Here is a 54,340-nt window from a genome sequence, read left to right on the forward strand (position 1 = left end):
TGGGAATGATAAAAAGAATTACAGTTCAGAGTTTCAAAAAGCAAACCAGCTTTAGAGCAATGCTTGAGGTTGGGCTGCTAACAAGATCACTCAACTGGTGTTTCCTGACAGTCAACGTCAGAATAATTCCATCTTCATGAGAATTACAGAAAGAACCACAAACCAAACCACCAAATTGATTCTAAGATAAAATACCCTTAAAAAAATTTCCCTTCCTATCCGAAGGCAGACCAAGAGGAAGTTTATCGCCCCACTCACAAATTCCCCAGAGAGCTTTCATCTAGAAGGTTTGACTCTGGGTAGATACCCAGCGAGCATCTTCTCTGAACCTCTTGTTTCTTCCATGGCAAACTCCAGAGAATAAGAAGCCAGATTCAAGATTGCCATGGGCCTCAGGACGACTAAACAGATGCGAAGAGGCACTAAACCTGGTCACCAAGAGTGTAAGTAGGCATTTGTTGTTTTCCTACGTTTCTAAGAGCTGGGTTTTTAGCCAGAGGTTGCTTATTTATGATAATTTTCCCATATATTGGACACTAAATACTATTATCACTTTCCACCCAACTTTCATCTTTCCGTTCTTATGTGCGAAGGCAGAGAAAGATTATTTAGAGCTCTTCAAAGATTCCTATTAAATTTAAAATGCCCGTAGCCTTCCTCTAATAGATTTAAGGTTGATGATAGCTTTAGTTAAAATACAGCAATCTTAAATATATTTTTCATAACCAATTCCAACGTGTTCTCACTTAAGTCCTGGGTATTGAACGTAATATTTTAAGTCAGCATTTCCGAGAGAACCCGAAGCTGTTTTTTCTAGAGAGGCTGTGCGTGTGAATCGGGCAACTTCTTTTCACTCGTTTTGTGCAGCACTCACCCTGGAGGTCTAATGCCAAAGAAAAATCAAAATAGAAAGTACCAGCGTGTGCCATCATGCAGCGGCAGAGACTGCTTAAAGATCAGGAAATTGTTCAAATATCAGATCGCCGGCGGGCATCTCAGCCCAGGCCTGTGTAAGGGGAGTTCTGGTGCCTCCGCTGAGGGCGTGATTAGGGCGCCAGGAAAGCGACCCGCGACTGCAGCCGTTTGTTAAGGCCAGTCCTTCGCTCGCGGTCTGTCCCGGGCGGCAGTCGTGTGAGCCCCCAGCTAGGACCCGGCCAGGGGGACGTGGGCACCAGGCAGGGAGCGCGCTCCGGGCGCTGGGGACGCCGGGGACACCCGGGGCCCCTCCTTGCCTCCCAGCCCCGGGTCACGGCACTCCTGCTCCCGCCCCGCGCCTCTGGAGGGAGGTACCAAGGGACGCCCGGCGAAGGGGCTTTGCTAATTGGCAAAGCAGGAAGTGAGCTCGTGGAAGAAGCCGAGCAGAAGAAGAAGGAGGGAGGAGGAGAAGGCGGAGGAAGGCAGGGGCGCGCGGAGCCGTGGAGGTTTGCTCCTGGCGCGTAGGAGCCGCAGGACTCTCCATCCCCGTGGTCCCACTGTTCTCCCGCGCCCCAGAGGCCGGCCAACCCCGCTCGAACGCTCGTTTGCCCCTAACCCGCCCCCATGGCTTCACCGGAGGACCCTCTGCGCGCAGGTAAAGGGACACAGCGCCGTGCCCCCACCTGAAGCGGGCACCGCGGGCCGGAGCTCGGGAGACGCTCATAGCAGCCGCAGGGCCATCGAGGCCGAGCCTCGGCGACCCTTGAGGGGCGCCGGGGAACTACCCTGATCCAGGCGCCAGACCTGGAGTCGCGCGGGGCCCCCAGGCCAGGCCCGCGAGCGACTGCTGACCGCCCCTCCCGCGCTCCCCACGGCCCCTGCGCCGCGTCACCCACCACGCGTCCTCCCCCTGCCCGCGCCGCAGCGCGGGTTGCTTTTGTTCTGGACTCGAGATGCCAGGTTGAGACACATCCCGCAAACCTCTGGCAGAAATGGGCGCAAGGGGGTGGATTTCGTTGTCTCCTCTCGGGCTTTTTCTTTCTCACAGCTCACATGCCTTCTCGTTGCTCCTCTCCCTCTTGCCCATTGCGCTTTGATGAAATGGTTTTGTTTGGCTAAACATTGGCCCTGGGAACTATTTCATCAGATAGTACCCGCAGAACCGAGAGGCCGATCCCACCCGTGAGATCCCATCTGTGGTTAGAATGACCTCTACTTCTGTCTTTATTTTAAAATATTGTGTGTTGGTACCCGAAGTCAGAGTGGAGATTTTTCTCTATTCTCTCACATGAATCTAAAATCCGTCCCACATCTTGCTTTCCTGGAGTTCTCTCTAGGCGGTGACCTCCATGCGTATTTCTTGAACATATCAATGAATGAATGATCTGTTCCCCAGAGTACACTGGGGCTTTAAGTGGTTTTGTTGAGGCTGGAAACACTGAAGAGAGTTACGCAGAACCTGATATAACCGTTTAGATAAACGCGTTTCCTATTTCATTTCTTGAGCTTGGGCAGCGGCGGAGTTTGAATGTTCCATCCTTATATTATGGCTTCAGCGGTTAGAAGGAGACGGTGCGTCTGAAGGTGGTCAGGAGTCTACACCCAACAGCTAAGTTGGTATTGTGATGGCTGGGTTTGGGGGAGTGTCTTGGAGACTTCGAAGAAAGATCTACCTTCTTCTTTAAGTGGGGATTGGTAAACATTGTATCAATCGGATGTGGAAAATAAATACATTGTCTAGATATTCTTCCCTATCCCCATACCTATTGTTTGAAAAAATAGAAGGCGAAACAAAGAGAGAAATCCTCCTACTGCCCCGTGCCACTCCACTCTCACCCTAGCATCCACCTCCCCTTCTGAGAACTGAATTGACAAGGTGCCAAGAGGTGTTTGAGGCTAGATCTGACTAATCATGGTCTCAGATCTCATTAAATGATGATTGTAGGGGTGGGGGTGGATTCAAAAAAGACCTTGAGAGAGATACACTGCATACAGATAAATGTAAAATCTGCTTGGGCCCCCCTAAATCGACAGTACCAGGCAAGATAGGGGCTGGGAAATAGCTCAGCAGTGACCGCAGTGCATAAAAAGCTCAGTGGCTAGGTGCAGTGGCTCAGACCTGTAATGCCAGCGCTTTGGGAGGCTGAGGCAAGAGGATTGCTTCAGGCCAGGAGTTTGAGATTAACCCTGGCAACATAGTGAGACCCTGAGTCTACAAAAAATAAAAAAATTAGCTGAGTGTGGCAGTGCATACCAGTCCCAGCTACTTGGGAGGCTGAGGCAGGAGGATTGTTTGAGTCCAGGAGGTGTTGCCTGGGTGACAGAGCAAGAATCTGTATAAAAAAAGAGAAAGAAAGAAAGAAAGAAAGGGGGTGGGAGAGAGGGAGGGAGGGAAAAAGAAAAGAGAGGAAGGAAGGAAGGAAGGAAAAAAGCCTCACTGAGTCAATAGTGCTATGAGGCCCTGGGGAACGAGGCAGGGTCTAGCGGGGGTGGCTAATACGATCAGAGATGACAGTAAATAGCACTGTGGTTTCCCATGATGGTATTCTTAGTCGACTCCACCCAGCCAAAATGGATGTGCACAACCTGGAATAAACCGGCTACGTGGAACGAAGGGATTTAAAAATCCCAGCACATGTGCAGTAGTGAGAGGATAGAGGATATGATGATAAGAGGGTGTCATGGGCTGGGCATGGTGGCTCACGCCCATAATCCCAGCGCTTTGGGAGGCCGAGGTGGGCAGATCAAGATGTCAGGAGTTTGAGACCAGCCTGGCCAATAAGATGAAACCCTGTCTCTACCAAAAATACAAAAATTAGCCGGGCATGGTGGCGCACACCTGTAATCCCCGCTACTCGGGAGGCTGAGGCAGGAGAATTGCTTGAATCTTGGAGGCGGAGGTTGCAGTAAGCCACTGCACTCCAGCCTGGGTGACAGAATGAGACTCCATCTCAAAAAAAAAAAAAAAAGAGTGTGGTATGGAAAGAATCTGTCTTTGACTTCAAGAGGTAGAACCCAAACCTGTTGGTGAAAACTTTAGCGAGAGATGGATTTGGGCTTCCCACAAAGAGAAAGGAGGCCTCCTAAGGGTGAGATCTCCCCACCAGTTGGCAGAGGATGTTGAAGAACGCGCTGCACCATCTGAAACATTATCCAAATATCCATTTCCACTCTGGGATTCTCTTCTGTCTATAAAATGAACGTTCTTCCATTTAAACACAGGCACACACATGCACCCTAATTTCCCCTTCCTAGCATATCATTTTGTTTCTGCAACCCACAGTAGACACTCACGTACTCCTTTTTCTATAATGAAACCATAGATGGTGCCCATATCTTGAGCTCACTTTACCCCAGACCAAGTTACCATACTCTCTCACCTGATTTCCTACACTCGTCTCTCATCTGGTGTTTTCACACCCTTCCAACTTATGTTCCCACACCCACTCTTGCTGTCTCATAACCTATTCTGCAAAAGGTAGCCAAGGTTATCTTTTATTTTATTTTTATTATTATTTTTTGAGATGGAGTCTCACTCTGTCACCCAGGCTGGAGTGCAGTGGTGTGATTTCGCTCACTGCAACCTCCACCTCCCGGGTTCAAGAGTTCCTCCTGTCTCAGCCTCCCAAGTAACTAGCATTACATGTGCACACCACCACGCCTGGCTAATTGTTTTTTTTTTTTTTTTTTAAAGAAGACAGGGTTTCACCATGTTGGTCAGGCTGGTCGTGAACTCCCAACCTCAGGTGATCCGCCCACCTTGGCATCCAAAGTGCTTGGATTACAGGTATGAGCCACTACGCCCGGCCACCTGGCTAATTTTTTGTAGTTTAAGGCTGATCTTGAACTCCTGACCTCAAGTGATCCACCCACCTCGGCCTCCCAGAGTGCTGGGATTACTGGTGTGAGCCACTGTGCCCAGCCAGTCATCTTTTAAAATGAATCAGGTCCTGCCATTTGTCTGTGCTGGCTTTGAATCTGGTGCTGACTTTCCAACACTTTCCAACAGACTGTCAGTCCTTGAGGCTTCCACATGCTGTACAACCAATCCCTACCTATTCCTTCACCCACCTCACCTCACCTCACCTCACCTTAAAGCCTCTTGCACCCTCGCACCTCCTGGCCTTTGTGCAGTTTGTTCCTGTGGCCTGGAAGGTCCCCTGCATTCCAGCCCTCACCCCGTCCTCCACCCACCCATTTCCTTCTACTTAACCTCCAGATGTCAGCTCTGAGGTCACCTAGATCCAGCCCTATGTGCAGTGGTGCGATCTTGGCTCATTGCAACTTCCGTCTCCTGGGCTCAAGCAATCCTCCCACATCAGCCTCCCAACTCCCAAGTAGATGGGACCACAGGCTCATACCACTACACCCTGCTTTTTTTTTTTTTTTTTAAGTAGAAATCTGAGCTCAAGCAATCTGCCTGCCTCGGCCTCCCAAAGTGCCGAGATGATAGGCAGGCTCCTCCCGGCCTCCACAGCTGCTGCTGCTGCTTCTTCTCGCTCTATCACCAGCCGGAGTGCAGTGGCGCGATCTCGGCTCACTGAAACCTCTGTCTCCCGGGTTGAAGGGATTCTCCTGCCTCAGCCTCCTGAGTAGCTGGGACTACAGGTGTGTGCCACTGCACCCAGCTAATTTTTGTATTTTTAGTAGAGACAGGGTTTCACCATGTTGGCCAGGATGGTCTTGATTTCTTGAAGTCGTGATCTGCCGCCTTGGCCTCCCAAAGTGTTGGGATTACAGGCGTGAGCCTCTAAGGCTTCTTTATCTCCAATAATGACCATAGCAGTCAAAAGAAAAGCTATGGGCTGGGAGCAGTGGGTCATACCTGTAATCCCAGAACTTTGGGAGGCTGAGGCAGGTACATCCCCTGAGGTCAGGAGTTCAAGACCAGCCTGGCCAACAATGGCAAAACCCCATGTCTAATAAAAATTAAAAAAAAATTAGCCAGGCATGGTGATGGGAGGCTGAGGCAGGAGAATGACTTGAACCCAGGAGGCAGAGGTTGTAGCGAGCCGAGATCACACCACTGCACTCCAACCTGGGCGACACAGCAAGATTCCATCTCAAAAAAAAAAAAAAAAGCTATGGTACAAAACAACAAACAAATTACAAATGAGAAAGAAATTAACCCTGCAATCACACAAAGAACTGCCTGCAATTCTTCACTAGAAAGCACGGTGACTGCACTTTTCTGGCTCAGGATACTTGGGAAAGCCCGGAAGTCCTAACATACTTCCTTCTTAATTTTCTCTGAAAGGACATCTTTAGAGATGTTTGAACTTCCTTTGAGAAACTGTCTCTAGGAACCATTTACCACTATCTGATATCAGAATGTGGCAGTGTGGTTCTCGGCCACCCCACCAGTGTCTGTTTTGAATAATGTGCTGAGGATTCTTTCTGGGGAGGCTGCTGGATTCAATACGTGGTTCCCAGCCTTCCTGAAGAGGCTCTGGCTTGGTAGATGATGAGATTTGAGTCTTCGAGTTGAGGATGAGTAGATGAGATTTAGGATTTAGAGTGGATGCTGGAATGATTAAGGCTTTTGGGGATATCGGGAGGAGGCAAACAGATTCTGCATGTGGAAAGGAGGCGCAGTGGGCGGAGTGTGAACTCTTGTGGGTTGAATTATGTCCCTCTAAAAAGATACCTCAAAATGTAACCTTCTTTGGAAACAGATTCTTTCCAGGGGTAACCAAATCAAAATGAAGTCATCTGAATGGGCTCTAAACCAATATGATTGGTGCCCATATAAAAAGGGGAAATGGGACACACAGACACTCACCTTCTCAAGACAGTCTGCCAGGTGGTCAGTGCATGGACCACTTTTATTTTATTTTTGAGACTGAGTTTCTCTCTTGTTGCCCAGGCTGAAGTGCAGTGGTGCAGTCTCTGCTCCCTGCAACCTCTGCCTCCCAGATTCAAGCAATTCTCTTGCCTCAGCCTCCCAAGTAGCTGGGATTACAGGCACCCGTCACCATGCCCAGCTAATTTTTGTATTTTTTAGTAGAGACAGGGTTTCCCCATTTTGGCCAGGCTGGTCTTGAACTCCTAACCTCAGGTGATCAAACTCTTAACCTCCTAACCTCACCACACCCGGCCCACTTGTATTTTAAATTTTACAGCCAAGTACAGTGGCTCATGCCTGTAATCCCAGCACTTTGGGAGGCCGAGGCGGGCGGATCATGAGGTCAAGAGATTGAGACCATCCTGGCCAACATGGTGAAACCTCGCCTCTACTAAAAGTACAAAAAATTAGCCGGACATGGTCGTGTATGCCTGTAGTTCCAACTACTCAGGAGGCTGAGGCAGGAGAATTGCTTGAAACTGGAAAATTGAAGTTGCAGTGAGCCAGGATCATGCCACTGCACTCCAGCCTGGCGATAGAGTAAGACTGTGTCTCAAAAAAATAAAAATAAAAAAAAATTACTCTATTGGCTAGGCGTGGTGGCTCATGCCTATAATCCGAGAACTTTGGGAAGCTAAGGTGGGTTCAGGAGTTTGAAACCAGTCTGGGTAACATAGTGAGAACCAATCACTACAAAAATAAAAATAAAAATAAAAATAAAAATAAATTAGCCATGTGTGACAGTGCAGGCCTGTAGTCCTAGCTACTCAGGAGGAGGTGGGAGGATTACTTGAGCCCAGGAGGTGGAGGCTGCAGTGAGCTGTGATTGAGCCACTGCACTCCAGCCTGGGTGAGAGGGTAAAACCCTGTCTCAAAACGTTTATTTTATTTTATTTTTTATTCTTTTGAATAAGTAGAGATAGGGTCTCCCTGTGTTGCCCAGGCTGTTCTCAAACATTCTGAACTCCAGCAATCTTCCCGCTTGGCCTCCAAAAGTGCTGGGACTACAGGTGTGAGCCACCATGCCTGGCCATGAGCCACTTCTAGAACCTGGAGAAACTGCTGGTCGTGTCTCCACTGGACTCATGTGGCCCTGTTTCTGTTTTTGGCTCCTCTGTGCCATGTCCCATCAGATATCTGAGCCTTGCCTGAAGGCTCAGGCAGCTGTTATGCGGGGGCTGGAAAAAACAAACATTTTAAAGCTTCTAGATAAACTATTTGATTTTATTCTTAATAGTGTTGTAAACATGCAACTCCAAGGCTCTGAGAAAGACCTTAGGCAACTTTCCACCTCTGTATCAGTCTTACCCAGGATCTGCTCTCCTCCAAATAACTTCCCTGGTGCTCACACATTTGGGCTTGTGAGAACAAGAGGAGTCTGGCATGCTCTAAAACAAAGGCCAGGGAGAAGGTGCAGTGTCAAAAACAGTGCCTGGGGTGCCACCAGAGGCCTGGGTCTGGGTCTGTGTGCACATTTGGCAGTAACATGTATATAAGAACTTAATCCACAGTTTAATATAAGGCGAAGGCTGATAAAGTCAGAACCACAAGAATGAAAATAATAAAATACCTGACTAGCCTGGGCAATATAGCGAGACCCTGTCTCTACAAAAAACAAAAACAAAATCCCCCATAAACTAGCTGGACATGGTGACACATGCCTGTGGTCCCAGCTACTTGGGAGGCTGAGGCAGGAGGATCACTTGTGCTTAGGAGGTTGAGGCTGCAGTGAGAAGTGATCACACCACAGCACTCCAGCCTGGGTGACACTATGTGACACTGTCACACACAAAAAATTGCCAGGCACAGTAGCTCACACCTGTAATCCCAGCACTTTGAGAGGCTGAGGCGGGTGGATCATCTGAGGTCAGGAGTTCAAGACCAGCCTGGTCCAACATGGGGAAACCCCATCTCTCCTAAAAATGCAAAAATTAGTCAGATGTGGTGGTGGGCGCTTATAATCCCAGCTACTCAGGAGGCTGAGACAGGAGAATCACTTGAACCCAGGAGGCAGAGGTTGCAGTGAGCTGAGATCACGCCACTGCGCTCCAGCCTGGGCAACAGAGTGAGGCCCCTTCTCACTGAAAGACCTAAAAATGTTCCTAATACCAGTTCTAAACGCAGTGCCTTTCCCAGTTCCCCTCTCACTTCATTGCTGTGCTTCAGAAAACAAACAAAAAAACCCCTACATTCTCTGTGTTTTTCTCAAGTTCCATTTGTTCTGAGATGTCAGACCGAAGTGAGAGGCTTTGTGCCTCCAAGCCTGTGTTGTCTTATGTCTGTATTTTGTTAGCCTCAGAATCCTCACAGAACTCAGTCAGAGTCTGATGGGAGTTGAAATCCACCCACCCGGGTGGTTCCCAAATCCAGAATAATGGTAGTGAGCTGAGTGTGAGCCCTGGAGACCCGGGACTCCTCATGGTGCAGGAAGAGCCCGAGCTTGGAAAGCTTACATGACTTCTCCAAGGTCACACCTCTAGGCTTGTCCAAGGTCACAGCACTAGACTTGTTCAAGGCCAGACTGCCAGCTCTTGGTGATGCGCCAGTGAGGACCATTCCTTCCTTGCTTTTAACCATCCCATGTGCATCCTCAATCCTGCTTTTTTTTTTCTTTTTTTGTGGCTCTGCCTTTTATTTTTCTCCTCTTTTATGTTTTTTCTATTTTTTCCTACTCATACTAATTTTCCTGTAGGAAACAGGATTAACTTGTCCTGGACACAGTGGGCATTGTTTGCAGAGGATGGTGTCAGGGGCATTTAAAAGCCCCCAGCCTCACCCCACCCCTGGCTCAGCACTCCAAACCCATTTATCTGAAATTCCATCATGTTGATGCCTATTAACAAGCCACACTGCTGGCAGGATAGCATTTTAAAGCATATCCTCCAGATACACTTTAGTGAAGATGAACTATTTGAGACTGTGCTGTGACAGGAGGAGGGAAGAAGCGCTATTTTGTGGTGGCTTCTCCCACCTGCTCCCCAGCCAGGAACCAGTGTGTGAGAAGGATGGGAAGGAAAAACTGGAAAGCCGAAGGCACGTGTGTGTCTGGCTGTAAGGACTCATTTGAAGCATCATGATGTGTCACTTAACAACAGGGATACACTCCCAGAAACTCGTCACTAGTTGCTTTCGCAGTTGTGTGAGCATCACAGATTGCACTTGCAACAAACCTAGGTGGTGTAACCTACAACGCTCCTGGGATGTATGGTACAGCGCATTGCTCCTGGGCTACGCATCTGCACAGCATGTCACCGTACTGAATATAGTAAGCAATCGTAACACAATGGTGTTTGTGTATCTAAACATATCTCAACATGGAAAAGTGATGGTGAGAATTTGGTGATCTACTCCTTTTTTCTACTTTAGCCTCTCAAGTAGCTGGGATTATAAGCATCCACCGCCACCCCTGGCTAATTTTGTATTTTTAGTAGAGACAGGGTTTCTCCATGTTGGTCAGGCTGGTCTCGAACTCCCGACCTCAGGTGATCCACCCTCCTCAGCCTCCCAAAGTGCTGGGATTACAGGCATGAGCCACTGCGCCTGGCGGTGATCTACTCTTTATGGGACTACCATCATCTACATGGTCTGTGCTATGACTGTACATTAATGTGTCATGTTCTCTCTCGTCTCTAGGCCTGCGCTATTCCCTCTGCCTAGAATGCTTTTCCCTCCTGACCATCAAGCCATCCTTCCAGACTCAGCCCTCAGTCCCTCTGCAGCTCTTCTCCCACCCCTCCTCCTCTCCCCAGGAGCTCCCCGGACTGCGTTCTGTGCTCATTCTGTGTGTCCCCTGGTTGTCCTGCACTGCCACTGCCTTAGCGCTAAGGGCTCTGTAGCATTACTCATTGCTTGGGCAGTAAGAGTTGTGCCAACTCAGGGAGGCATTAGCAACACAATATGTTTTCCATTTTCCTTCTATCCATTTAAATTTAAATCTGAGTGTGTATTCCACTGGACTGGCAGGAAATTCCATTTCTGTCAGAACCGGGGCTCCGTCTTTCAGAGCCACACAGGAATCTGAGGGCTTCATGTGGTGCTGAGAAAACTAGGAAAGGACCTCACATTTTTAGTGCATCAGGGGAGGCTCTGCTGTCTCCTGGTCCAGGCCTGAGAAGTCCCTTGAGACCCAGCAGCCCTCTGTTTCTGTGCTGGACACAGGGCACAGGTCTCTTTGCTGGGGCTGGGCTGCGGTCCCCGGCGGTTAGGCTGCTCTGTGCTGTCTCTGATGCAGTATTGTTACCTTCGTTCTCTGCAGATGTCTGTGCCCTGCTCCATGCGAGGCAGTGACAAAGGCTTTCTCCATTCATCCCCACTTCTCTTCAGTGACTGGAGGCTGTCATAAAACAAAGAGATGTTGCCTTCTGGAAGTTTCTTTGGCTTACGTTATCAACACATGCGGTGCAAAGAAATTATGGAAATTCCAGACACGTTCTCAGCAGGGAAACACCTAGAAAGAACAAACACAAATTATCTCAACAGATTGTCCTGCTGTGCTTATTTGGACCCCCCAAAGGCATTCATTCCTAGGACCTAGTTCCTAGTCTGCGATATGTACTTAATGAGGATTTGGATAAAAAGCGAATGTTGACTCTCGGCGGGCCCACGGCTGCCACTTAGGGTGCTTCAGGGTGCGCACTGCACAACCTAGAGGATCCCATGCAAATAGAGTTGGTTATTTGTTGAGACAGCCCTCTGGCAGATGTCTTAGAAAGCATTTTGGAGACAGGAAACTTTTCTAATTTGTACTAATTAGGTCCTGACTGAGGTCTGTATCTTTTTCTGTATTTCCCCATTAAATTCCTTAAATGCAACAAATGGTAAAGTATCATAAACAAAATATTGAGAAATCAAGATTCCTTTTTTTTTGTTTTGTTTTTGTTTTTTATTAAGATTACCTTTTTTGGTTAAAAATACTGTAAGATATTTTTTACTTTATTAGTCCACATAAACAACATTCGGAAGATTAATAAAAGTGAGCTGCAGCAGAGTAGGAAATCAGGAAAGAGTAGATTCAGAATGGAATCATTTCTGCTGAAGAGAGTATCGAATTCAGTATGCAACAGAGTTGTTAATATCAGGCCTGCATACTTTGTAGTTATTTGTAACTCTGGGTATTTGAAGAGATTGATAAGAAATCTGTTCCAAAATATGGTGGGTTTTTAAAAAATATAGTTTCTTTTTATATTTTTAACTTTTTTTTTTTTTTGAGATGGAGTCTTACTCTGTTACCCAGGCTACAGTGCAGTGGTGCAATCTCAACGCACTGCAACCTTCTCCTCCCAGGTTCAAGCAATTCTCCTGCCTCAGTAGATGTGAGTACAGGTGCCCACCACCACACCTGGCTAGTTTTTGTATTTTTAGTAGAGATGGGATTTCACCATGTTGGACCAGTCTGGTCTCGAACTCCTGACCTCAGGTGATCCCCCTGCTTTGGCCTCCCAAAGTGCTGGGATTACAGGTGTAAGCCACCGTGTCCAGCCTATAGTTTCTTTTTATTAATCTCTTTCTTGATGCAGTCTGAATCTGTTCCTCTTTATTTTGTCTCAACTAACAATTGGAAGTAAGTTTTTCAAGCCAGACGCGGTGGCTCATGCCTGCAATCCCAGTACTTTGGGAGGCTGAGGTGGGAGGATTGCTTGAGGCCAGGAGCTTGAGGTTGTAGTGAACTACGATTGTGCCACTGTACTCCAGCCTGGGCTACAGAGGAAGACCCTACTTCTTTTTTCTTTCCTTTTTTCTTTTTTTTAGACGGAATACCACTCTGTCTCCCAGGTGGAGTGCAGTGGCACTGCGTTGGCTCACTGTAACCTCTGCTCCTGGGTTCAAGCGATCCTCCTGCCTTAGCCTCATGAGTAGCTGGGATTACAGGCACCCGCCACCATGCCTGGCTAATTTTTGTATTTATTTTTTATTTTTATTAGAGATGGGGTTTCACCATGTTGGCCAGGCTGGTCTTGAACTCCTGACCTCAGGTGATTCGCCCACCTTGGCCTCCAAAGTGCTGAGATTATAGGTGTGAGCCACCGTGCCCACCCGACCCTATTTCTTAAAGAAAAAAAAAAAAAGTAAAGTTTGCTTCAGCCTGAGTAAAATTACTTGCCTCTGTGTAGAGACAGTTATCAAAGGACTCATTTGTGGTTTTAATTTAAAGCAAACCCACTCTCTGTTTGTTTTTGTTTTTTTTTACAGATCATATGGCAAAGGAACCAGTGGAAGACACAGATCCCAGCACTTTATCCTTTAACTTGGTAGGTTATGAATTTTACACTAATGGTAATACTTATTGTTTTGCTTTTTTTCTTTGTTATTTCTTTACATTTTTATTACTGAGTCTTTACATGTCCATCAGAAACCCCAAAGTAAGATTTTTCTAAGATAAACTGCTTTATCTTGATATTCTATGTGATAATGATAAACTTTGGATTTCTCCAGGCTAAAAATGGTGTTAGATTCTGTTCTTCTTTTGCACATGCTAGAGGTGATCTTAAATTATGTAAGGGCTTTGTCTACTTGCTTGTTTTTTAATTTTTATTTTATTTTATTTTAGAAGGAGTCTTGCTCTGTCGCTCAGGCTGGAGTGCAGTGGTGTGATCTCTGCTCACTGCAATTTCTGCCTCCGGGTTCAAGCAGTTCTCCTGCCTCAGCCTCCTGAGTAGCTGGGACTACAGGCATGCACCACCATGCCTGGCTGATTTTTTTTTTTTTTTTTTTTGTAGAGATGGGGTTTCACTATGTTGGCCAAGCTGGTCTCGAACTCCTGACCTCAGGTGATCTGCCCCCATCAGCCTTCTGAAGTGCTGGGATTACAGACTTGAGCCACTGTGCCCAGCTACTTGCCTGTTTTTAATACTATCGGTCTGGTAATGGAGCAGCCTGGATGCCACATGGACACGTGCTATTGGATTTACTTCTGTTACGTCATTTAATCCTAACAGCTTGATTCTGAGCCTCATCACCTCCCCACCCTCCCGTAACCACTCTGAGGCGACTGCTTCAAGGTTATCCAAAGATTTCACATATATTGGTTTTTAAAATTTTTATGGTTTATTATTATTATTTTAATTTCAGATTCCATGGGTACATATGCAGGTTTGTTATGTGGATACATAGCATAATGGTTAGGTTCGGGCTTCTCGTAAAGCAATCACCCAAATAGTGAACATTGTACCTAATAGGTAATTGTTCAGCCCCGAGCCCCCTCCCACCCTCCCTTATTTTGGAGTCCCCAGTATCTGTTATTTCCATCTTTATGTCCCTTTGTACCCATTCTTTAGCTCCCACTTATAAGTGAGAACATGCAGTATTTGATTTTCTGTTTCTGGGTTATTTCATTTAGAATGATGGCCTCCAGCTGCATCCATGTTGCTGCAAAGGACAGAATTTTATTCGTTTGTTTTTTTTTTTTGAGATGGAGTTTCGCTCTTGTTGCCCAAGCTGGAGTGCAGTGGCGTGATCTTGACTCACTGCAACCTCCACCTCCTGGGTTCAAGTGATTCTCCTGCCTCAGCCTCCTGAGTAGTTGGGACTACAGGTACGCATCACCATGCCCAGCTAATTTTTTAAATTTTTATTAGAGATAGCGTTTCACCATGTTAGCCAGGCTGGTCTCAAACTCCTGACCTCAGGTGATCCGCCTGCCTTGGCCTCCCAAAGTGCTGGGAGTACAGGTGTGAGCCACCACGCCCGGACAGAATTTTATTCTTTTTTATGGCTGCCATCATTACTTTTCAACCTCCCAAGATCCTCCCAACCAGCCTGTGAGATGGTGGGGCAGGTATCCCCGATCCTACAGATGCCGAAGGTACATTTAATGGATGTGTGCAGCCACCTAGACCGGAGCCCCGTGCTCCTGCCCAGCACTGCCTCTTGGTCCTGGCTCAACCAGTGCCCTCTGACAGCGTGGCATGTGTGATGGGCATATCGTATAAGGCACATTCCTTCTGTTCCAGATGCTCGGAGGATGGGATCTACAAATTCGTGAAAAGTTTTGGTTAACTAATTTAGTTACAGCAACATAAAATACCCTTAATATAATTCAACTAAACGTCTTGAAATCTTAAGCGTCTTGAGGACCTGAGGTGTTTGTGTTCCTGTCCTTTAATTACCCCTGGCTTGGTAAATGGTGGACAGCATAGGGGATCGCGCTTTGATACCCACTGGAAATTCCTATGAAAAATTCTCAGTCTCTTCACTCTCATAAAAATGGAACAAGGAACAATGCTGAGGCCATGGCTTGTGCCTCTTTGGAGGAGTTTGTTACTAAAGCCTTTGGTTTCTATAAAGTGTGATTCAGTTCACCTTCCTTTCCTTCCCACTGCCCCCACCTGGGACTATCCAGGTCCCCTTGGTATCCAGCTCGCTTCCTGACACTAGGTTTTCTTTCCCTCCCTTGCAGCCATCTCCTTAACGCTCACCCTGGGACTCGGCTACCTCTAATTACTTCTCCATGCCGCAAAGTGATCTTTCCAGAGTTTCCCTGTTACTAGTTTCTCAGGGCTGTCGCAACAAAATACCACAGACTGGGCCACTTAAACAACAGAAATATATTTGCTCATGGTTCTGGAGGCTGGGAGCTTGAAAGCAAGGCGTCCCCAGGGCCATGCTCCCTCTGAGACCCAGAGGGAAGAATCTTTTCTTGCCTCTTCTAGCTTGTGGTCGTTGCCAGCCATCCTGGAAGCTCCTCAGCTTCCAGAAGCATCACTCCATTCTCTCACTTCATTGGCACATGGCCGTCTTCTCTCAGGGTGTCTATGTTTCATCTCCTCCTCCTCCTCCTCCTTCTCTTCTTCTTCTTCCTCTTCTTTTTTGAAATGGAGTTTCACTCTTGGCATCCAGGCTGGAGTGCAATGGTGCTGTCTTGGCTCACTGCCACCTCCGCCCCCTGGGTTCAAGAAATTCTTCTGTCTCAGCCTCCCGTGCAGCTGAGATTATAGGCGCCAGTCACCACACCTGGCTAATTTTTGTATTTTTAGTAGAGATCGGGTTTCATCATGTTGGCCAGGCTGGTCTTGAACTCCTGACCTCGGGTGATCCACCTGCCTCAGCCTCCCAAAGTGCCGGGAATACAGGCATGAACCACCGTGCCTGGGCTTTTTTTAAAACAGAGTGATAAGTGTTCTAGTACAGGTATGTGTTCCGTGCTCTTGGGAGCAGAATGATGAGAAGAACTAATTTGATCTGGGGTAGAACTGTAGGACTATTCTCTGTTATTGATTTTTATTTACTAATTTATTTTTGCTGGGAGAAGTTGGAGGCTTCTAGAAGTTCTGAAATTTTACTGCCCAGCTCCAAAGAAACTCCAAGGAAAGGCGTTTAAAACAAAATCCTTGCTTCTCCATTTGTTTCTTTTTCTCCTCTCTCAGCGGAAGAGATGGGTGAGACCTACAGGAAATTTTTCGAGGTGTAATTTTGTTCAGGCTCGAGGACAGGGGCTGAGTGGAGTTGGGAGCCGAGCAGGGGTTAGGGGACAGGGTTGGGAAATTAGGCTAATTCTCATCCCTCTCATGGACATTTTCAGAAATGGCTACGTTGTTTAGTGTGAAATAAGTTTCCAGAACTTTAGACATCTGCATGTAAGTATGAATAAATTAAAAGAAATATATGTGATTGTGAGAACATTTGCTATTTTGAATTCCTTTAACAGTATTACTCTCAACGGATGCATTGAGAACTGTGCTGAATTTTGCATCGTCACTGATGTTTAGACCTTTGTGCAGTCAGTAGGAAAGTGATCCTTTGATCATCCCGTTTCAGTCAGCCCAGGCCATAGCTCTGCCACAGTGAGTGCTGCTCAGAACATGATTGGCCAATGACTGTTGCAGAAACAGTGAGAAGAAGCGCATCTGTCCTCATCAGTCGTGACAACAAATGCTTCTCAGTTGTAAACTGCAGGAGGCTAGGACTGCAGAAAAGAGAGGAAGTGTGGTTCTGTCCGAGCCAAGGAAATTCGGAAGGCTTATTCTGTTTCACGATCCAGCATTCACCTCTTGTCAACCTTGATTTCATTCCTGTCGACCGAGAAGAAAAACAAAACACAACTAATGGATGAGGCCAGTTGATAAGTTTGAGGCTAAACAGTTTCAAGTTTTTAATTGAAGTCATAACTTTCCCAAGACAAAGCTCTCTTTTCACTTTGATCTTACAATTGACTATAGCATTTAAAAATAACTCTCTTCGTTTGTTGGTTTCTGCAGTCAGACAAATATCCCATTCAAGATACGGAACTCCCTAAAGGTATGTACAGTTAAAATAACGACTTGAACTTGTGATTATTTTAACATTGTGAACAAAGCGCTACTCAACGTAATTTTTCATTATTTAAAATTGTAAAGCAGGAACATACCTGTAGATTAACTCATGACTTGTGACATGATTGTCGCAGAAATTAATTTTTTTCTTTTTTAAAATCATATCTTTTAACCTTGCAATCGAAATGAATTTTCTGATTAAAAACTGTATCTTATTCCATAACAAATTATGCATTATATTCCTGTGGTGTTTTTAGCAGGCATAAAATGAAGACAGCCAGGACTCTGGGTTGCAAGGGAGAGAAATCTAACCCTAATTTGTTTAAAAAGCCGGAACTGGCTGGGCGCAGTGGCTCACCCCTGTAATCCCAGCACTTTGGGAGGCCAAGACGGGTGGATCACTTGAGGCCAGGAGTTTGAGACCAGCCTGACCAACATGATGAAACCCTGTCTTTTCTAAAAATACAAAAAAATTAGCTGGACGTGGTGACAGGCTCCTGTAATCCCAGCTACTCAGGAGGCTGAGGCAGGAGAATCACTTGAACCCAGGAGGCAGAGGTTGCAGTGAACTGAGATCACGCTGTTGCACTCCAGCCTAGGCAACAAGAGCGAAACTCTGTCTCAAAAAAAAAAAGAAAGAAAGAAAGAAAAAGAAAAAAAAGTGGGAGGCTGGGCACTGTGGCTCATGCCTGTAATCCCAGCACTTTGGGAGGCCGAGGTGGGTGGATCACTGGAGGTCAGGAGTTCAAGACCAGCCTGACCAACATGGAGAAACCCCAACTCTAAAAAAAAAAAAAAAAAAGTGGGAACTCACTGACTTTGGGGTTTTCGGGCCTTGCTGGATCCAAGCATCTAAATGAGGCTGTCAGGTTGAGTCTCTCCACCTCATGGCTCTGTCGTCTTCCATGTTGGCTCCAGCCTTGAGCAGAGTTTCCCTGCATGGAGGGAAAGACGATTACTAGCACCTCCTGCTTTATATGGTGTTCTCAAGGTGGTGGAGGAAGAGGGAGCCTTTCCACCAGCACGCATAGCACAGTTTCGGAGATGACTGTGATTGGGGCAGTTCAGGTCATGTGGCCATCCTTAAATTGACTTTTGTCATCAGGAGGATGGAGGACGTTGACCAGGTCTGAGCCTTGAGCTTGGGTTGGGGAGGACGGTCATGGAGTGGATGTTCCCCAAACCACTCTGTCTAGGAAAGAATATTCTATGGCTAGACAAAGGGGTGAAGGATGCTTGTTAGGCCCAAAAGCAAACTAAAAAAGCTATCTTTGATAACTCATACACTTAGGCATGATGGAGACCATGGGGTGGCTAGACCCTAGCCTTTCATAATCTCTCCTGCTGGCCTGCTGGGCAGTCAGCAGTTCAGCAGGGTTCTGTTCCTTTTTTTTTTTTTTTTTGAGACAGAGTAGTTTTGCTCTTGTTGCTCAGGCTGGAGTGCAATGGCGTGATCTCGGCTCACTGCAATCTTTGCCTCCCAGGTTCAAGTGATTCTCCTACCTCAGCTTCCCAGGTAGCTGGGATTACAGGTGCCCATCCCCACACCCATCACCACACCCGGCTAATTTTGTATTTTTAGTAGAGGTAGGGTTTCACCATGTTAGTCAGGCTAGTCTTGAACTCCTGACCTCAAGTGATCTGCCTGCCTTGGCCTCCCAAAGTGCTGGGATTACAGGCATGAGCCACCATGCCCAGCCCCTGTGTTCCTTTATGGAGGCCAAGCTGCTGATTGTCACAGTGGTTCCTCTACCTTGTAGTCTGCTGACAACTCAGAGATGAGGGGTGGGATGGTGTGGGGTTGAGGACAATCAGATTCAACTAGTTTAAAGAATGGCAGGGGCACGTGGCATCCTGGTCACCATGGAGGGACAGGCCTGCCCAGCACGTGCTAACGTGGGTCTCCCCAGCAGTTCTCATGGTAGTGGATAATCGTTGGGAGATCCCCAGGGCCAACCTGTCCAGAGTTTGGTCAAAGCTCTTTTCCTCCTCTCTCGCTACTACCCCAGACCCTTCTCTCTGCTCCCTGAAATGACACCATTAGAGTGTCCTTCCTTTTCTGTCCAAAAAGGCTGTGAGTGGCCTCAGCAAGTGGCTTCAGGTCTCAGGGTCTCTGTTTCCTCATCAGCACAGCAGGGAGGACAAGGTTACCATCCACCTCCCAGGATGCTGGTGAGAATTCAGTGAAATAATTGAGAATGGTGCCTGGCACTTGTGAGCACCAGACATGGGTGCAGGGAAATCCGGCCAAAGAAGTGAGAAAAATCAAGATTCAAGACTGTCAAAAGCTTTCAGGCAGTGTGGCAGAGTGAAACCATCTTGAAAAAGACGGAGCTGTAGTGGCCCTAGCATTGCAATGTCGTGGTGTGATCGGGCTCAAGATCTTTTTCATCACTCTTAGTGTGATTTCCTGTTTTGAAAGAAAAAGATTGTGGCTTAGCAACCTGATACTACAGTAATAGTATCATCAGATTTCTCCTAGAATTTGAGTTCTACAAAACCTTAATGAATTTATAAGTAACATGAATGTGAAAACCATACCCAAGTCTTTCCTTTATCCTTATTCAAATAGTATTTTTTTCTTAGATCAAAGAACAGATTGAACATTGTTATTAAGTGTATAATTTCTTATCTCCAAATAAATGCTTCATTTTATATGTAAATGAACCATGTCTAGAAGTTTAAAAACTTACTCCTGCATTTGCACTCAACATATCTGCTAGCATTTTTCTTTGGTATTACCAGTGGGGCCAATACTATCATTAGACGTTGCGGTAATTTTCTCATTAAAGTTGTTTATGGCTGGGTGCCATGGGTCATCATGCCTGTAGTCCCAGCACTTTGCGAGGCCAAGGTGGGCAGATCACTTGACTCCAGGAGTTCAAGACCAGCCTGGGCCACATGGCAAAACCCCATCTGTAACAAAAAAATATTAAAAATTAGCCTGGCAGCCGGGCGTGGTGACTCACGCCTATAATCCCAGCACTTTGGGAGGCCGAGGTGGGCAGATCACAAGGTCAGGAGTCTGAGACCAGCCTGACCAACATGGTGAAACACCATTTCTACTAAAAATACAAAAATTAGCCGGGGGTGGTGATGCATGCCTGTAATCCCAGCTATTCAGGAGGCCGTGGCAGGAGAATTGCTTGAACCCGGGAGGCGGAGGTTGCAGTGGGCCGACATCGTACCACTGCACCCCAGCCTGGGCGACAGAGTGAGACTCCATCTCAAAAAAAAAAAAAACTTAGCCGGGCATGATGACATGTGCCTGTAATCCCAGCTACCAGGGAAGCTGGGGTGGGAGGATCACCTGACCCTGGGAGGTTGAGGCTGCAGTGAGGCGTGAACCTGCTGAGCCACACCCCAGCCTGGGTGACAGAATGAGACCCTATCTCAAAAACAAACAAATAAATAAATAAAACAAGTTGTTTTATAGACTTAGAAGCAATTGTAGTTTAACTCTATAAAGAAAAGACCAGGACTCCAACATTTAAGTGAGTTTTAAGGAGGCCAGCTTTATTTACTAGAAGGGTCGTTTGTAATAAGCATTAACAGTTTCACAAAGTCTCTTTCATACTGCTAGTATATTCCTACTTTATTCACAGAGAGTATAAAACTATCCTTTAACATCGGCCAGAATGGAGTGGTTTTGAATAATGCGGTTTTAATAATCAGCTGTGGAAATCTAGCGTAATTTCAGTGATCAGCATCTGTTTTTGAGGTGAAATGTGTTAATATTATACCTGTTTTCTCATGGGGCATAAATGCAGAGCTTCTTCCTCAAGCAGCACCCTCCCCCCGATTTTAGAGATTTTGGGGGTTCATTTTGCTGGAGCTCTTTTCTGATAGCGGTTCTGTGAGTCTGCATGTACTAAGAACTGGAGATATGGGGGTTTATTTTCCATCACATGGTTCCCGGTGTCTTATAGAAGCTGCTGGCTTGATTGTTCTGAAGGGAATGTGACTGTTCACATTTTTGAGAGAAAAATGTGTTTGGAAAAGGACTTTTGATTTTTGAGCCACTATTCATCCTGGGAGAAAAATTACACTTACATACATACACAAATCAAACAAGATTTTATCATCTTCATTTCCTCTAGTGTCCCTGCTCTTTTCTTTGATCATTCAAAAAATGTTACAGTGAATTTAGAAGTTAAAGAGAAGCAAGGTAGACTTTTTTTTTCTTTTTTTTTTTTTCCGAGTCTTGCTCTGTCACTCAGGCTGGAGTGCAGTGGCGTGATTTTGGCTCACTGCAACCTCTGCCTCCCTGGCTCAAGTGATTCTCCCACCTCAGCCTCTTGAGTAGCTGGGACTGCAGGTGTACACCACCACACCCAGATAATTTTTGTATTTTTAGTAGAAACAGCATTTCACCATGTTGGACCAGGCTGGTCTTGAACTCCTGACCTCAAGTGATCCGCCCACCTTGGTCTCCCAAAGTGCTGGGATTATAGGCATAAGCCACTGCACCCGGCTGAAGTAAGGTAGACTGATGTTACCATAAAAAATTTGAAGAACTTGAACCAAAACATAGCTGCTGTTTGGTAGGGGGAGGGGGTCTTTTAGAACAATGTGTTAATTAAATAAATAAGTAGTTCAGTTTGAACATGTGATGAGAAAATAAACAAGTACTAGAAAATCACTAAATAATTCAAAAGTAGAAATGTCTGCCCTAAAACTAGCAAGCCAATATGTTGTATTTGATATGATTTCCTACCTCACGGGTTGATAGTGACGTCATGTTAATAGCTGTCCCTGTTCTCATGGGAAACTCACCATCCTCCCACCTGCGTTATGTGTTGTGTGTTCTCATCCTGCTTATTTCATAAATACACTCCCGCCCCCTCCCCCACCCCTGAGCCTTGAGAGTGACCTGCTTGGGAATCTTCTGTTACAGTAAACCAACAATCAATGTGCCCTCCCCTCCCAGTTATGACAAGAATACAATGGTAACAATTCTCTAAAAGATTTTTTAATCTTTTGTGTGTAAGAGGACAGAGGAGAGGGAGAAGAATATGACCATGGCAGCATTTGGGAAACCACCCGAGAAAAGTTGCTATTAAACTCAACTTCTTGGCCGGAAGCGGAGGCTCACGCCTGTAATCCCAGCACTTTGGCCGGCCGATGTGGGCAGATCACTTGAGGTTGGGAGTTTGAGACCAGCCTGACCAACATGGAGAAATCCCATCTCTACTAAAAATACAAAATTAGCCAGGCATGGTGGCATGCGCCTGTAATTCCAGCTACTTGGGAGGCTGAGGAAGGGGAATAGCTTGAACCTGGGAGGCAGAGGTCGCAGTGAGCCAAGATTGCGCCAGTCCATCTTAGGGTGGGCTGCCTTCTGGTTCCTATGGGAGGACATGATCAGCCTGTTTGAATAATTCCACAGCTGGGCAGGAAACTGAAACCCACTACCCGAAGATAAGCAGGGGCAGTCACAGTGGCTCACGCTAGTAATCCCAACACTTTGGGAGGCCAAGGCAAGAGAATCACTTGAGGCCAGGAATTCAAAACCACCCAGTATGCACTGCACTCCAGACTGGGTGACAAAGCGAGACTCCGTCTCAAAAAAAAAAGAGAAAGTTTAGGTCTTATACCACAGAGTGTGTGCTTTTTAAAATTATGCTTTGTTTCTTTTTTTTTTTTTCCTAGCTGAAGAATGTGATGCAATTACTTTGAACTGCCCACCAAATTCAGATATGCAAAATCAGGTAAGAATAATTTCAGCTGTATTTTACCCGTAGGTACATGATAACCCACCTAAAATTTTTTGAGATTTATAAAGCTTTACAAATAAAAAATAAAAAATACAGGATTTCTAGGTCTTAAACAGAGCTAGCAAGTGGTCTCTAAGCACCCCAGCAAGGTAGCATATCTTTAGACCTTTTTTACTTCTGATAAATATCGCCGCTTTCGTTCATTGTTTGAAATATTTATTTACGTGCCAACAACAGAAAATCAACGCTGGTAAGTTGGAAAGGAGAGTTGCTTTCTTTCTAATGCAGTTGGTACTTTGTGGATGTGCAAATTCTTTAAGACACAATGTAACTAGATAATCTAACATAACACTTTGGTAATGCTTTATAAAACTTTAATTTTTTTAGATATCTGATGTCAAACTTTAACATATTATTTCTATTGTCTTTTTCCAAAAAGCAAATATGTTGTGTTATGATTATAAAAGAATGTTCTTTTTTTATTTTTATTTTTATTTGTTGAGACAGAGTCTCACTCTGTTGTCCAGGCTGGAGTGGAGTAGTGTGATCTCGGCTCACTGTAACCTCTGCTTCCTGGGTTCAAGAGATTCTCGTGCCTCAGCCTCCTGAGTAGCTGAGATTACAGGTGTGCACCACCATGCCTGGCTAATTTTTTTTTTCTGGTATTTTTAGCAGAGATGGGGTTTTTGCCTGTTGGCCAGGCTAGCCTTGAACTCTTGGCCTCAAGTGATCTGCTCACGTAGGCCTCCCAAAGTGCTGGTAATTACAGGCATGAAGCACCGTGCCTGGACAGAATGCTCATTATTTTAAAGTTCAGATTGTGCAAAAAAGTACAAACAAAAAATTGAGAATTGCCTGTCATTCCACTGTTCCACTTTTGATGTGCATCCTTCTGGGGACTTCCTTGGTCAATTACTTCTTCTTTTTTTTCTGAGACTGAGTTTTTGCTCTTGTTGCCCAGGCTGGAGTGCAAAGAAAGGTACAATCTCGACTCACCACAACCTCTGCCTCCTGGGTTCAAGCAATTCTCCTGTCTCAGCCTCCCAAGTAGCTGGGATTACAGGCATGCACCACCACACTCAACTAATTTTCTATTTTTAGTAGATACAGGGCTTCTCCATGTTGGTCAGGCTGGTCTCGAACTCACGACCTCAGGCGATCCACCCACCTCGGCCTCCCAAAGTGCCGGGATTACAGGCATGAGCCGCCGTGCCTGGCCAGTCAGTTACTTCTTGTACTGTCCACGTCACCTCTGTTCTCTCTATCAAAGCTCATTGACAGAGCTGCTTAAGTATATTTAGAGCATTAAATATCTCAAAGGCACGTCTTACCTTGAGATAGGCTGGTTCAGTTCTACTCCTTCTATATGTAACATCAAGTTAATTTTTTAACAAGTTGTGCTTAGTCTTGCTTTAAAAGTATCAGTCTGTAGTAAAGTATTTAACAGTAACATTTTTGAGTAGTCAAATCACCTCTATAATAAAGAGAAGTTATGCAATAGTTGAAAAATAAGCAATTTAAATCAAAACACACAACTTTCTTGAAAATGGTCAATGGTGCTACTTTTAACTTTGTTTTGGGGAATCTTCAACCATTAATTGTGACTATCAGACTTCACTTTTTACTCCTGATACTCAACACTTTCCTTGAGATTACAATCTAACAAAGGGCTTCAGTACTTACTGAATTTAAACTAGTTTAGTAAACAGAAAATATAAATTTGTCCTTCTTGTAATCCTAATTTTTAAACAAAGTTTTGCTCCTCAAATTTTTTGGTAATATGTAGACCTCTTTAAAGATAAAAGAATGCTACATTTTTTTATGTAGTTTTCTTTTTTTTTTTTTTTTTTTGAGACGGAGTTTCGTTCTCATTACCCAGGCTGGAGTGCAATGGCGCGATCTCGGCTCACCACAACCTCCGCCTCCTGGGTTCAGGCAATTCTCCTGCCTCAGCCTCCTGAGTAGCTGGGATTACAGGCACGCGCCACCATGCCCAGCTAATTTTTTTGTATTAGTAGAGACGGGGTTTCACAATGTTGACCAGGATGGTCTCAATCTCTTGACCTCGTGATCCACCCGCCTCGGCCTCCCAAAGTGCTTATGTAGTTTTCTTTTAGAGATTTTCTAAAGCCATTCAAGATGAGGTACAGAATGTTAGCACACTGTTGGGCATGTTTCCTAATGTCAGTGTTATAATTTTGGTGATGTCGAGTAAATACTGTGCTAAAAGGTGAAACTGGATTTATCAACTAAAAAATAGGGGAGAGACCGCTCTGAGATGTGTCAAGTTCTGTTTTAAAGCAAACTGTCTTCTTGTCCTATAGAAAGTAGTCCTATAAGCTGGCTGCTTCCGTTAACTATTTCTTTGTGTAATCTATAGGATTTGTTTTAACTGCTAGATACTCAGAAAGATTCTTTGAAATGAACTTGGCAGTTAGAACAAAGAAAATTCACAGAGAGAAACGTTTAAAAGAAGGAAACAACCCACACTCCATTCTGTAGTTCAGACATTAAAAGCAAACTGGAGGCCGGGCACAGTGGATCACGCCTGTAATCCCAGCACTTTGGGAGGCCGAGGCGGGTGGATCGCGACAAGGTCAGGAGTTCAAGACCAGCCTGGCCAAGATAGTGAAATCCCGTCTCTACTAAAACTACAATAATTAGTTGGGCACAATGGCAGGCGCCTGTAATCCCAGCTTCTCGGGAGGCTGAGGCAGGACAATTGCTTGAACCCAGGTAGCGGAGATTGCAGTGAGCCGAGATCGCACCACTAAACTCCAGCCTGGAAATCAATAAATAAACTAATTAATTAATTAATTGCCTGGGTGATTAATTAAGTACAGTCTCTAATAATAAATAAATTAAATGAAGATTTATTTATTAGAACTGTCTCTAAATTAATTAATTAAGGTTTATTTATTAGAGACACTGTCTCTAAATTAATTTAGAGACAGAGTCTCTAATAAATTAATTAATTAAAACAAAAGTAAGCTGGAACTATGTTCTTTAGAATAATTATTATCTGCCTTTTTAGTGATTTTTATAATTTAAGAACTAAAATCTACTTCTACTAAGGCTTAACTTTAGCTTCCTTTTTGAATGATGCAGAAGAAAAACATTATAGTGTCCTAGTGTCAAAAGCTAAAGTCTAAGCCAGGCATGGTGGTACGTGCATGCACCACCATGCCTGGCTAAATTTTATATTTCTGGTAGGGATGGGGTTTCTTCATGTTGGCCAGGTTGGTCTCAAACTCCTGACCTCAAGTGATCCACCCACCTCGGCCTCCCAAAGGGCTGGGATTACAGGCATGAGCCACCGTGCCTGGCAGAGATTCTAATACTGTTTTTACTGTGCCTTTTCTATGTTTAGAAACGTTTAGATACACAAATACTTACCATTGTGTTACAGTTGCCTATAGTATTCAAGTCAGCAACATGCCACACTGGTTTGTAGCCTAGGGGCAATAGGCTTTCCCACAGCCTGGTGTGTGGTGGGCTACACCATCGAAGTTTGTGTAAGTGCACACTATGATGTTCACACAAACGAAATCACCTAAGGACGCATTTCTCAGAACATGTCCCCATTGTTAAGTCACACATGACTGTAATGATTTCTTCGATATCTAACAAGTCTCTCAAAAATTTAAGTTCTGCATTATTCTATAGAGAATAAATGGAAACCCTCTTAATGATCAATGCTAAAGTAGCCAGCCAATAAACAGTGTCTAGTTTTACATCTTGTTTCCTCATCAGAGAAACAGAAGTCTATTTCCAAGGTTGCAGAGTTTGTATCTTAAGTGGGACTCACCCCTGTGTCTGACCCTTCACACACCACCTGCACCTTCCTTTTAGAGGGCTGGATTCCTCCTTCCTCCTAGCTCCCATGCACACCCTGTCATTCAGAGACCAGGGCCCCATCTATCCTCCCTTATTTCCTAGGCTTGGAGCCATCCAGAACCAAAGCAGGGGGATGACTCGGCATTGCTAATCTTCACAGTTTAGAAAGTGAGCCTGGGGTCCAGGTGCCCAGTTTGACAACTTGGCATCTTAAAGCCGAAGGGAACCTTAGAAGTCACGTTGCTCAGCCTCCTTGCTTTACAGATGAGGGAACCTAGGACAGCTGATGAGTGGCAGAGTTGGCCCCAGGGCCTGGTCCAGCACCCCGCCACGTGCCCAGCGTGTCTGAGTTGGTAGCAGTTGTTACCACTGGCGGCTGGGCCGCTTGCCTTGCCTAAATCTAGGGAGATTTAGATCTTTCCACAGTTCTAAATGATACCCATCTGGTGGAAGAGTGCAGATAAAAGCTACTGGAACAAAACAGGGTGATGGAAAGGTTGCTCCTTTCCTTAAACTGGATGGAGAGGCAGTGGGCAGAATCCCATCCAACAGCCTCATTGGCTTGGCAGAGCAACCAGTCCAGCAGACTCAATGCAGAACCGAAGTAATTACATACAGTGTAATAACAGGGAATGGACCTGACCAGCACTTGCTGGAGATGATATCTGGCGTGAGTCAGCCCGGCAGGCCCCTACCTGCTTCTCTTGATATGCAGGAATCCTTTCAAGCTCCAACAAGATCTGTTTAATAGACTGGAGAGTCCTTAAATTCCTTCCTCTAAGGGAAAATCAGATCGTTCTGGTTTGCTTGGTAATTCCTTACTTCATCCCTGATGGAAATTTTATAGAATGGGGAACCAGGACTATTAAATGGAACTAATAAACTGCCTAGAGCACATACTTGGTATTTTTAACACTGATGAGAGGGACTCACTTCAGCCTTGCAGCGATTGCCTTCCAGTCCAGTTCTCAAAACAGGCGGTGAAAGCGTTCCTGTTACAGAGCTGTCTGGACATTTGAAGACGGGACAGGAAGCCTCAAGGGGTCAGTTGCACTGGAATAGACATTGCCTGTTCTTTTCTTTAGAGTCTCACTCTGTCACCCAGGCTGGAGTATGGTGGCGTGATCTCTGCTCACTGCCACCTCCGTCTCCTTGGTTCAAGCGAGAAGTCACTTGTTCTCTGTTGATCTCTCTCGGCCTCACACTCCTCCCTCTCCCTGTTTCCTCTGTTCTTCATTTACCTACCTCCCCAGCAGTCTGTAGAGCTGGCCGCTCACTTACCTTTAGCAAGGTGATTGAGGGTCCTGTATTAGAATAACTCACTGACTGCTAGAAAGTTAAAAATAACTGAGTAACACCAGAACTTGGCTGGGGTCTTTAAAAGCCGTAGAACTTCTCTTTCTGTCTTTAGATAACTGTAGACAATTTTGCACAAAACAGATAATGATCGGATTCTAACTCCCATTGGGCTTTACCTTCCCCAGGGTGTGCCATCTCACTTTCTCTAGACTGAACTTCTTCATCCCAGACTGTGACCTTGGCATGACCTTCCTCCCGCGTGTGCCTGTGCCACCACGGGAATGGCCGCGCCTGGGATCATGTCACCGCGGGGAACAAACCCTCCACCTGAGACTCTGAAGTTCCCTCTCTGACCCCGCCTTCCTCTTTTCTTTCTTCCCCTCCCGCTCACTCCCTCTGCACGTGTGTTTCACTGGCACTCTCCCACTCATCCCTGTACAGCCGGTGGAGAGATGCCATTGTAGATCTCGACCTTGAACTCCAGCCCCGCAGCCCTCCTCTGACCTCACGGACCCAGCTTGATGCCCTGGTCAAGTATTTTGTCGATGGTTTCGGTGATTTTTTATGGAACCTGCCTTGCCAACCCCTAGGCTTAGGTGAACCAGGACCACCTGCATTCTATGTGTTTGATTGCTGGGGGGAAAAACATGAAATGTAAACTGTTGTTCTCCTTTTTCCCACTGCCAATTCATGCCACCCAACCTCAGTCATCATTTCAAGGCCTTGAGTACTTTTTTTTCTGTAGTGAAGCCTCCCCAAAATGATATTTTTTTAAAAAGAAAAACCATAGTACTCTAATTTGATGTGGTCTGTTAATGCCTATGGGCTTTGACTTATTTCTGCTTTTAGACCCAGACAAAATAAAATATTTGTGGTAAAACATATTCAAGCTTACTGGGCACGGGGACTCACGCCTGTAGTCCCAGCACTTTGGGAGACTGAGGCAGCCAGATAGCTTGAGCCTGGGAGTTCGAGACCAGCCTGGGCAACATGGTGAGACACCATCTCTACAAAAAATACAAAAAATAGCTGGGCATTGTGGTTCATGCCTGAAGTCGAAGCTGCTTGGGAGACTGAGATGGCAGGATGGCTTGAGCTCTGGAGGTGGACGTCATAGTGACCTGAGATCGTGCTACTGAACTCCAGCCTGGGCAACTTGGCCAGACTCTTTCGCTCTCAAAAACAAAAACAAAAATTCAGGCCAACAGGCAAAAATGCCTGCTTTTTAGCACTTAGTAGTTATTTTCCCAAGAAAAGCGGGCGAGTTTATTAATACTTAAACTGGACAGTTCTTTACCACCTCTAATTGTTTGACTCAATGGCTTCTCTTCTCATTACCATGCAGTGCTCTACTGACTGCAATGCCTTTGAACTTGACAAGCAGGTTAGAATTCCACTTAGACATTCGGATGGTATGGGTGTCAGCGTACAGCTCTCACACACAGTTGAGAGTATAAATTGATACAACTTTATAGAAAATTATTTGGCAGTACCTATTCATGCTTCTATTTAGCAATCTCACTTTAAAGGACTTGATCCTACAGAACTTATAACATGGTGCAAGATACCAAGATACCCAGTGTGGCATTCAAAATAGAGAAGAGCTGCAGATAAGGCCCATTCCTGTTGGGGGGAACTGGTTGAATAAATTATGGTTCATCGATGCTGTGGGATATTATTAAACCATTAAAAGAAGAGAGAGCCTGGCCTTAAAAATGTATATCTGATGTATTGTTAAACAGATAAAGCAAGTTGTAGATCAGTATGATTTGGGGCTAAAAAAATATTTCTATATAGGTGTGAACATGGTTATGACTAAGGAATCAGGAGGGAAGTGCTTAGATTGAACCAGAAACATGTAGGGAGTGAGACGGGATTGAGAGATGTGATAATAGATTGAGAGAAAAAGATTTTCCCATCTCTTTTTTATTTTTTAAGAAAACAGCATGGTTTCAAGTAATTATTACTTTTGTATATTTTTGCTATTTTTTCAAAGCAAAGAAAAAATAATATAATAAATCATTCCAAACATTAGATGGTGTTTAGACTCAGTGAACTTTTCATATATTGACAGATGAAGCCAAATGGTCTTTCTGTGTGGAAAGCTAGCAGGTAATTGTGCACTGAGGAAAATTATACACTGCCCCAGGGAGTCTGTGGATGCGTTTCTTCAGCATTCAGCCTTCCCTTTGCCTGTGTTCTAGCATTACCTCTGTCCTACAGCCTGGGATCTGTGAATGAAATAGATAGGTGCAAAAACTCCCTGCCTCTCTGTAATATCCATAGCCCTGTGGTCTACTTGTATTTGCATGTACAAACCTTAATCTCCCGTAAAAACTCTGTGATATTTCTGAACAATAATCAACTCTACATCCTACACAAAGGGAAAACCCCTTTATCTTTCATCTTTGAAACCATAGCAAAGGTATGAAATTACACCTGAGCATGCCCGGCCTCAAAGTCCCGGAACGGTTATATCTTTGACCCCCACTTCAACTCCAGAAGTAGCAGATCTTCCTTGTAATTGGAAAGAAAACTCGTTGCAGAGAAGAAAGACCTACAGGTTGGCTCTCATCCGAGCAGAACACTGTAGCGTTTATTTTACATTTCACTCTTCCTCATTTAGCTCTTTTTTTTTTTTTTTTTGAGATGGAGTTTCACTCCTGTCTCCCAGGCTGGAGTGCAATGGTGCGATCTCGGCTCACTGCAATCTCCACCTCCTGGGTTCAAGGAATTCTCCTGCCTCAGCTTCCCAAGTAGCTGGTATTGCAGGCACCTGCCACCACGCCTGGCTAATTTTGTATTTTTAGTAGGTTTCACCATGTTGTTCAGGCTGGTCTCGAACTCCTGACCTTAGGTGATCCTCTTGCCTCAGACTCCCAAAGTGCTGGTATTACAGGCGTGAGCCACTGTGCCTGGTCTTAGCTCTTTTATCCTTAATGAAATGCCCCTCATTCCCTGAGGTCTCACTTGAATTCTTTCCCCCTCTGTGCTGCCTCCCTCTTCTGTCTGTGCTTTGTAACACACGTTTCCTTGTGATGTCAATATTTATGCATATGTCTTTGCTCCGCTACTGGATTATAATCTTGAAGCAACAGATATTTGTCTCTATATTCCAGAGCCTAGAATTGTTTCTTACACTGGGTAGTAAGTACTCAATAAATGTATTCTGAATCACTTTGGGAGGCTAAGGCAGGAGGATCACCTAAGGTCAGGAGTTTGAGACCAACCTGACCAACATGGTGAAACTTACTAAAAATACAAAATTAGCCAGGCATGGTGGCAGGCACCTGTAATCCCAACTACTTGGGAGGCTGAGGCAGGAGAATCAAATACATTTCTTTCTTTCTTTCTTTTTTTTTTTTTTTTGAGACAGCGTCTTGCTCTGTCACCCAGGCTGGAGTGTAGTGACATGATCTTGGCTCACTACAGCCTCAACCTCCTGGACTCAAGCAATCCCCCCACTTCAGCCTCCCAAGTAGCTAGGACTACAGGCACTCACCACAGCTCCTCATTTTTGTTTATATTTTGTAGAGATGCGGGGGGGGATCTCACTACATTGCCCGGGCTGGTCTCGAACTCCTGGACTCAAACAATCCACCCACCTTGGCCTCCCAAACTATTGAGATTGCAGGAATGAGCCACCATCCCCTGGCCAAATACATTTCTAAAAGCCAGTTTCTGGAGTATACTATCAAATAAATAGATATATGTCCACATTTTTATATGGATTTATACTGTAGGAAAAAGTAAAAATAAGGGCAAAGTTATTATCATAATGGTAATTATTTTGCAGAAAAAGAACTGGGTATAAACAGGCTTTTTAGAAAAACCCAACAGGAGATTCACAGTCTGGTACTAATGTTTAGACATGGATCATCAGTAAATGTGTTCCAAAGAGTTACACAGATACCAGCTTTGTCTTGGGAGTTCTTACCCCTGAAAATTGCTTGAGTTTCGCTGACTGAGTGACATGAGAAAGTTTTGTTTTTTGCTTTTTTTTTTTGAGACATAGTCTTGCTCTGTTGCCCAAGCTGGAGTGCACTGGCACGATCTCAGCTCACTGCAACCTCCACCGCCTGGTTCAAGCAATTCTCCTGCCTCAGCTTCCGGAGTAGCTGGAATTACAGGCGCCCACCACCATGCCCGGCTAATTTTTGTATTTTTAGTAGAGACAAGGTTTCACCATGTTGGTCAGGCTAGTCTTAAACTCGTGACCTCAGGTGATCCACCCGCCTCGGCCTCCCAAAGTGCTGGGATTACAGGCGCATTTCTTCCATCTCTCCTGTTTCATAAATGTTATTCACATGGCACTTCTCTGATATCCTTGGAAGTGTTTGTATCGTGTCATTCTGGCACATGGCTCTACAGAGCATGTGGAGCATGCCGGCTTCTCTACTGCCCACATCGTTTGAGAGAGCACGTTTTTACAATGTTTTATTGTGGTAAAATATGCATGACATAAAAGTTACCATTTTAACCTTTTTTAACTCTGTCACCCAGCTGGAGTGCAGTGACATGATTTTGGCTCACTGTAGCCTCTTCCTCCCGGGTTCAAATGATTCTCCTGCCTCAGTCTCCTGAATAGCTGGGATTACAGGTGCCCACCACCACGCCTGGCTGATTTTGTATTTTTAGTAGAGACAGGGTTTCACCATTTTGGCCAGGCTGCTCTCGAACTTCCAACCTCAGGTGAGCCGCCCGCCTCACCCTCCCAGGTGCTGGGATTTTAGGTGTGAGCCACCGTGCCTGGCCCATTTTAACCATTTTTTAAGTGCCCAGCTCGGTGGCATTAAGTATATTCACAGTGTTGTGCAACCATCACCACCACCCGGCTCTAGAATGTTTTCGTCTTTCCAAATGGAAATTCTGTACCCATTGAACAATAACTGCCCCCATTCCCCAGTTCTGCCTCCTATCCCCTGACATGGAGGCTGGGCCAACGAACAGATTTCCAGCCTCCCTCCAGACTTCTCCAGATTCACCCCCATTCTTCTCCCTCTTTGTCCCGTCAGCAAAGAAATGGTGTCTTTTCATCTTCAAGATCCATCCTTTGCTCCTTGAATACACTCCAGGCCCAGTGGAACTGGCATTCTGTGGGGTGCATTGACAGGGTCCCTAGGGAACGCCCAGGGCACAGAACTCAGACTGGGCGTTTGGAGGTGTCCCAGAGGAAGTGATGTCTAAGCCGAGGCCTTACAGATAAGAGAAATTAAGCACATGAAAGGGCTGGGGATGGTGGCATTTCAGGCCGACACAACCAAACGCGTGTTCTTCATTATCTCCATGGTCTTGCTGCCTACCCGGTGTCAGCCGGCCACCGCTCCCCTAGAACTGCTTCCAAAGTCACTTCTGGCCTCCTCCTCACCAGATCTTGTCTTCACTTGGTGCTCAGAGCCCATCACCTTTCTGCAAGTGTTTTTTGTTTTGTTTTGTTTTGTTTTTTTGAGATGGAGTCTCGCTCTGTCACCTGGGCTGGAGTGCAGTGGCTCAGTGACAGTTCACTGCAACCTTGAATTCCTGGGCTCAAGATCCTCCTGCCACACCTTCCCAAAGTGCTGACATTATAGCACAAGCCACCATGCCTGGCCCTTGCTGCAACTTTTTTTTTTTTTTGAGACAGTCTTGCTCTGTTGCCCAGGCTGGAGTGCAGTGGTGCAATCTTGGCTCACTGCAACCTCCACGTCCTGGGTTCAAGTGATTCTCCTGCCTCAGCCTCCCAAATAGCTGGGATCACAGGCACTCACTACCACGCTGGGCTAATTTTTTGTATTTTTAGTAGAGACGTGGTTTCACCATGTTGATCAGGCTGGACTCGAACTCCTGACCTCATGATCCACCCGCCTCAGCCTTCCAAAGTGCTGGGATTACAGGCATGAGCCACCATGCCTGGCCATTTGCTACAACTTTTGATTCTGCTGCCCTGCTTTTCTTCCCCTCTCTGACCTCCTTTCCCTGCTATCCTTTCGTTCCTTCCTCTGCCACCGAAGTGTCCTTCTCAGGTCCTTCTCGAGGTTGTGACCTCACTGCTGTCTCTTCCCTCCCAGTCACTTCTTTCATAATCACGACATCCTCACTTTTATCTCCTGCCCTGGCCTCTCCCGGGGACCAGCACCATCAGCTCCCATGGGCATCTCAAGCTTGTGTGTGAGCCTGGCTTTGCTGTCTTCTCCGTCACCTCTTCACAGCTTACTCTGCATCTCCATTCACGTCTTCCCCAGTGATCACATCTCTCCGGTGGCTCTCGCTTCATCCCCTCCTCTCCTGGAGGAGTGGTGAGGAGTCTCATTAATCCTTGCTTGTGTCATTCTCCCTGCTTCTCTGTCCGTTGTCTCTACACTGTCTCATTCCCCAACGCGTCCTACACTGTAGCAAGGCGGGTATTTCCTGCACGGGTCTCAGACATCTCTGAGGATGCGCTGCTTCAGACAAGAGCGCCTCAGTGACTCCCTGTTCCCTGAAATGACATCCCGCTCCTTGGACAGGCCTCAGTCTCTTCACCCGTCTCAGCTCCTTCTTTTCGTTTTGCTTGTTTTTCTTAGCTTCCAGCCGGATTTCTGAGTCCTCTCCCTCTTGCCCCTCTCGTTGCCTTTGCTTAAGACTAAATGCCCCTTCCTCCCTGGTCCCCACTGCTCGGATTTCAGCAGGGTCCATCTCAGACATGCCTGTCTCCAAGAAACTGCCTCTGATTTTTTTCATCAGAATACACCTTTCCTCTCTGACTTCATCTGTACCCCCCTCTTGGAATTCACTATCTTGTGCCTTGGATTTTAGTTGTTTAAGTGGTTTCTATTTCCCCAGCATATCTTGAGGTCAAGGCTTAAGGTACATTTATCTTTGTCTATACATTGCAGTATGGGGGCTTTTACATATTAGCTGATCAATAAATAGATGTTGAGGGCCGGGCGCGGTGGCTCATGCCTGTAATCCCCGCACTTTGGGAGGCCGAGGCGGGTGGATCACGAGGTCAAGAGATCGAGACCATCCCGGTCAACATGGTGAAACCCCATCTCTACTAAAAATACACAAAATTAGCTGGGCATGGTGGCGCGTGCCTGTAATCCCAGCTACTCAGGAGGCTGAGGCAGGAGAATTGCCTGAACCCAGGAGGCGGAGGTTGCGGTGAGCCGAGATTGCGCCATTGCACTCCAGCCTGGGTAACAAGAGTGAAACTCCGTCTCAAAAAATAAATAAATAAATAGATGTTGAATAAAGGCATGCGTATGCTTTCAGTAAGACTCTAAAACCTACAAAAATCAGTGTTTTCCTTTTTCATTCTTAGAAAACAAACCTACAAAGTAGCACAAGTCAGAGCCAAGAACAAAGATCATGCATATTAATCTAAATTCTGTCTTTATCAGCTTTCACAAGTAATTCGTATTCCCTGTCTGCATCATGGGGATGATTATGGCCAGACATTGACCTTGGTAAAATTCTCTCCAGATTATGAGAAATCAAGTCAAATATGCCAAGTAACGTAGTTTCTACTCATAGTCACATTCATGTTTTAGCAGGAACCTCAAATACCACAAAATCTGTCAAGTTCTAACATTCATATTTCTCGACAGTACCTGAAGTTCCTGTTTCTGTTTCCTCAGCCCAAGTTTCCAATTCAGTGAGCAGAACGACCGTGTTGATAAAAAGAGCCCACATACCTGCCCGACCCCGCAGGAGTGCTCCCGATGCGAAAAGGCAGGTCTCCACATGACCTGCGGAGTAATGGCTAGGGTCCCTAACATCGTGGGCTTCTGGGTTCAGCGTTGAGCAAAACAAAACGTTGCATAGAGAGATTTATATCCATGCTGAGACTCACTGTAATTCTCTTTCTGTCTCTTCATCTGTTTCTCTCTTTCTCTCTCATTCTGACACACACACACACACACACACACACACACAAAGTGTAAGACTGTCTATACGTTGCAGTTTCCCACAGTCTTAACTGAGTAAGGGAAAGGTGAGAAGAGAGCATGACTTCAACTAAATGAAACTAAATGAAAAGAAATTGTTTGAATTATGGCAAGCAGGTTGGTTTTCAGTTCAGTAAAGATAAGAAACATTTAGATTACTTAGGAGAAAAGTCTAGCTGGTAAGACACGAGAATGTGCCTGTGTGCAAATAAAAAAAAATCTAGCCGGGCGCGGTGGCTCACGCCTGTAATCCCAGCACTTCGGGAGGCCGAGGCGGGTGGATCACGAGGTCAAGAGATCGAGACCATCCCGGTCAACATGGTGAAACCCTGTCTCTACTAAAAATACAAAAAATTAGCTGGGCACGGTGGCGTGTGCCTGTAATCCCAGCTACTCAGGAGGCTGAGGCAGGAGAATTGCCTGAACCCAGTAGGCGGAGGTTGCGGTGAGCCGAGATCGCGCCATTGCACTCCAGCCTGGGTAACAAGAGCGAAACTCCGTCTCAAAAAAAAAAAAAAAAAAAAAAAAATCTAGGCTTTCGGTTAGGTGAAGGTGAAGGTATGTATATTGCTAAGACATGGGGATAGATGAGCTTGGGATGAGGAGAAAGTCTTCTCTGAGAAGATTTAGAGATTGTTTAAAATGCTTAAAACACCATGGAGTTAGAACATCTTTTCAGGTGAAACTCTCAGACCCAAGAAAATAGAGATACCTTAGCGCTGAGCTAATTCCACAGCCACCTCAATACACAAATGGAGATTCTGAGACCAGCATTGGCACCGTGCCTGAGGTTCTAAAACCCAGGGCTTCTGACTCGCTTCTTCAGTAATGTGGATGGAGGGGGTGACATTAGCTGATGAGAAAGATTTTGGTTGTAGAAAGATGGGGTTAACATAAATGAAGGTATACTGGGCCTGGTCTCCACTGCTGACTTCATGGGAAGCGCGCGCACACACACACCCCTCCAAGATCAGAGTAAACCCCTCACATCCCTGTAGCATGGCCCTGATTGTAAAAATAAAGCCCCAGTCAGAAGGGCAGAAACACGATGCCTCTCATGAGATTTGGACACCACTTTTTCAGTTTGTTTTAGCTGCTTTGCAATATGTACTGAAATAAACAGAAAAGGGAAAGAATTGTAACCTGGGCTGACAGACAACAAGCCCAACAAAAAGCAGATAAGAAATAAAATAAGGAAGATAACCCGCAATGTAAAATAAAAATAGTGCATTGTTGCATGCACTGATACACCTTTTTTTTTCTTTGAGAATTTACTCTTTCTTCCAGGCTGAAGCACAGTGGCTCAATCATAGCCGACCGCAGCCTCCAACTCCTGGGCTCAAGTAATCCTCCCATCTCAGCCACCCAAGTAGTTGGGGCTGCAGGCACCAGCTATGGTGCCCAGCTGATAATTTTTGAAAATAGGGACACTAGTGTATTCAGCAAATTTGAGTGTCTACTGTGCATCGAGCACTGTTCTGGGCACTGGGAGAGCACAGGGAGCAGAAAAACAAAGGCCCCTGTGCTCAGGTGCTCGGATTCTAGAGGAGATGCCGGACTCGCCTCCCACGGAAATACCATTCTCAAGCTCCAGCGCCTCCACCTACCCCAGCCCCCGGGTTTTGGAGGAAATTTAACTAAGTTGGAAAATGGATAATATCTCCATTCACATGTGGATATGATTTTAATGAAGGTTGCTTTTTGGTTTTTAGGGAGAAGAAAATGGCTTTCCAGATAGCACTGCAGATCCCCTTCCAGGTAAATCATTGATTCTAAAGATATCTGGGCTGATAGCTAGTGTGGCTAGATTAAAGAAAATTTGTGGCCGGCGTGGTGGCTCACATCTGTAAATCCAGCACTTTGGGAGGCCAAGGTGGGCGGATTATCTAGGTCAGGAGTTCAAGACCAGCTTGGCCAATGTGGTGAAATCCTGTCTCTACTAAAAATACAAAAATTAACCATGCATGCTGGTGTGTGTCTATAATCCCAGCTACTAATGAGACTGAGGCAGGAGAATCGCTTGAACCTGGAAGGTGGAGTTTGCAGTGAGCCAAGATTGTGCCACTGCACTCCAGCCTGGGCAACAGAGTAAGACTCCATCTCAAAAAAATAAAATAAAATAAAAAACATAATTTGAGACTATGCTTATCATTAACTTTTAAAATCTATTCTGCAGAATAGAGCAACTTTCTACCCATGGTGAACTGGAGGGAAAATTGTATCTTACAAAACTTCACAAAAGCCTTCAAAGAGTGTTTTCTCAGTGCTAACTTTCCTTTGCATGTACAGCAGGGTTCTGAATGGGCAGGTTTAGGATCAGGCCAGTCAGGACTGAGCAGATTATCCTTCCCTCTGAGTTCCTTTTTTTTTTTTTTCCCTGAGATAGAGTCTCACTCTGTCACCCAGGCCGGAGTGCAGTGGTGTGATCTCAGCTCACTGCAACCTCTGCCTCCCAGGTTCAAGCAGTTATCCTGCCTCAGCCTTCTGAGTAGCTAGAATTACAGGCATGCGCCACTCACGCCCAGCTAATTTTTGCATTTTTAGTAGAGATGGAGTTTCATCATGTTGTCCAGGCTGGTCTCGAACTCCTGACCTCATGATCTGCCCACCTCGGCCTCCCAAAGTGCTGGGATTACAAGGGTGAGCCTCCACACCTGGCCTTCTTCCCTCTGAGTTCTAAGAGCCGTAGCATTGGTGGAGAATGTGCTGTTTGTTGCTTGGTGGAAGGGACCAGCAGCCAGCTGGGTTATCTCTCTCCATGTGCCTTTGGCACTTAGGTAGTCAAAGCAGCCCTCCTGACATTAGGTCAGGCGTCAGTCCCTGCTCCTTTTCTGCTTTTAGTGTGTTTCAGCAAGGAAACATTAAAGTTCATTTCCCCCCTCCCTTTTTTAAATCATAACACAGACATTTTTGCAATGTTTAAATTTCTCATTAATTAATTAGAGAGGATAGAGAGTGAGGGAGCAAGCATTAAAATTATCTAGCAATGGCCAGGTATGGTGGCTCACACCTGTAATCCCAGCACTTTGGGAGGCCAAGGTGGGCAGATCAGTTGAGGCCAGGAGTTTGAGACCAGCCTGGCCAACATGACAAAACTCCATCTCTACTAAAATTACAAAAATTAGCCCAGCATGGTGATAGGCACCTGTCATCCAAGCTACTCAGGAGGCTGAGGAAGGAAAACCACTTGAACCTGGGAGGCAGAGGTTGCAGTGAGCCAAGATTGCTCCATTTCACTCTAGCCTGGGCGACAGAGCAAGACTTCGTCTCAAAAAAAAGCTAGCAAAATAATAATAATTAAAAAACCCATACCTCACCAACATTTTCTGCATCTTTTAAACCATACATTGACTGACTGGAGTCACCAGAGTTTTGTTTGTTTCTTTCTTAAGCAAGGTGGGGGACTCCTAGAGCCCTCGGGGGCAGCTGTCATCAGCCCAGGTGACCAAGCTGAAAAACCAGAACAGGCAGTGCATACTCAACATTTTTCTCCTTAGAAACATGGTATCAGAAAATACACCAATACCAACATGTGGGCACCGGTTATCTCTGGAGGGTGCAGTTCCAGCTGATTTTTTTTTTCATTCCATAGATTTTTTTTTTTGAGATGGAGTTTCACACTCTTGTTGCCCACACTGGAGTGCAATAGCACACCACTACGCCGGCTAAACATATTTTTAATAGAGAAGGGGTTTCACCATGTTGGCCAGACTGGTCTAGAACTCCCGACCCCAGGTGATCCAACTGCCTCAGCCTCCCAAAGTGCTGGGATTACAGGCGTCTCACTTCACTGTTGCCCAAGCTAGTCTCGAACTTCTGAGCTCAAGCCATCCTCCCACCTCAGCCTCCCAAAGTGCTGGGATTACAGGCATGAGCCACCACACCTGGTGAGTTTTAGTTTTCTTTCCACTATCCTATATTTCTAAAATTTCTAACATAAGCTAGTATCAGAACTGCCCCTCTGCATTTAATCTGTGTATACAAATGTATATATAACAAATCTGTGTATTTAATCTGGGAATACAAACGTACATATAACGAATGATCACATCGTGGTAAGCATACCTTGCTGCATGGTGAAATAACCAAAGAAATTTCTAAAAGGTTAACTGTGGCTGGTTAACTGTGGTCTGGGTAGTGGGAGCATTAATTTTTTCCATATGCTCATCTGAATTTTCAAATTTGCTATGACAAGCACATGTTTATTTTCTAATTTTAAAAATATGTATTTAAACTCTTTAAAGACTAACACCCCACACATTCATGTGTCATGTTAGCTAAAATAGAAATGAATACAGAAATTTGTTTAGAAATATGTATAAACCATTCAAGGACTCTTCTGAATGAAGGTCATTGTTAATTAGTAGATTAATTTTAATCAGGCTTCTTGTCATCTTCAAATATTTTTTACTTGTGTCAAAACGAACCACCAGAGTTTTGTTTCTTTTTTAGACAGAGTTTTGCTCTTGTTGCCCAGGCTGGAGTGCTATGGCACGATCTCAGCTCACTGCAACCTCTGCCTCCTGGGTTCAATCGATTCTCCTGCCTCAGCCTCCCAAGTAGCTGGGACTACAGGCATGCGCCACCACACCCAGCTGATTTTGTGTTTTTAGTAGAGGCGGGGTTTCACCATGTTGGTCAGGCTGGTCTCGAACTCCTGACCTCAGGTGATCCACCCACCTTGTCCTCTCAAAGTGCTGGGATTACAGGCGTGAGCCACTGCACCCGGCCTGAGTTTTAAAAAGAATAAACTTTCTCAACAAAGCAGGTAATACGATGGTGTGTTGGGAGCCCACCCCTGAGTGCTGTCTGAGTTGATACCTTCAGCACCTCACATGGTACTTGGCACACAAGAACACCCAGGTATTTTGTTTTGTTTTCCGTAAACAAATAGATGAGAGACATGACTTAATGGCTTTGCTCTTGAATGAACAACTGGCAAAAGCAGAGCTACATAGTCCATCTTCGAATGTATGTAGCAACTTAAGGAAAATTTGTTTTATTCACAAACACTAATTTGGCACAGAGTGAGTTCCAGGCACTCTTCTAAACACTTGACGCATGTGAGATGCTCATGACAGTCCTGTGCATAGGTCCTGTTCTTTTCTTCACCTTATAGATGTGGTGACTGAAGCCTGATCCTAAACGTGCCCCATTCAGGACCCTGCCAGCCCCTCACATGCAAAGGAAGGTTAGCACAAAGAAATACTCTTTGAAGGCTTTTGTGAAGTTTTGTAAGATACAGCTTTCCCTGCAGTTCACTGTGGGTAGAAAGTTGTTCTATTCTGCAGTACAGATTTTAAAAGTTAATGATAAACAGTCTCAAATTATCTTTTTATTTTATTTTATTTTTTTGAGATGGAGTAAAATCCACCCTCACACCCCCGAAAGCCCATCTCTGGCTGCTGACATCCTTTTCCCAAAAGCCTGCCACTTTCCATGGATGAAGCCCTGGGGCATTAACTCACAGCCTACTTTGTATTTCATTCTCCTCATTGGAAAGCCTTTTCTGTCTGTGATCCAGTCTACAGCTGGTGAAAATAAGCCACATGGGCAGGTGGAGGCACTGCCTTGGAAGGAGTCTGCAGAGGAGTGAGGGATGACAGCTGACAGTTTGGAATCAAGGAAAGAGGAAGAATACAGTTTGCACTCTACTCTCACCAGGAAAGCAAAGCCGCCCTGGCGGAACCCTCCGTACAGATGCTAGCACCCCTTGGGGCAGAGCACAGGGAAAGAAAAGACATTCCTACTCTTGCCCTGTGTTAAAACAACAAAAACAACCAATTATGTGTGGCTTATCCTGTTAAAGGAGCCATGAAAGCACATTTTCGAAAGTAAAACATGTTGGGCGTTTAAGGAATAAGACTCGTGTGTGTGCGCGCGTGTGTGTGTGTGCGCGCGTGTGTGTGTGTATTTAATTGCCCAAATTGGAATTCTGATCTCATTTCTCCATTGTACCCAATAAATCGAAGCATCATTTTTTTTTTTTTGAGACGGAATCTCACTCTCTCATCCAGGCTGGAGTGCAGTGGCGTGATCTCAGCTCAATGCAACCTCCGCCTCCTGGGTTCAAGCAATTCTCCCGCCTCAGCCTCCCGAGTAGCTGGGATTACAGGTGCACACCACCACACCCATCTAAGCATAACTGTTTTTTAGGGGTTTTTTTTTTTTTTTGAGACATGGTTTCCTCTGTCATTCAGGCTAGAGTGCAGTGGCATGATCTCAGCTCACTGCAACCTCCACCTCCTGGGTTCAAGCGATTCTCCTGCCTCAGCCTCCTGAGTAGCTGGGATTATAGGCACGCACCACTATGTCCGGCTAGGTATAACTATTTTTTAGTTTTTTCTTTTTGGAGACATGGTTTCCTCTGTCATCCGGGTAGGAGTGCAGTGGCGCAATCATGGCTTACTGCAGCCTTGAACTTCTGGCTCAAATGATCGTCTTGCCTCAGTCTCCTGAGTAGCTGGGACTACAGGCATGTGCCACCACACCTGGCTGATTTTTAAAATTTTCTGTAGAGACAGGTCTCACCAAAGGCATCACTCCTATGTTTATAAACTGAAAAAATAATTGAAGAAAAACCCTGGTTCTGTTACTCTCTTCTAGTGGCAGTGATACAACACTTTTGCACCTGATGCCAGCTTTTCAAGGATGACTTTCTGGTGACCTTGCATAATTCATCACTTGCCTAATCTAACTTTCCCATAGAAATGAATGTAAAATAGGATTTCATATTTTTCAAATTACGTCCATGAAGTGACATAGTTAATATGTCTGTGTCACATCATTTCAAAACCACATGATTCAAATTCACATAAAATTCTATGCTGAGTTTTAACCTGGGTCTTTTTTTATTTTTGAGACAGAGTTTCGCTGTTGTTGCCAAGGCTAGAGTGCAGTGGCGAGATCTCACCTCACTGTAACCTCTGCCTTCTGGGTTCAAACAATTCTCCTGCCTCAGCCTCCCGAGTAGCTGGGATTACAGGCACCTGCCATCATGCTGGCTAATTTTTGTATTTTTAGTAGAGATGAGTTTTGCCATGTTGGCCAGGCTGGTCTCGAACTCCTGACCTCAGGTCTCGAACTCCACCCACCTCAGCCTCCCGAAGTGCTGGGACTACAGGTGCGCACCACCACACCCAGCTAATTTTTGTATTTTAAATAGAGATGGGGTTTCCCCATGTTGGCCAGGTTGGTCTCGAACTCCTGACCTCAAGTGATCCACACACCTCGGCTTCCCAAACTGCTGGGATTACAGGCCTCAGCCACTGCACCCAGCCCAGCCTGGACCCTTTTGTATGTGAGAGTTTGCTTCTTCTTTTCACATACCTTCTCTACTCCAATTTTGTTTGGTGACAAATTGAGGCCCAACATGATTTACTTGCCTGGATCCACGCAACCTGTCAGTTGGATTCCCTGGTGCTGCCGTCGACTTAATGTCTCCTTAAAAGGATGCTTTAGAGAAAGCAAAATTATGTTGTTTTTCCCCTTTGGTTAAGAGATCAAACGCCCACCAAAAGCCCTTGGGTCAGTTTCCTAGTAGATAAAAATAATTTTTCGTCACTTTCCAAAAGCTGCTAACGTGAAACTCTTCTGATGAATAATGTGGGGTGTGTGTGTGTGTGCACGCCTGCGTGCCCCAAATTCCAGTGATATATCAAAGCCAGAAACTGGTATTTTAAATATGTTTATTTCCAGCCACATTGGAAACCACACACAGAAAAAAAAAAGCATGATTGTACCCCCTATGACTATGACTGCAGAAGGATGTGACTCTACTTCAGCACTTGTTGGCATTTTGTAGGCTCCAGATCTGATCATGCACCTGGGATAGAGTTATTTTATTTTAGAACCACATACTTTGCTATCTCTGAAGTTGCCAATATAAAATGATTATTCTCTAATTGTTTTGAACTAACTCAAGACCTGGTTATCCTGGGGAGCACCCTTACAAATGATCTGAGAGCTAACAGACCTCTTGGAGCAGTGGAGGGAAACACTTCTGTGGCAATTGCTCTCCAAAGCCAGAGTGTGCAAGATAAAAGGGCATCTCCCCTGCAGGGAGGCACATTAAGTCAATCTCTGATCCGCTGCCAACATCCTGACTGGGGTGGTTTCTACGCTCAGCTAATCATGACGTTTGTGAATTCTGAATCTTGTCCCAATTCACAATTAACTGTTAATTGACCCATATTTTATAACCCTCCAGCCATGAACTTACGAGTTGGATACAGGCAGTACCAGACATTCACTGTTTTTTTTTTTTTTTTACAAGTGTTTTAAATGACATCGATGAGCATGCTTGATTCCTAAACTCTTCTTTACAGTATAATTTTAAAATATGTGAGTGAGAAATGATGGAGAGGAGGGAGATGGGGAGAAATGCCCCATGGAAAACCCAGACTAATTAATCAGGATCTCTGAGGGTAGGACCAGATATCAGGGTTTTGTAAATTTCCTTGGGGGTTTGGTGGGGTGGAGGTGGGGAGGTCCATCCTGTGGCCAAGGTTGAGGACCACTGCTTTTTTTTTTTTTTTTTGAGACTGAGTTTCACTCTTGTTGCCCAAGCTGGAGTGCAATGGCAGGATCTCAGCTCACTGCAACCTCTGCCTCCCAGCTTCAAGCAATTCTCCTGCCTCAGCCTCCCGAGTAGCTGGGATTACAGGTTTGTGCTCCCACGACACCACATCCAGCTAATTTTTTTATATTTTTAGTAGAGACAGGGTTTCACCATGGTGGCCAGGCTGGTCTCGAACCCATAACCTTAGGTGATCCACCCACCTCAGCCTCCCAAAGTGCTGGGATTACAGGTGTGAGCCATCGTGCCCGGCCAGATCACTACTTTTTAAAAGACCCTTTTAAAAATATTTTTTAAAGGTTTGGTTTTTTTGAGACAGGGTCTCACTCTGTCTCCCAGGCTGGAGTGCAGTGACAAAATCTCAGCTGACTGCAACCTCTGCCTCCCAGGCTCAAGCGATTCTCCTGAAAAAGGCTGTTGGCTATTAATACTTCCCCACAGCTATTCTATTCATCGTTGCATGCTTCTTACTGTGTGCTAGAATGGGAGCTTTAAAGGATTATCTCATTTAATCCTCACAACCACCTGTGGGAGAGGTGTCATTATCCCTGTTTGGAGAGTGAGACAGGGGCTTAGCAAGCTCAGTAACCTGTCCAAGCCACACATCTGCACAGGGTTAGCTGTCTCTAAAGCTCATGCTGTTAATCTCTATGGTACACAGTGTCCTCCTTCTCCATAGCAATCTTGCAGCTGCCTTGTTAACGCCAAAGAAACTTGGCGTCAGCTGGTTTGAAAATTTCTAGTTAGAGAGCTCTTCTTGGGCTGCCAAGAAGCCCAATTTCTAATTTGATTTTTTTTTTGAACTATGTCACACTCCTCATTCATTTGATGTATTCATCAAATATTTATTAAGCACCTGCTGTGTGCCTGGTATGCAGCAGTGACACCAGACATGCAGAGTTCTTTTCCTCTTGCAGCTTATATTCTAGTTGGGAAAGAAAAACAATAAACACAAAATCAGTAATCATTTCATATGGTGGTAGGTGCCTGGGGAAGATAAGCCAGGGTCATGGGATTAAGCCCGGCAGGGGGAGGGTGCCATTTTAGTTCAGAAGGGGCAGTGAGACTCTAACAATGCAAAGGACCCAGCCCGTGGAGATCTAAGGCAGGAGGATCCCAGGGACAGGAACTGGCTGGGGCAAAACTCCTGAGGCTGGACTGAGCTCAGTGTTCTAGGACAGGAGTGGGCAGTGAGGAGCAGCGGAGGAGGCTAGCTGGGAGATGGCCTGGGGCCTCTTTCTTCCCCTGCCTCCTTCAAAAAATAAAACTAGCTGGGTGTGGTGGCTCACACCTGTAATCCCTACAATTTGGGAAGGTGAGCTGAGTAGATTGCTTGAGTCCAGGAGTTCGAGACCAGCCTGGGCAACATAGTGAGACCCCCCCCCACCGCCTCCCATTTCTATCAAAAAAATAAAAAAAATTAGCCTGGTGGTGCGCACCTGTGGTCGAAGCTACTCAGGAGGCTGAGGCGGGAGCATTGCCTGAACCCAGGAGGCGGAGGCTGCAGTGAGCCATGACTGTGCCACCGCACTCCAAGCTGGGTGACAGAGCGAGGCTCTCTCTCTAAATAAATAATAAATCTAAAACCTCATATCTTGGAGCACAGTGGCACGATCACGGCTCACTGCAGCCTCAATCTCCTGGGCTCAAGTGATCCTTCCTTTCAGCCTCCCAGATTGCTGGGATTACAGGTGTGAGCCACCATGACTGGTCAGGGAGAAATTTTTTTCCCCAGGGTGCTTTTTCTTTTTTATTTCCATAGGTTACTGGGGAGCAGGTGGTATTTAGCTACATAAGTAAGTTCTTCAGTGGTGATTTCTGAGATTTTGGTACACCCATCACTCAGTGTACACTACATCCAGTTTGTAGTCTTTTATCCCTCACCCACTCCCCACTTTTCCCCGAGTTCCCAAAGTTTATTGTGTCATTCTTTGCATTCTCATAGCTTAGCTCCTGCTTACGAGTGAGAACATACGATGTTTGGTTTTCCATTCCTGAGTTACTTCGCTTAGAATCGTAGTCTCCAGTTCCATCCAGGTTACTGCAAATGTCATTAATTCATTCCTTTTTAATGGCTGAGTAGTATTCCATCATATATATATATCTCTCACATTTTCTTTATCCACTCATTGATTTTCATGTAGTTCTAATCATAGAATTCATACATTCTTTCCATCTTGCACTTTTCACGTCACAAACATTTTCTAGGTTGTTATACTGTCTTCATAGTTACTTAAATAATATCCCATCAAGTAGTACAATCATTTATTTCACTAGTCCCCTAACTTTAGACATTTTGGTTGTTTTTCAAACTTAATAATGTAAATAACACCATGATAACATCGTTTATGTAAATACATATTTTGGATTATCTCCTTAGGCTGGATTCCCAGAAGTCACATGAGTAGGTCAGAGTATGAGTGTCATTTTCATGGCTCTTGTTTTATTCCCTTTTAATTTACACTTTTTTTTAAAATTTACACTCAAGATTGCTGGTTTGCTGCCTTATGGTCACCAGAGTTACTCCCTCAGTCCAAATTATTTACTTTCCCAAACTGGGAAGGCCATAACTCAATGTCATATATGTAGTAAAGGTCATCATAACCTTCCCCAGAATTTTCCAAGCCAGTGATCTCTAAAGTGGCCCTTGGCTGTTAAAATCTGAATTCAAATGTCTCATGAGACTCAATGTTGTAGAATTTAAGCTGTTTAACTTGCCATGTTGTTTAGACACCACTTAATACTTTATTACAAATGACTTGTCAATGCCTTTCAGCTACGGACTTTGTCCTCCTACTCACATGCCTCCTGCTAATACAATGAGGCCACAGATGACTGAATCTTTAAGATTCGGTAGGGGCCAGGCTCAGTGGCTCATACCTGTAATCCCAGCACTTTGGGAAGCTGAGGTGGGTGGATCATCTGAGGTCAGGAGTTCGAGACCAGCCTGACCAACATGGCGAAACCCCGTCTCTACTAAAAGCAGTACAAAATTACCTGGGCGTGGTGGTGGGCACCTGTAATCCCAGCTACTCCAAGGCTGAGGCAGGAGAATCACTTGAACCTGGGAGGCGGAGGTTGCAGTGAGCCGAGATTGCTCCATTGCACTCCAGCCTGGGCAACGAGAGTGAAACTCTGTCTCAAAAAAAAAAAAAAGAAAGATTCATTAGAAAGGCTGCCCTTCCTCTGGGGTGGGAGCATGCTCTTCATGCTGAAGCTCAGCTGAAAAGCCTCCTGCTGGGTTCTCTGCCTCTTTCCATCCCAATGCACACACCCCAGGGTGTTGACTCCACTTCAAAGGGAGCCATGGGTGAAGAAAACATAGGTAAAGGCACAGGGCTGATAAGAGGGTTGTAAATTCAAAAAGTAAGAATTCTGGCACTATCAACTATCACTTGTTTTCAAATATGCATATGGAGTGGATATTCCAGTTTTCATGTCTGTGTTGTTTTTTTAAAAAAGACCTTTCAAAGAACTGTGCAGTTTTTTACACTCTGACATGCTGTGTTTGGTGTTAAACTGTCAGGGCTGACAGGTCACTTGGAAGGGGCAAGGGTGGAGGCACATGCGAGTGTGGGCTGGTTACTCACGGGCACTGCAGAGTCTGGCCCACACTGGACCCTTGTGCCCCAGAGAGACTGCTGTTGGCTGGAGCCCTTATTCTGGCCAGCAGTGTCATCAGTGCACACTGTAAGACATAGTCTTGGAAAGAAAGGGAAACTGGCTTTAAAAACTCTTACACTTTCCAGCAGAGTAACCCATCTTTGGCTATAGAAAATAACACAGCCAGGTGCAGTGACTCATGCCTGTGATCCCAGAACTTTGGGAGGCCAAGGTAGGCAGATCACTTGAGTCCAGGAATTCAAGAGCAGCCTGGGCAACATGGTGAAACCCCATGTCTACAAAAAAAAAAAAAAAAAAAAAAAACGATTAGCCAGGTTTGGTGGTACATGCCTGTAGTCCCAGGTACTCGGGAGGCTGAGGTGGGAGGATCACTTGAGCCCGGAAGGTGGAGGTTGCAGTGAGCTGAGATGGTGGCACTGCACTCCAGCCTGGGCAACAGAGTGACACTCTTTCTCAAAAAAATAAAAAAGAGTAACACATTATTAGAAATGAGTATTCTGAAAGTCTTCTATATGATGCTTTTGACAATTCAGCAGGAAAATAAATGATGTAAGAAATGAATACATATGGTAGGCTCCTTGTTGACCTGTGGACCATATTGTTTCTCCCTGCAGAGATCAGCAAGGACAACTCCTGCAAAGAAAACTGTACTTGTTCCTCCTGCCTGCTCCGGGCCCCCACCATCAGTGACTTGCTCAATGATCAGGACCTATTAGATGTGATCAGGATAAAGCTGGATCCATGTCACCCAACGGTGAAAAACTGGAGGAATTTTGCAAGCAAATGGGGGATGCCCTATGATGAATTGTGCTTCCTGGAGCAGAGGCCACAGAGCCCCACCTTGGAGTTCTTGCTCCGGAACAGTCAGAGGACGGTGGGCCAGCTGATGGAGCTCTGCAGGCTCTATCACAGGGTCGACGTGGAGAAGGTTCTGCGCAGGTGGGTGGAGGAGGAGTGGCCCAAGCGAGAACGTGGAGACCATTCCAGGCACTTCTAGAGCGCTTCTTCTTCCTTCCTTGGCCTCTTTGGACGTTGAAACAACCACGAGTCAAGAAGGAATGTGAATCAGTTCTTTTGTAAGAGTTTGGGATAAGGACGTGGAACGGCGGACACTGGTTTTCCCCAGAGTTGGCGGTTTTGTGGAGGGGTAGCTTGTTTTGGTGGCGGATCTCTGTTTATTTTTGCACATCTGTTTTAATTTAATATTTGAATCTGGAATTAGGAAAAGATATTTTCTAGTCTCCTGTAAGGGCCAAAGTCCTACAATCGGAATGGATTCACGCCATGATGAAAATAAAACGATCCTCTCCCTGATATACGGCTAAAGATTTAAATAGTTCCCGAGACTGTTGACAGCCCCAGACATGTACACGACATTATATGTAACATCCCTCCTGATCAGGGCCATTCCCACAGTTTCAAAGAAAACAGCAATGAGGAACGCTCACGTTGGTGTCTGCAACACCCTCTGCTTCTCTCCTAGGTGATGAGACCCAGAAGCTAGAAATTCACCATGTCTATTCTCAACCATGCCAGGGAGATCTTTGACTCTCGTGGGAATCCCACTGTTGAGGTTGATCTCTTCACTGCAAAAGATCTCTTCAGAGCTGCTGTGCCCAGTGGTGCTTCAACTGGTATCTATGAGGCCCTAGAGCTCTGGGACAATGCTAAGACTCGCTATATGGGGAAGGGTGTCTCAAAGGCTGTTGAGCACATCAATAAAACTATTGCACCTGCCATAGTTAGCAAGCAACTGAATGCCACAGAACAAAAGAAGATTGACAAACTGATGATCGAGATGGATGGAACAGAAAATAAATCTAAGCTTGGTGTGAATGCCGTTCTGGGGGTGTCCCTCGCTGTCTGCAAAGCTGGTGCTGTTGAGAAGGGGGTTCCTCTGTACCGCTACATCGCCAACTTAACTGGCACTTGTGAAGTCATCCTGCCAGTCCTGGCATTCAGTGTCATCAATGTCGGTTCCATGCTGGCAACAAACTGGCCATGCAGGAGTTCATGATCCTTCCAGTGGGTGCCGCAAACTTCAGGGAAGCCATGCACACTAGAGTGGAGGTTACCACAACTGAAGAATGCCATCAAGGAGAAACGTGGGAAAGACACCAATGGGACTGAAGGCAGGTTTGCTCCCAACATCCTGAAGAATAAAGAAGGCCTGGAGCTGCTGAAGCCTGCGATTGGGAAAGCTGGCTACGCCGACAAGGTGGTCATCAGCCTGGACGTAGTGGCCTCCAAGTTCTTCAGGTCTGGGAAGTATGACCTGGACTTCAAGTCTCCCGATGACCCCAGCAGGTACATCTCATCTGACCAGCTGGCTGACCCGTACAAGTCCTTCATTAAGGACTACCCAGTGGTGTCTATTGAAGATCCCTTTAACCAGGATGACTGGGGAGCTTGGCAGAAGTTCGCAGCCAGTGCAGGAATCCAGGTAGTGGGGGACGATCTCACAGCGACCAACCCAAGGAGGATTGCCAAGGCCATGAATGACGAGTTGTCCCACTGCCTCCTGCTCAAAGTGAACTAGACTGGCTCCATGGCCGAGTCCCCTCAGGCGCAAGCTGGCCCAGGCCAATGGTTGGGGTGTCATGGTGTCTCACTGTTCTGGGGAGACTGAAGATACCTTCATCGTGGACCTGGTGGTGGGGCTATGCACTGGGCAGATCAAGACTGGTGCCCCTTGCCAATCTGAGCACTTGGCCAAGTACAACCGGCTCCTCAGAACTGAAGAGGAGCTGGGCAGCAAGGCTAAGTTTGCCGGCAGGAATTTCAGAAACCCCCTGGCCAAGTAAGCTGTGGGGAGGCCAGCCCTTCAGTCACCTGTTAGCTAAGTAGACCCCTCCGCTTGTGTCAGCTTGGGCAGCTTGAGGCCCCTGACCAACACTGGCAGGGGCCCCTGCTAGTTAGCTCCCCTCGACCACCGCCATGGAGTTCGCACCGCTTCCTTAGAACGTCTACAGAAGCCAAGCTCCCCGGAGCCCTGCTGGCAGCCCTAGCTTTGCAGTCATGTAACTGGCCCAAATCATTGTTTTTCTCGCCTTACTTCCCACCAAGTGTCTGGAGACATGTGAGCCTCCAGGGTCATCTCCAGGGTGGCCACAGGCAAGATCCCCAGTGGTTTTGTGCTCAAAATAAAAAAGCCTCAGTGACCCATGAGAAAGAAAAAAAGAAAACGGCAATGAGAACTGAACCTGTCTTGTTGGTTTATTGTTATAAAGTACATTGGTGAATTAACACGATGCTGGTATTATACCGTGATACTCTTCAGGACACCTGCCTGATCTTTTTTATGTAAATATGTTTATAATCTGTGGACTATCCGTAATGTCATTTGCTCGAGTATTTTTAAAAAGACATACAGAAACTGATGGTTATTGGGAAAACAGGAAGTAGGGAGGTAATAAAGGCCGTGGGAATAGTGGTTGACAAAGAGAGTACTCCAAATCCCCTTTGGTTACCCTGGACTTTAAAAATTTTAATGTGATATTTAGGCCAGGCGTGGCGGCTCACGCCTATAATTCCAGCACTTTGGGAGGCTGAGGCGGGTGGATCACTTGAGGTCAGGTGTTTGAGACCAGCCTGGCCAACATAGCAAAAACCTGTCTCTACTAAAAATACAAAAATTAGCCGGGAATGGTGGCGGGCTCCTGTAATCCCAGCGACTCGGGAGGTTGAGGTGCCAGAATTGCTTGAACCCAGGAGTTGGAGGTTGCAGTGAGCTGAGATTGCGCCGCTGCACTCCAGCCTGGGCAACAGAGAGAGACTCAGTCTCAAAATAATAATTAATAATAATAATTTAATATAATATTTACTTTTTCATCCCGTACATAAGGCTGAGTGCTTCACCCCTGAGAGAAAGCTCAGTTAAGAAATAAATGAAAATCCCGTAACCTATTGGTGAAATGTAACCATCTCCAGCTCCTATGAGCCCAGCTTAAAACAGGGCCCCGTCTCACCACACAGCAGTTTAGACAAGAAGAGGGAGTCTTATGTGGACGCTGGGAGGGAAGGGATTCCTTCAAATGCAAACCTTAAAGGATTTTAAACAAATGAAAAATTTGGTTCAAAGAATATCTAATGTTCTTATTTGATGGTTTTAGAGAAGGGAAAGTGTGGGGCATGGGGGTTTGTTATTGGAAAGATCAGATTTTCTAGGTTATTTTGGGGGAAAAAGATAAAAGGCAAAGCCTTGGTTTGACTGGCAATTCCATGAAAGTGCTATTTGATTTTGATTATAGGCTTAGAAAATTAAGACACTTAGTTCAGTTTGGAAGGATTCTGTATAAGTCTCTGATTAAAATAAGCAAAAATGATGAGTAACACTGATTTAGTGCAACAGAAAGATTTGAGATTAACTCAAAAGAAAGTGATTTTCTAATCCACTGTATTTTTTTCCACTAACAATTACAGTGGTTTTCATTAGGTTGCTAACACATGAAGTCAGCCTCGCCATCAACTGTAATCTCTAAACTAGCAAAATCTATTGTAGAGACATACTTATCACTTCTGATTTAGTGCTACTCTCGCCTGGCTCATCTTCTCTTGTCAGATTTATGAGATAAATGTCAGATTTATCACCAGACATATTGAAAGTAACAGCCACTAATAAAGTGTTGAGATTTTAAAAAATAGATTCTTCGGCAAATTGGTGCTCGGAGAGGCAGTGATTACACATTTTTGTCAGCCATGTTCCAGGCACTACACAGAAGCCATGGGAGTTCTCACCATCTACGAATTGGATTTGATGTCTCACATCCTCATTAAGCTACATGTGACACATTCTCACTTATTAGCCCAGAATTCACTATGGGGAAATGGAAAAGGGCATTCCATTTCTACATTTTGGAGAAGTGGAGTTGAAAAGGCTGTGGGTGTTCAGTGCTTTGTGTAGCAGACCCCAGCAGTCTGACACTGCACCCCTTCTAACCTGCCACCCCTGGGGATGCAGAGTGGATCTCAGGGTGACAATCTTCCGCACATGACTGCCTGGCCAGGTGCCTCCATAAAGCCCCCTCCTTCCCCCATCTCCACCCAGGCCCGCTGGTCACCTCAGCCTAACACGAGCCTGCACAGTCTGTGGCCACCATCCCCGCAGTGGTAGAGGGAAACGGGGGAGGGTGAGAGGGAAAACGCCTTTCTATACCTTTCCTCAGCCTGCTCTTTCCTCCTCCCACCTCGGGGCCTCCACCTCCCCCAGACAGAGACAGAAAAGATGGAAGAACAGGTGGGACCTCCACCCCCACCCCAAGCCTTTATCCCTGTGGAGGGAGGATGGAAAGTTTCTCTCATTTCCAGAGACAAAAGGCAGAGGCCAGCAAGAAGGGGCACCTTGGGGAAGAAAGACATTGAAATAGCACCCACCCCACCCCCTGCCCACCCTCCTTCCCGCCCCCATCTTTCCCTAGTCTCCACTCAAGTCCTCCACTCAGAGGAAGCCCTGCTCTATTGAAAGCCACAGGGTCACTCTCAGTGGCCTGGGACTGCAGCCCAAGATGGGGGCTTCTAACTGCCTCCGAAGGGGCCACAGCAGCAAAAGAAAATAAAAATGGGAAAATGTTCTTAAATTCTAAATTTAAAATTTGGAAAACGTAGTGAGCACGGCTTCTAGGGGCACGTTTCCAAAATTCCAACCACAAAAGTGCAGTCTCAAAACTAATTGTACACTGAACTTACCACCTTATCTCAAGCACACAGCTATTGCTCAGATTTGTCAGTGGAACTGTCCTTCAATGAGCTGGATCAAACATGTCAGGCAAGATGACATTTGCTGATTTGCAGTGTTCAGGCGGATGACATACAGGCAGAGTTGAGTGCGCTCCTTTACCCTTAAATTCAGGGGTAACAGGGAAAACATGGAACCACAGTGCACCGCCCACTCGCCTCTCCATTTGGCATCATTATTTCCAGAGTCCTGATTGCTAGTGAAGTCTAACCCTGGATTTATCGTCATCTCATTGCTAGCATGGATAGGGAAGCTTTGAACATACTTATAGTTTTAATTCCTATTATAATTGCATGGGGAAGTTCCAGGATGGAAGAAATTTTTTTTTTTTTAAATAGGAGTGACTGGGTGCGGTAGCTCACACCTGTGATCCCAGCGCTTTGGGAGGCCAAGGCAGGTGGATCATCTGAGATCAGGAGTTATTTTATTATTATTTTTTTTTGAGATGGAGTTTCGCTCTTGTTGCTCAGGCTGGAGTGCAATGGTGCAATCTCAGTTCACCACAACCTCCACCTTCCAGGTTCAAGCGATTCTCCTGCCTCAGCCTCCTGAATAGCTGGGATTATAGGCATGCACCACCATGCCTGGCTAATTTTTGTATTTTTAGTAGAGATGGAGTTTCTCCATGTTGGTCAGT

The 54,340-nt window shown here is 45.6% G+C and overlaps 1 protein-coding gene and 1 pseudogene across 3 annotated transcripts; both read left to right on the top strand.

Annotated features, from left to right (window-relative positions):
- The first annotated feature begins 249 nt into the window (after window positions 1–249).
- EDARADD (EDAR associated via death domain) lies at window positions 250–48,966 on the top strand. Of its 3 annotated transcripts, none has more exons than XM_021677272.2 (6): window positions 250–443; window positions 12,950–13,008; window positions 16,954–16,993; window positions 22,660–22,718; window positions 37,480–37,525; window positions 48,584–48,966. In XM_021677272.2, the coding sequence occupies exons 1-6, from the start codon at window positions 386–388 to the stop codon at window positions 48,964–48,966; spliced, it is 645 nt and encodes a 214-aa protein (XP_021532947.2). In that variant the 5' UTR covers window positions 250–385. The 3 variants fall into 3 exon arrangements, with proteins under 3 accessions (XP_021532947.2, XP_021532948.2, XP_064239694.1); XM_021677273.2 differs by lacking the exon at window positions 250–443 and adding an exon at window positions 1,323–1,570; XM_064383624.1 differs by lacking the exon at window positions 250–443 and adding an exon at window positions 12,006–12,072.
- Window positions 48,967–49,467: 501 nt separating this feature from the next.
- On the top strand, window positions 49,468–53,015 carry LOC135277506 (alpha-enolase-like; annotated as a pseudogene).
- The last annotated feature ends 1,325 nt before the right edge of the window (window positions 53,016–54,340 follow it).

This window comes from Aotus nancymaae, unplaced genomic scaffold (genome assembly GCF_030222135.1).
Source record: "Aotus nancymaae isolate 86718 unplaced genomic scaffold, 86718_ANA_hifiasm-v0.15.2.pri h1tg000032l_0, whole genome shotgun sequence".
Classification (NCBI taxonomy): domain Eukaryota; kingdom Metazoa; phylum Chordata; class Mammalia; order Primates; family Aotidae; genus Aotus; species Aotus nancymaae.

Bases quoted from the DNA above. Each gene is read 5' to 3' on its own strand.
- EDARADD (XM_021677272.2), top strand. From the start codon at position 386: ATGGGCCTCAGGACGACTAAACAGATGCGAAGAGGCACTAAACCTGGT. The intron at 13,009-16,953 runs GTAGGTTATGAA...TGGTTTCTGCAG, and splicing joins GCACTTTATCCTTTAACTTG to TCAGACAAATATCCCATTCA. The intron at 16,994-22,659 runs GTATGTACAGTT...TTTTTTTCCTAG, and splicing joins AGATACGGAACTCCCTAAAG to CTGAAGAATGTGATGCAATT.